We start from the raw sequence: 72,089 nt of genomic DNA, 5'->3' as shown, positions 1-72,089 counted from the left end.
TCGCTCACAAATGCACAGCCCAATAATTTCTGTGTAGTTACATCTATTATACACAGGGATATTGGTAGCCCACATTCACACTTGTACAGTGCGCTGTTAATATTTGACACCGACCTCATCGTGCGCCGGGCGGACCTCGCTTACAAATGCACAGCCCAATAATTTCTGTGTAGTTACATCTATTATACAGAGGGATATTGGTAGCCCACATTCACACATGTACAGTACGCTGTTAATATTTGACACCGACCTCAGTCAGCGCCTGGCGGACGTCGCTCACAAATGCACAGCCCAATAATTTCTGTGTAGTTACATATATTATATAGAGGGATATTGGTAGCCCACATTCACACATGTACAGTACGCTGAATATTTGACACCGACCTCACCATGCGCCAGGTGGACCTCGCTCACAAATGCACAGCCCAATAATTTCTGTATAGTTACATCTATTATACACAGGGATATTGGTAGGCCACATCCACACATGTACAGTACGCAGTTAATATTTGACACCGACCTCACCATGCGCCAGGTGGACCTCGCTCACAAATGCACAGCCCAATAATTTCTGTGTAGTTACATCTATTATACACAGGGATATTGGTAGGCCACATCCACACATGTACAGTACGCAGTTAATATTTGACACCGACCTCACCATGCGCCAGGTGGACCTCGCTCACAAATGCACAGCCCAATAATTTCTGTGTAGTTACATCTATTATACACAGGGATATTGGTAGGCCACATTCACACATGTACAGTACGCTGTTAATATTTGACACCGACCTCACCATGCGCCAGGTGGAACTCGCTCACAAATGCACAGCCCAATAATTTCTGTGTAGTTACATCTATTATACATAGGGATATTGGTAGGCCACATTCACACATGTACAGTACGCAGTTAATATTTGACACCGACCTCACCATGCGCCAGGTGGACCTCGCTCACAAATGCACAGCCCAATAATTTCTGTGTAGTTACATCTATTATACACAGGGATATTGGTAGCCCACATTCACACATGTACAGTGCGCTGTTAATATTTGACACCGACCTCATCGTGCGCCGGGCGGACCTCGCTTACAAATGCACAGCCCAATAATTTCTGTGTAGTTACATCTATTATACAGAGGGATATTGGTAGCCCACATTCACACATGTACAGTACGCTGTTAATATTTGACACCGACCTCAGTCAGCGCCTGGCGGACGTCGCTCACAAATGCACAGCCCAATAATTTCTGTGTAGTTACATATATTATATAGAGGGATATTGGTAGCCCACATTCACACATGTACAGTACGCTGATAATATTTGACACCGACCTCACCATGCGCCAGGTGGACCTCGCTCACAAATGCACAGCCCAATAATTTCTGTATAGTTACATCTATTATACGCCACATCCACACATGTACAGTACGCAGTTAATATTTGACACCGACCTCAGCGCCAGGTGGACCTCGCTCACAAATGCACAGCCCAATAATTTCTGTGTAGTTACATCTATTATACACAGGGATATTGGTAGGCCACATCCACACATGTACAGTACGCAGTTAATATTTGACACCGACCTCACCATGCGCCAGGTGGACCTCGCTCACAAATGCACAGCCCAATAATTTCTGTGTAGTTACATCTATTATACACAGGGATATTGGTAGGCCACATCCACACATGTACAGTACGCAGTTAATATTTGACACCGACCTCACCATGCGCCAGGTGGACCTCGCTCACAAATGCACAGCCCAATAATTTCTGTGTAGTTACATCTATTATACACAGGGATATTGTTAGGCCACATCCACACATGTACAGTACGCAGTTAATATTTGACACCGACCTCACCATGCGCCAGGTGGACCTCGCTCACAAATGCACAGCCCAATAATTTCTGTGTAGTTACATCTATTATACACAGGGATATTGGTAGGCCACATTCACACATGTACAGTACGCTGTTAATATTTGACACCGACCTCACCATGCGCCAGGTGGACCTCGCTCACAAATGCACAGCCCAATAATTTCTGTGTAGTTACATCTATTATACACAGGGATATTGGTAGCCCACATTCACACATGTACAGTGCGCTGTTAATATTTGACACCGACCTCATCGTGCGCCGGGCGGACCTCGCTTACAAATGCACAGCCCAATAATTTCTGTGTAGTTACATCTATTATACAGAGGGATATTGGTAGCCCACATTCACACATGTACAGTACGCTGTTAATATTTGACACCGACCTCAGTCAGCGCCTGGCGGACGTCGCTCACAAATGCACAGCCCAATAATTTCTGTGTAGTTACATATATTATATAGAGGGATATTGGTAGCCCACATTCACACATGTACAGTACGCTGATAATATTTGACACCGACCTCACCATGCGCCAGGTGGACCTCGCTCACAAATGCACAGCCCAATAATTTCTGTATAGTTACATCTATTATACACAGGGATATTGGTAGGCCACATCCACACATGTACAGTACGCAGTTAATATTTGACACCGACCTCACCATGCGCCAGGTGGACCTTGCTCACAAATGCACAGCCCAATAATTTCTGTGTAGTTACATCTATTATACACAGGGATATTGGTAGGCCACATCCACACATGTACAGTACGCAGTTAATATTTGACACCGACCTCACCATGCGCCAGGTGGACCTCGCTCACAAATGCACAGCCCAATAATTTCTGTGTAGTTACATCTATTATACACAGGGATATTGGTAGGCCACATTCACACATGTACAGTACGCTGTTAATATTTGACACCGACCTCACCATGCGCCAGGTGGACCTCGCTCACAAATGCACAGCCCAATAATTTCTGTGTAGTTACATCTATTATACACAGGGATATTGGTAGACCACATTCACACATGTACAGTACGCTGTTAATATTTGACACCGACCTCACCATGCGCCAGGTGGACCTCGCTCACAAATGCACAGCCCAATAATTTCTGTGTAGTTACATCTATTATACACAGGGATATTGGTAGGCCACATTCACACATGTACAGTACGCAGTTAATATTTGACACCGACCTCACCATGCGCCAGGTGGACCTCGCTCACAAATGCACAGCCCAATAATTTCTGTGTAGTTACATCTATTATACACAGGGATATTGGTAGGCCACATTCACACATGTACAGTGCGCTGTTGACACTACCTGTTCACCTATTCATAAAGCGAACTGTGGCGCGTTCTAGGAGCCCTTTCACTGATTAACCCCCTCTCCCCGACCCTTCCCACCCCGCGACCCTCCCCCAATGTTTGTTCCCGTATAATCACCATTGGCGTATTAATGAATTACCGACTGCTCTGTTATTTCCCAGTATAAGGCCTGTGAGCGACCAGAGCGACCTCTATGCGGTGTTACGCTCCTGGCGGTTTTGGCGCGAAAACCGTCCGCGTTTTAGCAAACAATGTGGCTTTGATCGGGCAAATGTCAGTTTGTTCGCGGTAATGAAATTTCAACATGTCGGCGATATTGACGCTGGAGTAAAAATGATGCAACGGCGGCGCGGAGCCGTACCGCGGCGGTACAGCTGCAGATTTGTTTAAACACCGCCACATGCGGCTGGTAAACAGCGCGAAATTACGGACACAAAGTCCGCTGCTGCGCTACTTGTTTGCATGTAATTTATTAATTTGACTCTAAATGAAATCTACTTTATCTCAATTAAGTACGTGTTATAAAATTGATGTGATCAAAATCGAAATGTTTTATACCTTCCGATATGGGTTACCTTTTGAAATATTACCACAGAAATATGTTCTTCTTTAGGATTAAACTATCATATAATAACGTTAAGTATTTTGTATACGCATGTAATTAATAATGTTGTTTATACCCTCGTAATATTTAAAACAACATTCAATTTGTCGTACTTCGGTATCAATTAAGTTTAAAAAATTATACCGAGTCGATTAAAAGTGATTTAATTTAAACGATTTCAAGACATTCTTAACTTACCTTAAAAACCACTTAGGCAAGTACTCAAAACATTCATAAGTTGTTGTTGGTTAAATGTAATAAACCTAATGCTAATTATTGTAATATGCCAGGAAATGTTTGTATAAATATAAAAACTAATACATTTTTATAGTAAGTTTTTATTAACACACATTCATTAAACATACGGAAGCCACATATACTTTTTTGGAATACGAAATTAATGATGTCATGATAAGAGAATATGGTACGGTACTAACATTAAGAAATTGAGCTTTTTTATAGATGTGTATGTTTATTACTCTTACATTGTCTACAACCACATACACAAACAAGCCAATCTATAGGCTACATACATTCAGAAATGAAACTAGTAAATAAATTTTGCATCTGTGTGTTACCCTATTAATATATTCAAAGCCAAAATTTGCGAAGAAAATTGGATGTTTGATACTCAATAACACAAACCCTAGGGGTAGATTTTTTATTTATAAGGGGGTTCCAAGCCCCCTCCGAAACTTTGAAAGACAAACATTAAAATTGCCACAAGTTGTTTGTTTCAAGCTAGAACACATTTATGAGTTCTTAAATCTCAACAATTTCTAGGATGAAAATTCCCGCGTCACTATTTTTGGAGGGCAATTTATAACCTACTTCCCACACACCCAGTGCGTTATACTTAAATACTTATATTATACTTAAAACACCCAGTGTGTGGGCCCCCCTCCCCCGAAATAAATATTTATATACGCCACTGGAATTTGACGAAACGGCATATACATTGCTTGGATATACAAATAACACATAAACAACACCGAACCCCATAAATACTCTTCAAAGTAATGTAATAAAAATGCATTTATTAAAAAAATTATCAAAATATGTCCGGGTCCCGGAATTTAGTATTTCCATGGACAAATATCCAGCTTTCATAGATGACAGTAGCATTATCTAACATTTACAATATATAGATGGCAGCAGTGGGCGAATTTAAACTACTCAGTAATTTCCGGTTGTTGTGAATTTAAACGTTATTGTTAAATTCAATTTAATGAAAAGAGTTGCGTACGTGTACACTCAATATAGTTCCTGGGACATTGTGGGAGACAATTTAGAGTTTTCATGGCAGAAAATCATGGAGGATCAGCGGGTCCTTTATGTAATGGCGAGGGATACGATATTGATTAGGTATATAAACACTGATGGTGTTTATATACCTATCTGGTGTCCAGATAAAGTGTAATATGAGCGAATGCTTATTGTCTCATCTCATCGTCTCAGTTGTACATGTGGTGAGACAATGAGAATGCCTCTTTACGTGTATTACACTATATTTTGTAGTCTAGGTGTGTCTCTGATGTTGAAACGATATAACGAGTTTATTTTGAGCTTCTTCGTCGCCGACTTTGTTTGGACCTCTTCAGACGAACTCGACTCCAGCCAGATTTCAGGAGTTAAGGCTGTAACAGCGTCAGATTTCAGACGCTGCACTTATAGGAAAGTGAGTTCGAGCTTAACTCAAATATTAGTCTGTTGAGACCAAGTTGAAATCGTTTGAGCTATCCAATCATATATCACTGAACGTTGCAAAGAAATTGTATTTAATTAAATATTTCATTTATTTCAACTGTGCTTATAAAAACCGCCTCCCTCCAGATGCAGGACCCCGAAACGCTGCTTTGTAATTTTAAACTCAAATTGTTCCAAAACGGATCAGGAGATTAGAATATGCTCCAGAGACTACCACTTATCTCAAGAGTGTAATGTGTTATTTAAATGGGTTATGTCTATGACGTTATTTAACAGAAACTTACATGCGAAACCGCGGGTAACTGCTATTTCATATTATAGTTTCAAAATGTACTCTATTTCAATGAAATAGAATAGTGGTGAATACAAAATATGCATGCAAGAGTGTACTGAAAATGATTATTGATATTTAAATTATATTTTCTCTGTTTTCAAAGAAGTTGGTCCAGTAATTCTGGAAACACTCGTAAATATTATATGGAAACCCGCAGTGCCGGATTTAGAGATTTCGAGGCCCTAGGCCAAGTGTTTGTGCGGCTCCCTCTCTCCCTTGTATTATATGAATTAAAATTACGATAATTTACTAGTTATGACAGTTTATTAGCTTAATTTAAATAAAACTTGTAGAACAAACGTTATTATTTTTTAAACCTTTTAAAAATATGATGTTAATAAAAAAATCATTAATATTTCCTAACTATTGATATTTATAGAGGGTGTATCTCTAGATGGGAAAAGTGTGGTTTTATGTGATTTTGTATGTTATTAGACACTCGAATTTAAAAGTTTGAAATGTATATTTCATTTCGTATACTGTCTTTGTTAGTTCCATTCTAAACAATACTATAGTTTAATCACCCATTAATTCATTAAACAGTATTAATTTAGAATTAGAAGTTAATCAGTATACATGAATAAATATAATGTCTACAGTCCTGCATAGAACGTTTTGAGTCAAAAACACAATGCGTTATAATTACTGTATTGATAGTTATATGTTTTAACGTATTTATGTGGCTCCCCCCCCTCTCTCTCTCTCTCTCTCTCTCTCTCTCTCTCTCTATATATATATATATATATATATATATATATATATATATATATATATATACATTAAATTATTGTATAAATGGCAATTGCCTTATTTAATTTCAATAAACATTGAATCGCAAAAAGTACTTGCTCCGCCGGGAGTCGAACCCGGATCTCTCACTTGCCGGGTGAATGTGCTACCATTACACCACGGAGCGCTTACTTTTTCCGATTCAATTATGTTGTATTTGGCCATATCTGTTACATAACCCGGATCTCTCACTTGCCGGTTGTATGTATATACATATATATAGATTTGTACGTATTGTAATGTATTTGAACACTCATGGAATGACACCATTCGATAGTCTTGAATTAAAAAATTCATCTACAATCAATTATACACATTTATTTTACGCTAAAAAATTTGATGCTCGGTAGGGCCTATGTCTCAAAGTTTTTGGTTATTTTAAATACTTGAGCTACAAGATAATCAATCGATTTTCACAGTCAAATCTTTCCTGTTAAGAATATTAAAACCGAATCAAAATATGACACGAAGAGAATGGTGAAAAAACCACTTCATCTCCACGCGGTAGATAGTGATATGAGGATTCCAAATGAAAGATAATAATCGTAAAAATTCGACACGTTCAAGCAATTCGGATATCATACATGTTTGATACCTCAGTCTGGTACATCCGGTACTTGAAATAGGGGGTATATAAACAATTAATTTGTAGGTAATACAACATTCCTAATATAAAACAATTAATTGAGAATAGAGCATTTTGTTAATATCATAAAAGTTTCAAGTCTGGAGTAAAGGATGTACCGTTGTGTAAGGTATTTAAACAAACACAACGTACAAATCGACTCGGAAGTAACAGCGGTGCAATTAGTTAAAATATGTTACTCGCGCGTGGCCGTATGATTAAAAGAGCGTGGTGGCGAGCCATGTGTTCGAGTGGTAGATAGACAGACGGACAGTTACGGGTCAGCAGAGAGGTCAGCGTGCAGCACTCAACTTGTCACGCGCGCTGAGCAGGCAGTTGTAGACTGCGTCAGCAGTTTGTGTGACCCGGCTACACCACTCAGTCTTCCGTGCAATATGAAGTTCTCATTTACGATTATAACTGAACTGCGGAGTATGGGAATAAATACTGTTAAAACATCGAATATAATCTAGCTACGTATATCTGTAAACACAGACCATTCATAAAAAATGAATGTGAATGAATGAGATGAACGTACGAATAAACACAACAAGTTTGTAAGTGCGTAATTCTGATGATTACTATTAACACATGCTTCGTCAAACATAGTTCAACTTCTAGTGAGGCATGTGACGTCATTAAATGTTAAAAGCGAGGACTGTACGTCTGGAGACGTCACGGTTTTAAATTTACAAACACAGTACAATACAAAACGAATGTTTGTAAATTTACCAAATACAATTTCGTTGGCTTTGCACGTGTATGAGCACTTCTGGTTCGAGTGAATTAGGCAATATTTCTGATGCCAATGTTGAGTTTGCGCTTCTAGCCACAATTAAGGAATTGGTCAATGTAATTTACTCCAGTATTTTTTGTCCCATAGATGATTTTGTCTTGTTTCCCGATCAAGAAAAAAAAACAAAAGTCTTTTGACAGGTATTTGGTCTTCCGATCATATGTTAGTTTAGTTATTTAAACGCATATGTGACAGACACGGCCAAATATAATATAATTGAATCGTAAAAAGTAAGGGCTCTGTAATGTAATGGTACCATAGTCACCCGACAAGTAGGAGATCCGGGTTCGAGTCCCGGCGGAGCAAGTAATTTTTGTGATTCAATATTTATTGAAAAATTAAATAAGGCTATTGCAATTTACAGTATACAAATTTGATTTGTGTGTGTGTGTGTGTGTGTGTGTGTGTGTGTGTGTGTGTGTGTGTGTGTGTGTGTGTGTGTGTGTGTGTGTGTGTGTGTGTGTGTGTGTGTGTGTGTGTGTGTGTGTGTGTGTGTGACACATACACAGGTCTGAGAAGCCTACTTCTGTCAAAAGACAACTAAGATGGGTTTTATAAGTCTTTGAATTTGTAGTAAAAGTTAGAGACTTTTCTCTTTATATCTGCATTATAGTGCTGACCAAGCCCTGCATACTTAATACTTGCTCAAATGTATAGTTAAAAGTGTACTTTTACTCAAACTTTTAAATTTACTATTCGGATATATTCTCACTCTTTGCTTAATAGCGGTGGCACATAAGGTAGTTACCATCAAGTTTATTCCATGCTATAAATCTAAACAAAATGAACATAGTGGTTTACACCGAATAGTTGATTACATTTAAAAGGCTCTTTCAATTAATAATATATGTTTGCTATAACGCAAGTTTAGAGACCAAGATTGGATTTTTTGCACATTCAGAGACCAGTAGGGCGTAGCCTAGAGGGATTTTCGAAATAATATTACGCCTATGTGTTAACTAGGGACTTTAACAATATCTATGTTAAATTTCTGTCCAATCGGTCTAAACACTTTCGATTGTACTCGTATGATTAAAGTAAAGTAAAGATGTCTTATTTTACCAGGCGGAGTTAGGGCTAAGAAGCCCTCTCTAACACTTAACCTGGGAAACAACGGCTTAAAGGTACTTCCGAACCACCGCCAATGGTCGGGCATGCGGGCTGCTTGCAAGTACAGGGTCGCTCAGTGGTCAACCATCCAACCAGCAGCCACGCTCGACGTTGCTTGATCCGGTTATCTTGCGATAAACACCGTACCCGCTACACTGCGCCATTGGTGGTGATCAATAATGTCACCGTTCTAATTCTGACCCCCCTTCTATGTGACACGTTGAATATAAATAAATATGACTATTACTCATAAGAGTTACTACGATTTTCTTTGCGTCTCTCATACTCAAGCAAGTCCCTCTACTGTGTATCCCAGTACCGGGGCTGGTTACATACGTCACCGTTCTTTCGACCGTTCCCCACTAATGTACTGTTGACGAGGGTGTAATAAGGGGAACGTCACGTTGTCGTCAAAGGACGCCGCCAGGGGCGTGCCTGTCGCACGCGCGTCTCCGCCCCCCGGTCTCGCTAAATACTTTAATATGGAGCAAGATGTTTGAGGCAAAAAATAATATAAACAGTTTAGGCATGAAATATGATGAGATGGGCGCGTGCACAGGGGCGCGCTTCTGATTAAAAATGATAACCATGGGAGCGGCGGCGATGTAACCCGAGTCCAGCAGCGCACGCCGCCACCCTCCCGGGACCGCCGGGAATCAAAACATAATCGTGTTGTTTTAAGCCAATAGAAATATTTCCCACGGCAACCCTAGGACTGGTGCCACATTGACAAGTACACAATGTCATGCAGCGAACAAGGAGGCTGAAGTACCATGAATAACTTGCACATCAAATAATGTTTTCGATTTTAAGGTATTAATATTTTTCGGTTTTAGTCATATATAGGCTTTTGGTTAATTTTCCATTTTATTCTATTCAGGAAAACTTCGAATCCAAAGAAGTGTCAGAGTGATATTACATAAGATGTTTATTACGTTATGGACTGACCTTTTGCTATGGTTACCATACTTGATCTAAATTATTTTTAATATCTCTTAGAGCTTTAGTCTTTCAAGATTTTATTGTAAGCTAAATTTGTTCTAAATTATTAATTTAATTTAATATTGCAGATTTGACTTTGACAATTGCTGGAATGTAAAGCTTACTGATAATAAAAAATTCCTATTTATTTATTTCGACAGGCTGTAAAAATTTGAATACTCTGGTTGTAATCTGACAATGATCCCGACACAGGAGGTCTGCACTCCATCTGAAGTTGCTCTACTTAACCTGTCTTAACTATTGTTCTACAGGCTGTAATAATTTGCATACAAGGATTGTAATCTGACAATGATCCCGACACAGAAGGTCTGCACTCCATCTGCAGTTGCTCTACTTAACCTGTCTTAACTATTGTTCTACAGGATGTAATAATTTACATACAAGGATTGTAATCTGACAATGATCCCGACACAGGAGGTCTGCACTCCATCTGCAGTTGCTCTACTTAACCTGTCTTAACTATTGTTCTACAGGCTGTAATAATTTACATACAAGGATTGTAATCTGACAATGATCCCGACACAGGAGGTCTGCACTCCGACTGCAGTTGCTCTATTTAACCTGACTTGACTATGGTTGTGCAGGCTGTAATTAATTGTATACACTGATTGTAATCTGACAATGGTCCCGACACAGGAGTTCTGCACTCCGTCTGCAGTTACTCTATTTAACCTGCCTTGAGGCTATAGTTGTACAGGCTGTAATTATTTGCATACACGATTGTAATTTAACAATAGTTCCGACACAGGAGGTCTGCACTCCGACTGCAGTTGCTCTATTTAACCTGACGTGACTATGGTTGTGCAGGCTGTAATTAATTGTATACACTGATTGTAATCTGACAATGGTCCCGACACAGGAGTTCTGCACTCCGTCTGCAGTTGCGCTACCTAACCTGACTTGACTATGGTTGTGCAGGCTGTAATTAATTGTATACACTGATTGTAATCTGACAATGGTCCCGACACAGGAGTTCTGCACTCCGTCTGCAGTTGCTCTACCTAACCTGACTTGACTATGGTTGTGCAGGCTGTAATTAATTGTATACACTGATTGTAATCTGACAATGGTCCCGACACAGGAGTTCTGCACTCCGTCTGCAGTTGCGCTACCTAACCTGACTTGACTATGGTTGTGCAGGCTGTAATTAATTGTATACACTGATTGTAATCTGACAATAGTACCGACACAGGAGTTCTGCACTCCGTCTGCAGTTACGCTACCTAACCTGACTTGACTATGGTTGTGCAGGCTGTAATTAATTGTATACACTGATTGTAATCTGACAATGGTCCCGACACAGGAGTTCTGCACTCCGTCTGCAGTTGCGCTACCTAACCTGACTTGACTATGGTTGTGCAGGCTGTAATTAATTGTATACACTGATTGTAATCTGACAATGGTCCCGACACAGGAGTTCTGCACTCCGTCTGCAGTTGCGCTACCTAACCTGACTTGACTATGGTTGTGCAGGCTGTAATTAATTGTATACACTGATTGTAATCTGACAATGGTCCCGACACAGAAGGTCTGCACTCCGTCTGCATTTGCGCTACCTAACCTGACTTGACTATGGTTGTGCAGGCTGTAATTAATTGTATACACTGATTGTAATCTGACAATGGTCCCGACACAGGAGATCTGCACTCCCGCTTGAAATTGCTTTAGTCATCCTGTCAGGATATATGTAGTTAATACATCTTGCTTTCCTCTAGTAATAGAAAAAACTATTGATTTTTTTAGGTAAGACAATAAGGCAATAAACAACTACGTAATAAACAATTAAATGTAGCAACAGTGTTTGGCGAGGAGTGTATAGGATGGATTAAAACGCAACAGCCACCATTGGCTTAGGCTGCCCAAAAAACAATGTTTTGATGGAACAGCTGATTACATCTTACAGAATCTTATATTAAAATGTGGTTGCAGAAATACATTACTTATGGGATATTTCGAAAAGTTAGAGGCCAATGGAACGGAACTCTGAAATCGGAGTGAAAAATCCTTGCATACTGCGTCTATTTATATATTTATGTACCTTTCCTCTGTTTTACAACTTTTGCTTGTTGTTTGTCAGTCAGTGGGTAGGTCAGGACTTCTCCTCTCCTATACAGAATGTAACAATACGCACTGCAAATAGGCCCTACGATATTGTTCCATGGATAAAGAGGAGTTAAAAACCAAATGCAACCAATAGCGTTTCTATCGGCTATCTCTTTTCGTTTACCGTCTGTCTGCCAGTATGCGTGTGTTTCATTTCAGAAATAAGTCAAGAAAAACTTAAATTTAGTAAATGTGTTTTTCTTGGAGTTTAAAATCAAAATAAAATGTAATAATTATCATACCATATTTCAAGGTGGCGGATGGTTAACATTTTGAAAGCTTAATACCGAAAAACTAATAAGCTTACAAAAATGTTTTAAGAATAATAACAGTCGCTAAATCTAATTACAAACCTTTTGACACGTAGATAATAAAAATCGGCTAGTAAAAAATTTAGATATACATATAGGCTTATACAATGAAAAGTTTGACGTGCTTTACATCAGGTAAATGCTTGCATCTGCTTTACTTATAATCTGTTGTTTATGTTTGAGGTGTCAAAATGGTTGTGATTGTGTCACAAGTTTTATTGTGAAGATATGTACTAGTTGTAAGTAATTTTCAATATAATGCGAACTGATGATTAAAAAATATATATCGAACTTATTAACTTATAGTAGATCTAACCTCAGATCCCAAAATTCCCCTGAATTGATTTATGGGATTTCATTTAAATATATACCCTTCCAGTTAATCATCAACAATAGTCGACTACTTATATTAGTTGCGCCTACATATGATTATTAATTACATATTTTGGTTTCCAGTCATTTTTCTGCTTTTAGTTTATCTATAGTAATACCGAATTCCTTTAACACCCATAGCTGTTCTGTTATACTAACGCTATTTTCCAAACCTGAGTAATGTTTATTAAACTACAACCGGTTTGTCTTTGGTGGTTACTGAACTGTAACCGCTACAGTTACACTACAATAACATCGTAAATATTACTATACAACCTAAAACTGCCCTGCGACACGTTTTAATATATTTTCCTACACACACTATACAGCAGAGGGTTCTCATCCTTCTTGCACCTAAGACTACATTTTTGTGTTTTAAAATTTGAGGACTCCCGACGATAAATTGTAATTGGGGGAGGGAGGGACGAAAAGCTCAACAGCACTAAATAAATATGACTCGTGTCCTGTAAAATGCTGTGGTTTTATTTTTGGTATTCCCTCATTAAATATTTAATACAATAAAATTTATTTTTTCCACTAATAAAAGTAGGACCAATAGCACGTAACGTGAAATCGAAATAAAATAATAATATTTTGTATCGATTTATAAAGCCTGAAGACGAGCGCGATCAGCTTTTGGTGCTATATTTTATGAAGTATCTAAGTGCAGAGGCGAATTTTAAGATTTGCCGCGCCTGGACTATCCACAATTTGCCCCCCCCCCAAACATTTTTGGCTTACGTTGGTACCCCAGTGGGTCGACGCGACGTCGGCGGCAGCAAGGCGGCCCTGCTAAGCTTGTAATAGAACTCAAATAAAATAGGTTAAATTTTCAGCATTAAAGTTAGGCTAGTTATTGTTTTTACCATAAAATATGAGATTTCACAGCATTTATTAATTAGAAAATTACTAAAAATCATGGGACGAAAGTCAACAAATTTTTGTTGGATTACGGACAGGCTAATTAAACAAGATGTATTTAGGAATTAAAATACAATCACTTGAATTCTGATTTTAATAATACTTAGATTTCAGATGTAGGCATCTTAAATTTATCATTAATTGCAATTTGTAGATATGGAATTAGAAATTTAAATAATAAAAAGGAAACGGGAGAAAATGAAATTCTGGATGAGAAATTATTTAATCCGAATGATTGTTCAAACAAATGTTTACAAATTTATTACAAGTTTTTTTTCACATATTTTTAACTTTGGAATAATTTATTTTTTACTTGTTTACCATAATTTGCCGCCTCCTGAATTGGCTATAGCCCATATGTTAATCCAGCCCTGACTAAGGGATTTTATGAACTATGATGACTTGGTCTTCCGTATGCCTGATTTAACCTGTAAAAGTCGGTAAACTCTAACAAAAACATATGTTTTCTTCCGCGACCCCTGAGGTAGACTTCTGTGGCCCCCAAAGGGGTCGCGACCCCAGATTGAGAACCCCTGCTTTATTGACAGTACAATTCAAAGAATGTGAATATTTGAAGATTCTATAAAAATATTCAATCATTTGAAAAGACTCCTTTTGCAAATCACCCACAAGTGGGGTAATGCCATGACCAATGTTCTGAGTAGGAACATAAATAGAATAGCAAACAGCCCCGAGTCCCACAGACCCTCGGCGGACGCTCGTCTCTGTTTGGTTTAGTCGTGCACTGACCTACCAATCCCCAGGCCACCGCAGCGGGCACGAAGCCCCGGTCAGCTGATTGAATCAGCCGGCACCCAGCTGGCGGTCACGTGCACGGTCCATCACGACGCCACGCGGCGCCGCCCCCTAATCAACTTACGGCAGCGTCCCGACGTTCGAGTAGTGAGTTATTACACCGCTTGTTGGTTGTGAAGTGCACTCTGCGAAGTGGGCTCTCCACGGTGGCGGGACGTTTGGAATGTAATAGAGCTGATAATGGAATTACCGTCTTTAGATCTTTGGTAGGGATCTTTTTCGATCCTCTTAAAACGTTTACTCAGGAACCACCTAGTTGCCACCCTCCTTCCTTGGTGGTCTGTGATTTCTGCCAAATGTAGATTTATAAACTTTCGTAACGTTTCAAATTTCGTTATTAAAACTGGTTGATTTTAAAGAACACTTTTAGCTGCATGTTTATGATTTCGCCACACGATGATCTCGATCTAGACCCGTACACATCTAAGTTCTGAGGAGCTCTCTGTTCTTGAAAACATAACAGGACCTAAATAAATTTCGACATCTCAAGAATAGACCAACACTTAATGGATTGGGTGCGAATTTTAATTCCACTCGTTGCTTTCAAACGCCGAAGAAAATCCTAGGATGGTAAGAGATTGAAAAATGAAGTACTACGTGGATAATTTGGTTACATATCATGGCATGTCGCAAACTCATCACATTAACTCTTAAATGACCAAGTAGATCTAGTAGAAAACGTGCCTAATTTTTCAAAATAATGACGAATATTATATATGCCAATGGCGCAGTGTAACGGATCTCACAAGATAACCGGATAAAGCAACGTGGAGCGTGGCTGCTGTTTGGATGGGTGGCCGCTGAGCGAACCTGGTCCTCTTGCAAGCAGCCCGCCTGCCCGGCCATTGGTGGTGGTTCGGAAGTCATCTTCAAGCCGTTGGTCACCAGGTTAAGTGGTAGAGAGGACTTCTTAGTCCTAACTTCTCCTGGTTAAATTAAGACATCTTTACTTTACTTTTACTTAAATATTCGTCGTAAAAACAAATATTGATGGCATTTATTAAAATACCTATTCATAACTGTTATGAACTATCTTCATATCGCATAGAAAATTACACTTAGAGCATCACTGAGAACATTAGTATAGATAAAACATTCAGCTATTAGTGGTATCCGCTAAGAGTCGCGTTTATTTGTTCTTTTTGAGAATGAGCAATGGTATCCACCTTGAAATTATTAAGTTTGTAATAAGTTTGATCATATTACAACTTTGAGCATCCATCATCATCACTCCATAAGGACAATATATTATTGCATGGCTATCCAGTCCTGAGCTGTGTTAAAAATTTCAAGCACCCAAGTCGCCGAGAAATCGGTATAAAACGGATTATACGATTTTTACCCAACGTATAAGAAAGCGAGTTAATAAATACGTGTTTAAAGGTATATTACTCATTCAGTATATTACACAAATATTATCAACTATATATTACATTTTGGTGAAGAAAAGACGTTACATCCAACAAATCGTCAATCAAACTGCCTGAGAAGGTTTTATAATTTTCTCTCACTGGGTTGATCTCGTGTATCGAACTTAGTTAACCTCACCACCAATCAGGATGTGCGTTTTCATTCGGCTGAGATTTGTCAATAGCAGCTCTAAATTGTTCAAAAATATATTTTCATCACCGGCTTGAGAATGGTATATGCTAACAACGATGATTCTAGAGTTTTCAACCTCAACAGCAACACAGCCACTCGAAGTCAAGTTCATTGCACATAAATTGTTTGTTTTCACAAGCAGAATTCCAACACCACCTTCTGAGATGGTTCTTGCGAAACATTAGCAAACTAATGTTACCCGGTGAAATATATTCCTGTGAAGCAATCATGTCAAGAAGAGGATAACGTATTATGAACCATTGTCATTATAAATTTCCTAAATTACTATGGAACCTTATTCTTTAATTTTGTTAAACGTTGCAGTTACTTCACACGTTACTATATTCTACGTTGGTGTTGTAAAACATAGGCTGTGTCCAGGAATGTACAGTTAACTCAGTAACTCCATACAGGCGTACTCGCAAACAAAATTTCTAATTAAAAATATTACATTAATCACAGTTTTAATCGAAATCGACTCGTCTTGATAGGGTTTCGGAGAGATACAACACGTTTTGCAATTGTTGCCTTTGAAAGTCAGCAATTGTCTAGGACAATCGGTTAAGAGCAAGACGGGTATGGGGGGTGCGTGTGGGCGTGTGTAGTTGGTGGGGGGAGGGGGTGAGGGGTAAGTGCTCATTAACTATGCATGAGGATTAGCCAACCATTTGCGAGGCGACACTTTTCTACGGTGTTAATATTTAAGCGCGACCTGGCGCGCCTTAACGGCTCTATTAAACCGTTTAATCTCGGCCCGATCTCCGCGTACCTGCATAATTAACGGGTCTTTTACTTTCCCGACCTGTAGGTAGCAACAGGTCAATGCTTTCATCTCGATTGCCTTTTCAGTTCCTTTATGGAAACGTTCATTCATTTGCATACCTGAGAGCGATCAGTGGGATACAAATATATTCAATTTAGAATTATTCAGAGCTGTTATTTCTTTCTGATCCTGTTTAACACAATGTGATATGCAGGTAGCAACAGGTCAATGCTTTTTTCTCGATTGCTTTTTCAGTTCCTTTATGGAATTGTTCGTCCATTTGCATACCTGAGACCGATCAGTGGGATATAAATATATTCCTTTTAGAATTATTGAGAGCTGTCATATATTCCTGATCCTGTTTAACACAAGGTGATATGCAGGTAGCAACAGGTCAATGCTTTTTTCTCGATTGCTTTTTCAGTTCCTTTATGGAATTGTTCGTCCATTTGCATACCTAAGAGCGATCAGTGGGATATAAATATATTCCTTTTAGAATTATTGAGAGCTGTCATATATTCCTGATCTTGTATAACACCGCAAGGTGGTATGCAGGTAGCTACAGGTCAAAGCTTTCTTCTCGATTGCTTTTTCAGTTCCTTTAGGGGAATGTTCCTTTACTTGCATACCTGAGAGCAATCAGTGGCAAAGATTTATATTACATTTAGAACTGCAATTTCTTCTAGATTTGTACAAGTATTTCTATATTCATTTAAGATATCATAAAACAAGTTTTATCATAAAATAACTTCTCTATTCCACAAATTAAATCAACTGATGTGCATTCTAGCTGACGGATAGTATTCACCATAATAGCGTATAATATCGGAGGATAGTTTAATTTTCGAGAATTCTCAGACGTTTGTGGCCTAATGGCGGCTGAGGTAAATTCAATCCTTATTTTTGCTCCGTCTTAATTATATTACTCCTGCTACCCTTAATCATTTTTATCACATCAGCTTAATACAGGAGTGGAAAAACTGGATACATCCCTATAAAATTAAAAAACTGCAAAAGAAAATAATAATGACGTCTAGCATGTGTATATTTAAGTGATTGCGCAACTTTTGGTAGTGATTACGCTAGGTGATATCACTAGCCATGTTGACATTTACCATCTTGGAATTGCGTAGAACGTTTCTAAATATTCAAATTTTATAATATATGATAATGCAGCAGTATAAGAATGCATTATCAGTAATAGTTTCAGTAAGATATTTCGTCGAAAGTTTAAAAATAGTTTCAGTAGAGCATATCTTGAAAAACAATAATTTTATTACATTGGTTTCTCTCAGGCTAATTAGTCAATTGCAATGTTCTCTAAAATATTTGAAATGATTGATCGTGATGGCTAGACTTAACAATTATCTGAATAAATTAAGTTTTTTAGTATTTTTCAGTGTGGTTTAATGACCTCTAATGAGAGGTAAATCGATTGATTACTATCAGGGACGAAAACTGTGTATAACAATTTTAATTGTAATCTTTAAACTAAAGGACTTTTTGTTTGGTTGACCATGACATTCTTTTAAACAAATTATAATAAACTGGATCAAGAGGTGATAGAGTAGTTTATATGGTTTCAACAGTTTCCTCGCGGAAAGAAAACAAAATTAAAAAGACAAATTTTATACGTCATCTTTGATATTATTTTAAAATTTCATAAATGATTGATTCGATCTTAATTTTAACGGCAATATTAGCTTTTGCCGGTGACAGCTCTTTTTATCCATAAACAGAGATGTAAAGGGCTAAGGAGAACAAATAAATAAGGATCTGATGTTGAGAGATTGCCGCCCTTGCAAACAGAGTGCAGGTAAATGTTATCAAGTCTAAACGTATGTTCTTGATTTCCATGGTTGTACAATACCCTTCCCTCTAACATTGCATCCGAGAACTTGTAAAATAAATAAATTTACATCTGTCGACCTCAAAAAAAGTAAACAACATTAAACATTCGGGAATCGTAGTAGATGAGAGGTTTACTTTTGAAAAATACATTATATATTTGTACAGAAAATCAAGATCCTCGATAAGAAAGGTTTACTTTTTGAGACATTTTGCACCACCAGCCTGTTAAAATCACTTTATATTACATTGATAGATTCTAGACTACAGTACGGGTTTTCATGTTGGGGTGAAACGTATAAATATTTTATGGACAAGTTAAGAACAACATAAAAATACTATTTACATATAATTTTAAATAAATGTAAATTAGAAACTTCTTCCCTCTTCTTCATCAGAAGTACGAGTAGTAACTTCCTTAGTAGAAATTTCTGGTTCCAAAAGAAATTAAATAAATATTTCGTCAATGTTTTCTTTACTTGTGTCTTAAATTGTGTAATCGGTTGCCTAAATGGTGTAATAATATTATTTCTTGAAGAAGTTCTAGGTCATGTATTTACTTGGCTTTCTTCTATTTAAAATACTAACTTTTATCTGATGTTCTGTCATAATAGTAATAGTAAATTTTCATGTATACATTTTCAAATGTTGGCTTGAATTATTCCTTGCTTCACATAATGTTACAAGTGAGTAATTTATTTTAGAAGTCTTAAAAAAGTTTTAAGTTTTAATTTATTATTAAAGTTATTAATTTTCTTTTTATATTTTAGCATATCATTCTTTGAGGTTTAAATAATGTACATAATTATAATATTTTCGTAATAATAACATACTCGTACTTTCATAATAATTCATATACACTCTCAACATATACTTGTGGTTCGGGCTTTTCTTAATTTAATGACACAAATACTGCAGAGGCCAGCATTTTATTTTAATTTTTTTATTCTTTTAGGACAAGAGGCTTATAAACTGCACCTAGTCCAATAAGGACCTTCGCGCTGATTCCGGAATGACAGGATATTCTGAATGGGCATGGTTGAGGGTAGGAACCACCTCCTATCCATGAGGAAACATTTAAGGCACTAATCTCAAGTCATGTCCCCTCGAAAGAAGGGAGGCCATCTCTGAACCAGCCTCTTCAGTCAAAGAAGACAGGGGTGGCACACCCTTATATTGAGGCTATGAAGAACTTTGATACTTAGGGAACGAACCCCACCAACTCCAACAGTCATCTCCCGCAATAGACAAGACCTATCGAATTACTCTTGCACCCCAGAATCTCGACATTTGCGGTTAGTGATGTGCCGCTCCTGGACATCCATAAGGTTGCCCAGATTTAAGTAACACATCGGATTTTGCTGTGCCCAGTGTGGGTTCAACTGGAAGGTATACACCAGCGAGAAGTGATTCCTGCTGAGTATTGATTTTAAGTTAGACTCATTGCTTTTAATCCTTTTTTGTTAAATGTTTATTTTAATAAAATCTGGCCAGGATACTTGTAAAGTGACCAGAACATTTCCAAATAATTCATTAATAACTGTACTAGTTTTATAATCAATGGAAACAAAATCATAACGATGATAAATGCGTTAAACTTGTTAGCCTTTAAAATCATCTATCGTGAACAACATAAAAAAACAGATTAAACGACAGAGTAATAATAAATTTGGATTTGAAATTTAAATATAAGTTCCAAACAGTATTCTTAACCAGAAAAAATTATAGACTTACGAGATATACTACATTTTTGAAATGATCTTATCAATCATGTCTTGAAACTTGTCACTGAATTCAGTCAGAAACTTTAACACAACTGCTAGTATTAAACATTGGTTTTAACGTATGTTTCAAAAGTCTATAGTTTCTAAGAAATATTGTTTCTCTTTTTATTACATTGCTTCAAACTTTGTATACATGCGTACATTGTATAATTTATGAACTTTCTTACTTAAACATTTTGAAAATAAATAAACATAAATATGTAAACGTTGAATTGGACGCTTATTGAAAATTATGATTTAATTATCATAAGCATTGTTTATGTATGCCTGCTACATAAAATGTGTAATTTGAAATGTAAATATTCATTAGTATTATGCGTTATAGACATTGGAGGTTTTTTAAATTTTACAATCTATTTATGTTCGAATTCAGAAGTGTGAACGTTGACAACTGTTATAAGACTTATTGTAAACCTCATTTCTCGTTTGTTTGTTGAGTATCGATTGCCGATAATTATTGTATCGCATATTGTTATAGAGAGGCAATTTAGCAGCTTTATCTCTGCTTGTATGTAACTTTATCTCTAATTGTATGCTTATTAATTGTAATAAATATAAATTTATTATCTTTTCAAAATGTTATTTAAAATTTCTGAATTCATATAAGCCATAAAGCTTAAATTAAAAGCCATATAAGCCATTCATAAATAATCGCTTTATGGCTTATCGTCTTTCAACAGCTTTATAACGTTCATTAGTTGTAATAATTCAGCAGCTACATATTATCGACTCCATGGATCATTCTCTTAATTTGTCCTAACTTGTTCGGTGGAATTTTCATAATTTTTGTAATTTTGTCCCCTGCCGATCGCAGATAATTACACCAAATGCTACTAAACCCATTTTGGTAAGGTTCAAGAGGGTACTTCCACAACAGATGAGAAATTTTCAAAAAAGCTTATTCGAGTAATTTATAAACGATATCAATATAATCTGATGGAGGGAGAGTAAACAGTTTTACACAAAGATGTAGAACATGACTTTTACATTTGTAGTCCAATGTTTCTATTTGGACGTATTGAGAAACAGGAACATGATTTGTAAAAAATTTATTTCTGGAAATTCCTTTAGCAAAATTTAACTTTTGACGTAACCCCTTCTAGTCGAAAGGGAGTCTCCATTAATCATCTTGTTTTATTCGGCGTCATGTACAGTTTTTTTTGTCTCTTATTAGGGACTGCATGTTGTTGTAAATGAAATATCTTCTATTTAATGGACACTCAAGTTGTGGTTACATAGAGGGGACTGTACACAGTGTAACAGTACAGACTACGCAGGGGTGACATAAACAAGATAAACTATTCATTTGGTGTATCCCAGAGCCAGTTGGGGGAGGTAAGCCTGCATCAGAACTAATGTAATGACTGATGAGAGATAGGTGAGAGTGAGGTGCGTGACCGAGCCAGCATGTGCGGGTGCGGGAGGTGAAGTCTCCGGCTGGACGACCCCTGACAATAGACCATCTGTGCCAGACCAGGTACACCAGTACAGCACACCCCACTGCCACTTGCCCCGGTATCACAGTCATCGCCCCTCTGCCATACACCCTTTGTCGTAAGCCGACTTGACTAAATAGATTTTACAAACTCAGAGACTAGCGATCGATATGGAGATGTATTCTTCACTCCAGGTTAAGTAGGCAGCAACAAATGTTAATGCACACTCTGTATTATACAACTATTTGCATTTTGTATTATGCACCAACACGAAATTATTAATGTAAAAGATTATATAACAGACTCTATAACAGTTATAATAACTAGTTACCTTTCACCCACCCGGTATATTGTATTGTTTTTAAACTATGATACACCTATAGCTACATTGTATGTTGTTAAACTATGATACATATCTAGCTATATTGTATGTTGTTAAACTATGATACATATCTAGCTGCATTGTATGTTATTAAACTATGATACATCTCTAGCTACATTGTATGTTGTTAAACTATGATACATCTCTAGCTACATTGTATGTTGCTAAACTATGATACATCTCTAGCTACATTGTATGTTGTTAAACTATGATACATATCTAGCTGCATTGTATGTTGTTAAACTATGATACATCTCTAGCTACATTGTATGTTGTTAAACTATGATACATCTCTAGCTACATTGTATGTTGCTTAAACTATGATACATATCTAGCTACATTGTATGTTGTTAAACTATGATACATCTCTAGCTACATTGTATGTTGTTAAACTATGATACATCTCTAGCTACATTGTATGTTGTTAAACTATGATACATCTCTAGCTACATTGTATGTTGTTAAACTATGATACATCTCTAGCTACATTGTATGTTGTTAAACTATGATACATCTCTAGCTACATTGTATGTTGTTAAACTATGATACATCTCTAGCTACATTGTATGTTGTTAAACTATGATACATATCTAGCTATGCATTGTATTTTGTTAAACTATGATACATATCTTTAGCTATATTGTATGTTGTTTAAACTATGATACATATCTAGCTACATTGTATGTTGTTAAACTATGATACATATCTAGCTACATTGTATTTTGTTAAATTATTATACATCTCTAGCTATATTGTATGTTGTTAAATTAATAGTGATACATCTCTAGCTATATTGTATGTTGTTTAAACTATGATACATATCTAGCTACATTGTATGTTGTTAAACTATGATACATATCTAGCTACATTGTATTTTGTTAAATTATTATACATCTCTAGCTATATTGTATGTTGTTAAAGTAATAGTGATACATCTCTAGCTATATTGTATGTTGTTAAATTATGATTCATCTCCAGCTATATTACACGTTGTTAAACAATTATACATCTATAGCTACATTGTATGTTCTTAAAACTATGATACATTTCTAGCTAGAGGTTGGGTGAAAAGTAACTAAGTATTATAAAACTGTAATAAATTATGTAATAATGCTACCTAAGTGCATGTGTTCTGAAAGAAATCAATTGGGATGTTGGTGATAACCTCTTGAATTCTGTTTTCCAATTCCTCCAATATACGAGGTTTCGACTTGTATACCTCCTGCCACAACCACACAAAAACACATGGAGTAAGGTTTGGATTTCTTGCAGACCATTCGGGTGGTCCACGCCGTCCCTGCCAACGCCCAGGGTTCGGTCCAACCACTCTCAAATAATTATTGCAAACTGGGGTGGCGCACCATCTTACATAAAAATGTGGTCATAAATGTTTACCCATCGTGATACCGTAGGCCACACGTACAATCGAAGCATCTTAAGTTAGTCATCAGTATTCATGGTATCAAGCTGAAGATATAGACCAATGAACTTTGTAGCAGTCATTTCACACCACGCGGCCACTTTAGGGCGAGTTTGCAACTTTTCAACCGTTATTTCGGAATCGGTATCACATGACGCCCGGTTATGGCAGTTATGAAAATTGAAAAATCACTAATATGGAACACGGCATCATCACGCCATAAGATATTTTCAAACAGTTGCGGCCAGTTTTCGTGTCAACCTAGCATTAATTCCCCATTCTTCGGGCGCAATCTTCAAATTTCAACTCTTGTACATAATGATGTTTCCATGGGCTAAAATGTATTTCCTTATGCAACTCATTACGTACTTTATGCCCTGTTAGTCCACTTTCACAAGCTGCCTGACGTGTTGATTTTTTGGGCTGGGAGTAAACATTTCCTGACCTGTACCACATTTTCCTCCAATGTTGAAGTTGGTGGCCACTTCTTATGTCTTTCACAGAGCTCGATTCATCAGATTTGCATGACCGTTCTTAACTGTCTCTAGACGTATTGCAACATTTACTCCCTTCTCTCTGAGCTCGCTCATAAACAGACAATTTATCAACAATGCTTGTTTATAATGCGCCAGCTGTTTCTGAAGGACAACAATGCGCTAGGTTAAGTAGGCAGTATAAAATGTTAATGCATACTCTGTATTATGCTACTATTTCCAATACAACATTATTAATATAACAGATTTAAACAGTTTTATAATAACTAGTTACTTTTCACACACCCGGTATATTGTATGTTGTTAAACTATGATACACTCTAGCTGTATTATATATTGTTAAACAATGATAGGTTACATCTCTAGCTCTATTGAATATTGTTAAACTACGATACATCTCTAACTATATTGTATGTTGTTAAACTACGATACATCTCTAGCTGTATTATATGTTGTTAAAGTATGATACATCTCTAGCTATATCGTATGTTGTTAAACAATTATACATATCCAGCTATATCATATGTTGTATAACTATGATAGATCTCTAGCTATATTGAATATTGTTAAACTACGATACATCTCTAACTATATTGTATGTTGTTAAACTACGATACATCTCTAGCTGTATTATATGTTGTTAAAGTATGATACATCTCTAGCTATATCGTATGTTGTTAAACAATTATACATATCCAGCTATATCATATGTTGTATAACTATGATAGATCTCTAGCTATATTGAATATTGTTAAACTACGATACATCTCTAACTATATTGTATGTTGTTAAACTACGATACATCTCTAGCTGTATTGTATGTTGTTAAAGTATGATACATCTCTAGCTATATCGTATGTTGTTAAACAATTATACATATCCAGCTATATCATATGTTGTATAACTATGATAGATCTCTAGCTATGTTGAATAATGTTAAACTACGATAAACCTCTATCTGTATTGTATGTTGTTAATCAATGATACATCTCTAGCTATATTGTATGTTGTTAAACTATGATACATATCCAGCTATATCATATGTTGTATAACTATGATAGATTTCTAGCTATATTGAATATTGTTAAACTACGATAAATCTCTATCTGTATTGTGTGTTGTTAATCGATGATACATCTCTAGCTATATTGTATGTTGTTAAACAATTATACATATCCAGCTATATCATATGTTGTATAACTATGATAGATCTCTAGCTATATTGAATATTGTTAAATTACGATAAATCTCTATCTGTATTGTATGTTGTTAATCGATGATACATCTCTAGCTATATTGTATGTTGTTAAACAATTATACATATCCAGCTATATCATATGTTGTATAACTATGATAGATCTCTAGCTATATTGAATATTGTTAAACTACGATAAATCTCTATCTGTATTGTGTGTTGTTAATCGATGATACATCTCTAGCTATATTGTATGTTGTTAAACAATTATACATATCCAGCTATATCATATGTTGTATAACTATGATAGATCTCTAGCTATATTGAATATTGTTAAATTACGATAAATCTCTATCTGTATTGTATGTTGTTAATCGATTATACATCTCTAGCTATATTATATGATGTTAAGTAATAATATTCCCAATGATGGTTAAAGTTTATTTTACAAACCAGAGCTGAGTGAACGCGTTTGACCTGGCACGGCAGTACGGCCTACATACTGTCGGTAATCGACAGCAACGCGTTTGTAATCCGGAGCTTATTTGCTAATGGCAACAAACGGCCGAACCCTCTGTCATTGTACACATTAGCATTCATATGTGTGGGGGGCTGTGGACAGTGGGGGGAGGGGGGTAGTGTAAAGTGCCACTGTGTGAATCAACCACTCCACTGAACATTAAAGTCCGCTTTTTATTATACCATTTAAATGTATGAGTTTTGCAGTCAAATTTATTACAATTTCAACTTGATGGGAACGGAGTATACTACATTATGTATGTTTCAGATTCTATATGAAAGTTAAACCTACTCAATGTAAACCTCTAGTAGATCTCATACGTTCTTGCACAACTTAATCTTTAATTGGGATGTGAGACAAACCGACCTATCAAAGATATTTTCTGTCAGCCTTTTCACAAAGAACAGAATGGCACTCATTATAATGTCAGACATTGAGTGTATTTATACATAGCTAGGAGTACTGTGTTAACAACGATTATTCAATATCGTGCAATCGTGGAACTGCACTATAATTATATCGTACTGTCAGACATGCATAGAACGCGGCTTAGATTGCAATATTTATTTGTTATTCATAACCACAATGTCTATCTTGAGAATTGCTTTCCAGTGAAGGAACATTAACCCAATGATATGGACAGGACGTAGTGGAATACCAGGGGTATACGGATTTCGCGAAACAAATCGTTTCCTCGGTTGTGGGCTAATCCGGAGATTTGTGATCATTACAGACAACCCTGCAGGATTCTCATAAAGGTCATAAAGTCCTGCTGAACATGTGGCAGAGGATCATATACGAGAACGAAACTAGAGTTGTGAAACTTACATTGAATTTGAACATTACAAATTCTACAAAAACTTTGCCTATAATATTGGGTCACACTTTGGTTTGGAGGTTAATTTAGATTAAGCATATAATTTTTGAAGTCAAACGATAATTCTGAGAACTATTCGTTTACTCGTACTCCATGACATCACTGGAACATACTTTGGCTGGCCAGCAAGGCATTAACGTCGTTTTACTGTACTACAGATAGACAAACATACAGAAGAGAAATTGACACTAAACGTCTTTGAAATACGGTGTGACTTTACGATCAGCCAAATTCCACGTATAACTTAATGTCTACGTATGAAATATTTCTCGAGAGTTTTTGTTCATTAAGGCAGGTTTCATAGCACTTTTCAAATAATACAAGTTCCGGTGAGCTAGGGAGAGTACTGCATCGCAAGAGTGCGCTGAAATCAAATATTGTCACAGAATTTTAACATAGAGTTTCCACTCTACTATTTTTTGTTTTTCTCTATGAATAAAAATGTCACATGTTCAAATTGTGATGTATATGACAAGATTTTAAATATGATTTATTTATTTTGCTATTTTTGGTTCGATCATGGTTACCCATAATCTGAAACTATTCGCTAGCGCTCAGCCAAAACCGATGGAGTGACATGCATCATCACCGAACTTTGTTTGTTTCTCGTATTTAAACGAAACTTCATGCAAAATTTCAAGTTCAGTTATTTCTTTTTCGAAAAATCGTGCGGATAGACAGAAATGAAATTTGTCTAGCCTCTCGGGTAATTATACTCATAAAATTTCAGCTCACCATTTAGAAAACTCACTAACAAGTTTAATAAATCACTCTTTTGTGTGATTTCCTAACAAAATTTTCAATTATCAAATCTATATATATATATATATATATATATATATATATATATATATATATATATATTTAATGTTCTAAAGTAATAAGTTATTGTACGATCATACTTATACCGATTTTGTCAGAGACATTTGAAAAATCACGTTTTCTATAGATCTTTGAGTGCAAAAGGTGGAGCCTTTAACCGAAGCAGGAATTTTAAAATTAGTTCGGCCACAGTGTGGTACTGTCAATCAGACTGTGATCTTGGCAAAGCCTTTGACTGCGTGGACCATCTGTGTTTGCTATGACCTCAGTCACAAATCTTCATGGAAAGACAGCTATAGTGGTGTACCTCATGGCTCTCTACTAGGACTTTTACTTTTCATTTGGTGATCTTCTTATCTATGAATACTAAAAACACTAAACTATACCTGTTTGCCAATGATACTATGCTGTGCTGACCATATTTGAAGAAAGTAACTGGTTTAAATCTAAGGAATTATAATTGTCTGGCAAATCTCAATTAGTCCATACATAACGACTGAATTGAAAACTTCTACGAATAGTTATGGAATAAATTCTTATAATATATAAAAATTGGAAACTAAGGAACAATTGTAAGTTTAAAAGTTACTTATTAATTGTTTTCCAAAAAAGAAATAGGTACGAGACTCGTTTGAAATGACGGCATTTTAATGTATTTGTTTACTCATGAATCCTAAGTAGTAGTTGATTATGTATGAGTTCTAACAATAAATATGTGCTGCACGTAGTTTTAAAATGACTAGCTGCACGTTTACTATATTATGGGTATGTTAAAACATGTAAAGTACTATATGTGACAAACAACAGAGTCACGCGTAAGGCTGAAATCCAGGCCAAGACCATAGTCGTGTTGTTAGACAAACAATATATACAATTAGAGTAATATCAATAATATCCATTTTAAAAATTAAATACTTCGTTTTAAAAACGTTAACACTGATGGGACGAAACCATAAATGTTTTGAGGTCTCTAGCCAAATACTGCCCTAGTCAGGTTCTGATGATGGCGTATTATGGCTTGATTTACCCCCATCTCACTTACGAGTTGGTGTTGTGGGGAGCTTGTGCAAACAATCAATTTATGAGTGTTCAAGGTGCAAAAACAAGCGATCTGCATTATCGCTCAGTTGAAATTTAGAGAGTCGTGCAAGGAAGTCTTCAAAAATTTGCAACTGTTGACGCTGCCCTGTCTCTACATCTCGGAAACAACTCTGTTTTGTATGTCTAAATATACCATGACGAATGGCCGAGACATACATGCGTATGAGACTAGAGGCAGAGATAACTACCGAACTGGTAGACACAGAATGGTTGTTTGGTTTATGAACTCCACCTTCACAGGCGGGTGTTCATTTCGTCAACAAACTACCAAATTTCTCCAACGCCAAAGTGTTAAAAACTCGTTTGAAACGCTTTTTAGTGTCACAAACATTTTATAACGTAGAGGAGTTTTTAGCATATGATTGGGAGACCACTAATTAAAAAGACTGACTGAATCCGTCGCTGGAAGTGGGAATAATTGGTGAATGAGTGGATGTATGTAAATTTGCAAATTGTATGTTTGAATGAGATCTATTGTGGGGTGTATGACAAAATTTTAGTAAGTAAAAAGTTGACTTTTGCCATGCGTTGTAGAATGTTCCGGTAATAAAAATCTGATTTGATTTGATTAAATATAGATTTAAAACAACTATATGAATGAGAGTAACTCACAAGAAGTAAATGCTCAAATATATTTATATATATATATATATATATATATATATATATATATATATATATTTGTATATATTTATTAGGCACAGTATGTAAATTAGTCGAACGTCCATTCACTTCACTGAGAATTTCAAATACCCTTGGCGCTAATTAGAATCTCACTAGTTTATGAGTGACCGTCCTCATTACGGAACTCAACAAATGAGTAGTGAGTAGGACGGGCTGCATACTCACGCCCAGCCGCCTGACACATTACACAATTACAGCTCTAGTATTTCCGCGCCAACTCGCGGCGCTGATTTCCCAGCGCGCGACGCCCGCCGCGGCCGCCGCCGCTATTTGAATTGGCTCGAACAAATGAAAAGCAAACCGCATGAATTTTAAATTTTAATTTTTCCAACAGTTGGATTCCCCGAGTCTCGGTCGGTTTAAAGTAACTAGCGAGCGCGGTGTACGGACGCAACTGAATTTCTCTTGTAAACAAAGAGATTGCAATCGCGTAGTTCTTGCTGGGAACTTTGTAGCAAAATTAGCTACTTGGCTGAGCGTCAGCGAAGCCCGAAAGGTTTCATTTCTGCCTGTCTATAGGATATCTCGAGAACTGACCTGTAGATTTAATATTCTGTATTTTAAAAAAATGTTCCATTGAAGCAATACATTTTTGGCTTTTGATTTCAATTTCTCTGCATTATTTATTAAGAAATAAAAATATTTTATCAGAATGAAAAATTAAATTCTGGCGTTAGACGTCCTTTAACATGCATATACCTAGCCTGTTATTTTCTTATCTTAATTGTTTTTTGTTTTAACAAGTCTCGTCCGATATTGTCCAAGAAATTGCCTATATTTATTTCACAAGACAAAGTCGTAGTATCGCTGGTTTTGCTAATTAAGTATTTATGTATGAACAAGGAAGGGATGCGGGAACTACGTATTCTAGCTGCACTTTCTGTCTCCGTTGTCCTCATTAATGGGCATTTAACTGTTTTGTGAGGCAGTGTTTTGATTTTCATAATGTTTAAAACCCACCATGTCAGTGTACATTTTCTGACACACCCGAACTATACAAGAACTAATCTGATGAAATAGTACGTCAACCAGGATGACATGTTTGTTGTAATACTAAATGTACTGTGGTGCCAAAGGTCCATTGAATCCGTTATAAAACGTAAATATTATGTCTTAATATCTCGTTCTTCAGATTCTTTTGGTGGTAAAACTAAAACATAGATTAATTATTAACAGTTATCACCTAATAGTATTTTTTTTTTAATGAGAAGAATATATCTGGTATGAGCTAATTGTCAAACAATTAATCAAACATATTTCAATTTTAAGAAGCTTATTCTATTCAATGAATGTACTGTAATAAATGGTTTTCACCTTTAAGCTTAGAATATTTATTTTTATACACATGTGATTCGAGGAAAAACAGTTGGTGTTAAATACTAAATCCAAAGTGTAACTCTAGTTCTGAGAAATATAATAAATATGGTTAATATCGCTTATCAAATCAGCTATCCGATTATCTGTCTATCTTTGAGGTTTATATTTTTTATCACATTCACAACGCAATTATTTCCACCAGTTCAATAATTTTTCATAACTTCGAATACCCTAATTACAGTCATTTTACAATTAATTGTAAAATATAGGCTATTGGTGTTTCTCAGGTAGGATACAAATATCAACAGAGTCTACGTTATATCCCCATTTTTTTATCCCAATGACCACAAGGTTTGTTAATTAGTTCCCTTAAATTAATTAAAATGCAGCGCTGCAACTGAAGGCCGGTGTCGTGTTTGCCGCTAGTTTTCCGATTCACACCCCGTCTAACAATATTAAAAAGAGTTATTTCGCCCTTGCAGAGAGCCATCCATCTTCAGTCAACAAAGGTTAAACAAAAACTGGCAAGACCAGTATTGCACATCCGCAGGTGCTTTGTCGTGATTGGCTACAACAAACGAAAACTTAAACCAATCAACGATCGTTACCTCGGGCTGCCAAGTTTTAGACAATATGATGAGTCTTCTTTGTTGATGTTGTTTTCCTTCATGCATTTTTATAAGATTTATATATCTTTGTAGTACCGTACGTGTAATATGAAAATTTTTCAAACACTTGTTTTGTCGAATTCTATTTCGTGTTGGTTTTTTCATTGTGTTCTGATGTGGCTGATTTCCGTATCCCGATTTTTGTCCTAATGTGTTTCTGAATTCGTGTAAATAATCAAGTTTTGTTTCTAAAATGCAGACTGTGGCATAACAGCATGGATGTCCTAGACAGTGGAATCGTTTCCTTCACTCTTGATGTTGTCCTTCACTAACATTATTTTGTTATTATTATTATTTTTTTTTTAATTTTGTTGCATTGCACCCATCCTGCTATAAAGTCTTCTATAATACTCCCTTCTCGGTATTGCAGTTATCTTTATTTTTCATTTGGAAACCACAACCAATTGATTACTTCACCAATGGCGCAGTGTAGCGGGTACGGCGGTTTTCGCGAGATAACCAAATCAAGCAACGTCAAACGTGACTGCTGCATGGATGGGTGACCGCTGACCGATCCTGTCCTTATAAAGCAGTCCGCCTAGCCGGCCATTGGTGGTGATTCGGAAATCACCTTTAAGCCGTTGGTCCCCCGGTACAGTGTTAGAGAGGGCTTCTTAGCCCAAATTTCGCCTGTTGAAATAAGACAATAATTTACCTTTTTACTTTCACTTCACGGGCTTTGATATGCGACTGATTTCCTTGCCATTATGTCAAAAATTGCATGATAGTGTTTGAATACTCAAGAAAGAATAATGTATTAGTTTAAAATAAATGTGACAAACGTTTGTATAATCTACGTCATCCATTCAGGCTCCATAATTTTATGTGCTACACAATTACTGCAAATCGTATAGTCACTTGCTCAGTAGTAAATGAGGGAATCCAAATGTTTCTGTAGCAGTCCATTGTCGAATCCAAACGGAAGAACAGATGGATCTCCGGGTGGCGTCAGGATGGTTTGTTTATTCCGTGCCATTTCCTCTGATCCCACAACAACGGCGGTAAAGAAAAATCACCAAAAGCCACAGCAGGATCACACTCGCACCACCTGCCTGGCGGCGATAAACGATGTTTGCCTATAAATGCTATTCTATTATTCAAGCCATTAGGCCACGATGACTCGGAGGTTCGGTAAAACTCCCCCGCGGGCGCGGAGCCAGATGGTCGTCGATAAATCTCCGCAGTCCACCGACTGATTGTCGGATTGCCCGCATTAACGTATTTATCTGTGGTTTTGCTGTTTGAACGTTCTGCCCGGGTAGGAATCATTCAATATCCAAACCTATATTGTTGAATTGTTCGTGCGTACCAAAAATAGTGCAGTGTACCGGTGCACACCATTCATTGAATTGTTACAATTTTACTGCAAGTAGTTTTTGATGATTATTCGAACTCCCCTATCCCTGTACTTGAAGTGCAGGTACAAAATTGAACTAGACCGTCTAACGTTTAGTTGTTTCCACCTTCCTTGGGGTCTAACATACACGAATGAATACATTTTCATGTCGCCCAACACAACTGGGAGTAATGGACTAGTAAATTGAGTAAGGCGTCATTAAATGTATAATTTAAATTTTTTTTCGCCAAATTAATGTGATCCGTTATGTCGTCAGTCTTGTCCCAGGTCAAATTTCGTGAAGTAAGTTGTAAAAAATAGATTTCGTAAAAATTTTGAAATTAAGTTATGTGAATTTATAAATTATAAATTTATTTATTTATTTTAATAAACACTACGATTTCTGAAATACAGAAATGATTATTGCTACGTATAATACATAAAAGTATCAGTGTAAAAAATAATAAGTTTCAACGTTTCTTGAAAAAAAGTAAGGCACCGGCGAGATTCGAACTCACGATCTCCTGTTTACTAGACAGGCGCTTTAACCAACTAAGCCACGGCGCCGCTGAAATGTGGAACTTTAGTTCTTTATTGCCAAAGGCTAGGCCAATAAATGCATTAGATGCAATTATACGATATATAATTAATATTAGGTGAATAGGTATTAATGAATACAGTAGAGAGTAAATGTGATACAAATATAAAAATAGATAATTTTATATAACAGTTATAAGGTGACTAAAAATATATTATATTTCCTACAGCAGTGAAAACAAAAGAACAATAAATATTAATAACAAGTAATATAACACAACAATTAAATAAACAAAAATAATAATATAACAATATAATAGATGTTCAAAATTTTAAGTTACCCCCTTCTACTCCTCTTTGAAAAGGGGTGGAGTTTTTTTAACCTCAAAAGTCCAAAAAAAGGTATTTTAATAAGTATGGTGAGGATTATACATCGATATCTCAATCCCTAGAGGAATATATCTAGCCGTATCAGGACTTAATATACACCCTGTATATGTATAAGTGATAGCAAGACAAACTATTAGATACAGATAATACTAATTGGGATACCTAACGTCTATATAGCCTACCTGTAGACACAGAGATTTACGTAGGCCTATCCATTACAGTATATAACATAGTGTCCGAGTAAAAAAATTCTATAATCTGTTTCTTATGACAAACACTACTGGTGAGCTATACATACTCAATGGCTATTACAAAAAATTTGAATACGTGTACAATTTTTGTAACATAAAGTCCTGACCCGACAACTTAGGCTGAAACATTGTTTGATAAATACTTTTTCACAAAGTCATGTCGCACTTTCAAATTAAACGCAAGTTCTATGGACTATATATAAATCAAAACAGTATTTTTATAAAGTTTTATTTCAATTAGCAGAGTTGCCCACTGTTCTCATCTGTAACTAAAGTGTTTACGAAAACAGCCATAATAACAATTTTGTAAAGGAAAGTTCAGTATATTTTGTAGCCCGCAAAGTTTTATACTGTGATTTCAATGTAGCGTGAGTATCGTCGAGTATTTCATGAAAATCCTTCTGACAGACGCAGCATTTATTGATGGGATAAGACGATCACGAAAACAAGCAGCTTATTGGACAAAAAAGCAGATAGGTAGCCTATAAACAGGAGATCGAGCCGTCGAACAATTTCAAAACTTTTTTGTAAGAAGTCTAAAAAAGAACTGAGCGGCCACGTGGACTGAGTTTGAAGAAAACACTTATATTTAATGGTTAAACGATGCTACTTTTCACTTGTCTGGAAAAGTTTATCGTCATAACGTTCGTATATAGAACTCTTAACGCTTTGAATCAGAACTGGGATTGAATCAGTGAATCACCATAGAAGTCCTGATGAATATAAGGGAGGAGATCAAAGTTCGCTTGGACGTCTACAGGACGATTCATGGTGCTCATTTTGAGCTCAGATAAACTGACGTAGTACTCTTCAACTCTATGTTAATCTCATTCTTGGACTGTATCCTACTTTTTTAAATAAAGTTATTTAAGTGTGACATTATTTTGCGGACACACTGTATTAATTAGGGTTATTCCATTTCCACTATGGACTATGGAAGATTAACACTGTGTATTTATGCAATGCTCCTTCTACATTTCTGTGAAAAAGTTCAGTGTTTGTACTCTAATAAATGAGCAATAAGAGTTGACAGTGAATTAATACTATCTTTCACTATGGAGGGGAAGTACACCTTTCAAGTTAGCCAGAAATGTGCTGTAAGTTTTCCTCCAGTTACAATTTAGTTTAGTCTGGGTCACGTCCCAGTTTCCTCCAAGATCGACTAGATTTTAGTAAATGCAGGAAAAACTTTACGCTGGAAAACGCTATGTAAAATATGACAATATGATGTAGTCATGTAATTGTCTCTTAAATGGTGTAATTTTTTATTTTTCTTGATATTTCTTTGAGTTATATTAAAGAAATCAAATTTACATTGTATTTATATTAATTTGGATTAGTTTTTAACAATTTTGATTGGGATTCGTGCAGCAAAAAGCACAAAATTATGTGGGTCAAAGACGTTTGACGCAAACGTTTCCTCCGCTTGTCACTGGCTTTTCCGGACACCGTGTGACAGCGCGAGGTGTGGAGAGGCTATAAAACTGGAGCGGAAGAAAGGAAAATGAAGTCCGGGCATGAGTCGAGAGGAGGAGATGGGCCGTAAAGCGAAGAAAGACACCGCAGCGCAATCCCTGCAAGAGAAAGAGAGAGGCGCCGTTCCCATAAATCGCCCGCCCCTGCCCAGGGGACGTCAAAATTTCATTAACCGGCACGATTTGCTCCACCTCCCGTTCTTATTTTGGCCGCCATCTTTGTTATTTATTAAGACAGTTGGCGGGAGATTGCTGCTGAATATTGCACTCGGAGTGAAGCCAATTATTGTTCTGCCTGAGACCTTCTCGGAGTTATGGATTGTGAAAAACTTGGATAGGTACTTAACTGCGAGTCTACAGTAGTATTCCATCTGACGACACATTTTACCAACAATTATTGTTCTGTCTGAGACCTCGGAGTTACAGATTGTGAAAAAATTGATCCTTAACTGCCAGTCTACAGTAGTATTCCATCTGACGACACATTTTACCAACAATTATTGTTTTGTCTGAGACCTCGGAGTTACAGATTGTGAAAAAAATTGATCCTTAACTGCCAGTCTACAGTAGTATTCCATCTGACTACACATTTTACCAACAATTATTGTTTTGTCTGAGACCTCGGAGTTACAGATTGTGAAAAAAATTGATCCTTAACTGCCAGTCTACAGTAGTATTCCATATGACTACACATTTTACCAACAATTATTGTTCTGTCTGAGACCTCGGAGTTACAGATTGTGAAAAAAAATTGATCCTTAACTGCCAGTCTACAGTAGTATTCCATCTGACTACACATTTTACCAACAATTATTGTTCTGTCTGAGACCTCGGAGTTACAGATTGTGAAAAAAATTGATCCTTAACTGCCAGTCTACAGTAGTATTCCATATGACTACACATTTTACCAACAATTATTGTTCTGTCTGAGACCTCGGAGTTACAGATTGTGAAAAAATTGGATCCTTAACTGCCAGTCTACATTAGTATTCCATCTGACTACACATTTTACCAACAATTATTGTTCTGTCTGAGACCTCGGAGTTACAGATTGTGAAAAAATTGATCCTTAACTGCGAGTCTACAGTAGTATTCCATCTGACTACACATTTTACCAACAATTATTGTTCTGTCTGAGACCTCGGAGTTACAGATTGTGAAAAAATTGATCCTTAACTGCCAGTCTACAGTAGTATTCCATCTGACTACACATTTTACCAACAATTATTGTTTTGTCTGAGACCTCGGAGTTACAGATTGTGAAAAAAATTGATCCTTAACTGCCAGTCTACAGTAGTATTCTATCTGACTACACATTTTACCAACAATTATTGTTCTGTCTATGACCCTCTCGGAGTTAAGGATTGTGAAAAAATTGGATCCTTAATTGCGAGTCTACATTAGTATTCCATCTGACTACACATTTTACCAACAATTATTGTTCTGTCAGAGAGTCTCGGAGTTATGGATTGTGAAAAACTTGGTGTGAAAAATATCACTTCACATTTCAGAGATGTGTGTAAATATCTGGTTTTAAAATTATCATTGTAAGTTACTCTTCTTTACACACATGTGATGTAACGATAAACTGTTGGAGAAAAGATCATTTCTCCAAATTGGAAACTGTGACCACAGGACAACTTGAGGACTTATCGCCGCAATTAATATCAGAGTAAACAGAAGTATATTGCAAGTGTCGCCGAAATGGAAGACCGCAATATATTTCAAGGGAGAATGGTACTAGGAAAATGAGTAATATCTGATCAACATTTACCATCGTGAACGATACAAGAAATCGTGACACATCGTGGTAATTTGTGTTGTGATACAATAATCAGTAACACTACGTTTCGAGATGTGAGATCTGATGTCTTCCTCAGGTGGATAACTAACCTAACACGTACTACGGTCTAGTTTAAAAGAAACAGATCATTACAAGGCATTGTGACACCAGTCAGTGAAGTCAAGTATTTAATAAAACAAAACACTAATTATTAATACCAAACTAAAGAATACAGTTCACAATAGGTCTGCACTGAACGACCAATCAATGAGAACCGACCAGAGGCCGATAGTAAATGGCGATCGTCACGGCAGAAACAAGATGAAGCAACGCACGAAACATATGTATATATATATATATATATATATATATATATATATATATATATACTAGACTTATATATATGATCACATTTATTTATTGGACTAACTTACATTATTACTCGTAAAAAACTGTTGTACTGTTTTGTCTATGGCCGTCTTGCGTCGTTTCGCCTTCCATCACCGATAACTCTTAATACCTCTAAATAACTTAAATCTACTTTTAATTAACGTTCTTATTATTTATTCAATAACAAATAACACATAATATTTTGTTTTTTATATGGGATGATATTACGAGTAAAACAGATTCAAAAAGATTACAAAGTATTGTGGCATAATTTATTAGGTCTGTGGTCAACAAATTTCAGTTGTTTATTTTTATTTTCGATTTGAGATACGATAATTGTTTTCACAATATACAAAATTGTTTATTATGATTAATATGTTAATTATTACAAGAAATCGACTCGTCACCACGCACAAGTCACTGTGGCCCATGTGGGACTAATTTCGTGTATGTAAAGTGCACTATGTATGTTTTTAAGTTCAGAGATTATTTTGATTTTGTACTTCTGTTCAGTTCTGTATTTTAGGTTCCATTGTTAGTTTATTTTTCAGAATTGGAAACCAAAAGCGGTCTAAATTCGACTGATGGTTGACTGATCGGTTTCAAATACTCGTGCACGTCTCAAAGGGAAAATAAGGGTTCCAAAATACGTCCCAACCTAAGGCTAACCAGGGTAAAGTCAAGCAAAACAGGTTGGAACAATGTTGACTGTTCCTGAAACACTAACGAAAAGACTTAGTCTAGTAAAAGTTTGATGCTGAGATCTACCTCGTCACTAGACGAGGAATAGTATAAGCAATAGCACAATATTACACTAGCAATAAGCAGGGAATTTCGCGGTGAAGGGAATTTCATAAGCTGACGTTAATAAAGTCGGAGTGCATGCTTTACGCACATTAGCCGTTTAGATTAGCTCATGCTGGCTTTTGGTGGCCGGAGCCTCTAATCTATCAGAATAACATTTTCCTTTCAAACTGGTGGGAAAAATTCCGCTGAACACTCAATTAAATAAATCTCATCATGGCTAATTTTCAATACTATATGAAATTACCTATGAATACCTTTTAAGAGCACAACCCTAGATTTTACATCTAAAAAAATGTACTTTAACACATATAATAATAATATTCTTCATTTAACTTTGAAACAGAATATACAATAAATACCCGATAAAGATTATTTACAATGCATGACCCATATTAAATCTAACAAATAATGCTTAACCGTTTATGATTAACAGAACACTATTCTATGAAAAAGAGACAAACAAAGTAGAATTCCTCCAAGGCAAGCTTGTTCGGGGGATTCTCACATCGAAATATAAGTAATGTTGATCAGCAAAAGTAAATTAAGGTAAAAAGCAGGCTTATCGTAGTATAAAGTATACACATAAAATGAAAATATTGTAGTAAATTGATTAAGCTCCATCAAATGAACAGCTCATGGTATTGATAGCATATAATCCACTTACAACAAAAGGGCAAAAGAAAAGTAGTTCTAATAAACAAAAATCAAAAGTACAAAAAAATCCACTACAATGCTTTGAAATAAGAGTAAAAATAAATAAATACAGTAATTACCAATAGTAGTACATAACTCTAGCAGAATATAAATATGATTTTAAAAATAAGTATACTGTGAGAGTTAAAAGTATACACTGTTTAGTTTTTTATGGATAAAGATGGAGGGATGGAATTTAGGACACCTTTTTAGAAAATAGAAATGAACTTTTTGTTACTGTTACAACTTTTCCCACTCCCACAAAATGGGATTTTTGGGGCAGCTTCAAATTTTTTAACGTAAAGGCTTATTAAGTGACACCTCATTTAAAATGTCTTGATAAAAGAAGAAGGCCATTGGAAACTAGAACTTTTTATCTCAACCCAGCACAAAATGGTAGCTCATTGAAATGAGTTCAGTTAAAAGCATGGCTGGATCCTACTTAACCTTCATTTTCAGGTAGCGATAAGTATACTATACCTCTCTTTCAAGAGCACATTCTACGCATGTGTAAGCACTTGTATAACTATACACGAGAGTTTGTCGTGTAAAGTAGTAAAATTGCATACTAAAGCACTTTTTTGCAATTCTGAGCTGTTTCTGAACTGAGAAATGTTCCACATTTCAAGACTTTAGGTCTTCGGAAAGTTAGGTAAAATTGATACTGTACTTGACGGAGAGTCAAGGAATTAGGTAGAATGCAACTTTAGAATTAAAGTACTTGAGATCCATGCTTCGTTCGCCCCATTTGTAATTGAAATCCCAGTCAAATAACGCAGCAAACAAGCCCGTTACCGTCTAGCTTGCTATGAAGTGACATTGCAAATTCCAGGTTAAGCAAAAAGTGTTAAGAGGACCTGTAAGTGCCCATGTTAAAATACCAAATAGATAATTGACACTTCATGAAATTTAAACTGGGGCTGCTTTAGAGCATGAAAAAGAAAGATAAATTATAGGAAAGGAGTTTGTAGTGATATTTATATATGTTTAATTTTATAAATATTGGTACCTAATTAATTAAAAATACAGTTTTCGGCAGTTCTAAAAAAAATCCTAAAATATACTGATTATAGACTGACATTATTGAGCTCCGTATCCATAGTCTGGGTCTTCAGATACTTGTTCATCCTCTAGAATTCTTCTTTTTATATTTCAATCTTTCTTCACACGCCTGTTTTAAAATTTCCTTGTCTTTAAGCTTCACGCACACATGTCAAATCTTGACGCGTTAGTCCAACAGTACAGTTTGCACCAGATCTCCCACATACTTTTTGCATCACTTTTGCCTTTCCTAAAACCCCCTCATTATAACATATTACAGCATCATACACTCCATTTTTTCAATGTGTCTAGCCCAAAACTTTTTTTGAAATTCACGTCCAAAGCAATATGTAAATAAACACTTGGATTAACACTAATGTGTTAAAAATAGTATTGCTTACTTGAGCAGCTGGCTGTAGCACAATAAAACATCTTGACTCCAGTTTAGCCCACTTATTTACTTGGTGGAGTACAAATTTGATCTAGGCCTACTGTACTAATGTGCATAGAGTTGTCATGAACTGACAATTTCTACCCCGTGTATGTAGGCTATTCTAAGTCAGAAAATTAATTTTTAACCTGAATATGAGTATGAAATATAATATATTTAATATTTATGTACTCAGAAATAATTAAGGAATAATAATAACAAAAAAGAAAAGAAAAAAATTCACTAACAGGTCCTCTTAAAGGTTTCTATGAATTCAACCAATCCAAGAGAGTAACTTCATCAAATGTGTTGTTAAGTTACTGTATTATATGTTACACATATCATATTATGTGCATGTCCTCCACAATAATGATCATGAACAGAAAAACCTTCTTTTTATTTTATTATTATATAAATATAGATTACCATTTTTTAATGTAAAACATTAATGTAGATTATACTGCGGCTCTGTTTGACACTAAAACTAGAGCTTATACATTTGTGGTTAGGTGTAAGAGAGGACTTAGTCCTAACCTCGCAAATTGAATATGTGCTTTGTGTTCAATAATGATATCTTTAATTTCATTTCACAATGTACTCTTTTACTAATTTGTTCATTCTTTGTTTCAATCATTTACAACCTATAAACTAATGAAACGGTTGCCAATGTTTAACAGACATATATTGAGACTACTAATGAACCAACGTCTCCTATTATAAATCCGTACGAATGATGAGTTTACCACCAATTCATCTTCTTCTCATGTGCAACATCCGAAATCTGATGCTGTCGCAGACTTCACCTCTTCTGGAATCATGTTCATCTGAAGGAATTCAAAACTAGTCGGCGACGAAGAACGAAATATCTCGATACGAACTCCTTGCATCGTTTCGACACCTACAGACTACAGCATATAGTGCAAATTTAGGTGAAGGGGTATTCTCATTGTCTCATCGCAATGCAATCGTATAATCGTAGTGCTCAATTGAACTCACTACGATGTTGACTGACACGATCCCAAAGTACGGTGCGGTGGAGCAACCGAATATTCTGCACATAACTGGAGCGAAACTCAATATTCGCATTGGTTCTACCTTTTCCACCAGGGTTCCTGTAGAAGACTATGTTTCTCCCTATAATATAGACAAACCCGATATATTTGAGTATACCAGACCGTTGTTGTTGCTGTGAGAACTTCTGAACATTCTTCATACCGTGTAAATGAGCCTGAGAAATGTTCATATTTTGAACGTCTCCCTAGAATACAGACAAACTAGATATATTTGAGTATACCAGACCGTTGTTATTGCTGTGAGAACTTGTGCACATTCTTCATGCCGTGTAAATGAGCCTGAGAAATGTTCATATCTTGAACGTCTCCCTAGAATACAGACAAACCAGATATATTTGAGTATACCAGACCGTTGTTGCTGTTGTGAGAACTTGTGCACATTCTTCATACCGTGTAAAAGAGCCTGAGAAATGTTCATATCTTGAACGTCTCCCTAGAATACAGACAAACCCGATATATTTGAGTATAACCAGACCGTTGTTGCTGCTTGTGAGAACTTGTGCACATTCTTTATGCCGTGTAAATGAGCCTGAGAAGTGTTCATATCTTGAGCGTCTACCTAGAATACAGACAAACCAGATATATTTGAGTATACCAGACCGTTGCTGCTGCTGTGAGAACTTGTGAACATTCTTCATGCCGTGTAAATGAGCCTGAGAAATGTTCATATCTTGAACGTCGCCCTAGAATACAAACAAACCAGATATATTTGAGTATACCAGACCGTTGTTGCTGTTGTGAGAACTTGTGAACATTCTTCATACCGTGTAAATGAGCCTGAGAAATGTTCAATATCTTGAACGTCTCCCTAGAATACAAACAAACTAGATATATTTGAGTATACCAGACCGTTGTTGTTGCTGTGAGAACTTCTGAACATTCTTCATGCCGTGTAAATGAGCCTGAGAAACGTTCATATCTTGAAGCGTCTCCCTAGAATACAAACAAACTAGATATATTTGAGTATACCAGACCGTTGTTGTTGCTGTGAGAACTTCTGAACATTCTTCATGCCGTGTAAATGAGCCTGAGAAATGTTCATATCTTGAACGTCTCCCTAGAATACAAACAAACTAGATATATTTGAGTATACCAGACCGTTTTTGTTGCTGTGAGAACTTCTGAACATTCTTCATGCCGTGTAAATGAGCCTGAGAAATGTTCATATCTTGAACGTCGCCCCTAGAATACAGACAAACCAGATATATTTGAGTATACCAGACCGTTGTTGCTGTTGTGAGAACTTGTGAACATTCTTCATACCGTGTAAAAGAGCCTGAGAAATGTTCATATCTTGAACGTCTCCCTAGAATACAAACAAACCAGATATATTTGAGTATACCAGACCGTTGTTGCTGTTGTGAGAACTTGTGCACATTCTTTATACCGTGTAAATGAGCCTGAGAAGTGTTCATATCTTGAGCGTCTACCTAGAATACAGACAAACCAGATATATTTGAGTATACCAGACCGTTGCTGCTGCTGTGAGAACTTGTGAACATTCTTCATGCCGTGTAAATGAGCCTGAGAAATGTTCATATCTGGAGCGTCTCCCTAGAATACAGACAAACCAGATATATTTGAGTATACCAGACCGTTGTTGCTGTTGTGAGAACTTGTGCACATTCTTCATACCGTGTAAAAGAGCCTGAGAAATGTTCATATCTTGAACGTCTCCCTAGAATACAGACAAACCAGATATATTTGAGTATACCAGACCGTTGTTGCTGTTGTGAGAACTTGTGCACATTCTTCATACCGTGTAAAAGAGCCTGAGAAATGTTCATATCTTGAACGTCTCCCTAGAATACAGACAAACCAGATATATTTGAGTATACCAGACCGTTGTTGTTGCTGTGAGAACTTGTGCACATTCTTCATGCCGTGTAAATGAGCCTGAGAAATGTTCATATCTTGAACGTCTCCCTAGAATACAGACAAACTCGATATGTTTGTATTTGACTTAAACATTTCCAGCTTTCCCGTATAGAAATTAGTGGCAGACGGGTGGCAGCATTGAAAGGGGCGTGGCCTGGGGACCAATGGGGAGGCTCGTTACAAGCGGGATGGGCGAACTTCACCCTCCCATCGGCGAGCTGCCAGTCACCCCCTGGGCTCGGACCTGCGCGGATAGTCCTCCTTATGGTTTTATTTGTGCCCGATATTTTACACGGTATTAACGCTTTTCGCCCCGACATATGTTGACAAGCCGGACTTAAATCTGTTGATCCGCGACCTGATTGTTGTGATAAGCTGATAAGAGGTATCTGTGGTAGTGACGTCATGAAGTATGATAGAGGTACCTACGTGCGTGGAGCCTCAAGCCCTCGACCAGCTCTCCAGGGTCTTCCCTCAGGACTTTAGGAAATACCCGTTCCACTTTCTCTGTGAGTTTAATTTAATCTTTGTTGTACAAACATATGTAGGAGTTTTATTTCAAATAGTATTTCCCATCAAGGTTTAAAATTGCTTTTTCTCATTTAGATTTTTACACTAAATCTTGTACGCTTGATTATTTAAATGAAAATATAATTAAATCTTTCAACAATAACTTTCTTAATCAGCTATGTTTACATTATTATTACATTACTTAGAAGTTAATTATTATTTTAAACTATAACCTGATATCTTTAATGTTCAATTATCCACACAATTTTTGGAATAAATGTATATCATGAATTGATTTGTTTAAATAACGTGTATTTGAAAGAAAGTACCATAAACTCAAAGGAACAGTCAAAATGTTGACAATATTTTATTTATGGCCCTTTGGTTCTGCAAGTTACCTTCAGACCTTCAAATAAATTACATACAGTGTTGAATATGTTTAAAACATTATATCATAAAGACGAACGGAAGTTATAATGTAGAAATACATATTTTAGGAGTTAAGAAAAGAGAACAATTCGTGGCATGTAAAAATGTAACTTAAATATGAAGGATTACTGTGTAGACAGGCATTCCAAAACTTCTTTGAAAAGAAAAAGAAATAGTTTCGTATTTTTGCAATAATTTTAGATTTAATTAAAAGAAAATGTTTTGAAGTATGGTATAACAATATTTATTATCAGTATATGTCAATGAATAATACTGGAAGAAGACTCTGTTTAGATAGATTTGTAATCTGCCTATCGCAATTTCTCTATAAGTAACCAAGTAATTCTCTGTATTGTATCTACTATTGTGAGTCATCACGATTACTTCAACTTGCAATTGGGCGGATTTTAGCAAAAATCAGGTTATAACCACTCTATGTTATAAATGTTAACCCACTATGGGATTTCGACACCAATAATAAGGCGAAGCTTCAGGACAAAAACAAGTTTCTGATCAACTACGCTACATAACTTAGCAATGTATTTATCTAAAATTAATTTGGTAGAGCCTTTCTATTGAACAAATATTAAATGAGAATAATTTGTACGTCCCTTCTGATTGGAATAAGCGAGAGCGTTTCTTAAAAACAACCCTACACTTCCTGTGGATCCATGAATTTAATTACATTTTGCACGAATGTTTTTGTATTAAATAGTAACATGGGATATTAATTCAATTTTTACATAAGTTTTATTTTCAAAAACTTCATGAGTTTGGGATCAAAAATCTAGGAGAAGCTAAAAGCCTCCGGAAGATTAGGCCTATATGTTATCTTTTGTGTTCTGTATCCGATGATACTTTGGAAAAAATGGAGTGGTCGGGATATTCAATCGGTAGACTTAACATAGTTCATGAACACTCAAAGTCAGGGATCATTTCTGGATAGGAAATTTGCAGATCCTAGAATTCAGGAGTTTCTAAAGGCTCTAGGTTTTTGTAAAAGTACCAGACGCAGAGACCTCCCAGTAATTGAGAACCAACAGTGGCCAAAATTCCCAGGCGTAGGAGCTCCAAGAGCATGATAGGTTCTAGAGACTGACTCCTACAAGGATCATCACCCTCCAAGATCAAAACCGTTCTGAGATACCAAACGTCCAAGGAGCTACCAGTGAACGAACTTCCTAGTGGACTTCATTCCCAAGAGCCTTAGCTCTCAGAATCGTAGTCATAATTACTCCAGAATCTTCCAAATGACATAATCTACTATAAGTCAGGACTTCCTTAAGACGGGAGCTTTCAAAGTCATTTGGGAATTTCTAGAAGATGGACTTTTCGCGGTATAGACATAAGACAAAATATCCCTCCAAGACAGAAGACAGGGGAATTTAGAGATCAATGACTATAGACAAGAATCTTCCTGTAGCCAGTATGGGCCAGAATTCCGGAAGTTGTAGTTTCCGGAAGTTGTAACGATTTACACTAAATGAATTTTAAAATATTAGGAGCTCAGATTAACAGATCTCTGAGACCGGAAAATCAGTCCATAGGCCGAAACATTCCTAAATCCAGAAGTTGATGTCCAAAATTTAAAATGAGACGGAAAGCTCCCACAGATCATGACATTCCAGAGCCTGAAAGATTACAGGACTCACGAGGCGGGGATTCCCTAGACCGGAAGCTATAGGACGAAGGTTCCAAGAGGTCCAGCTGAACTAGGTACAGAAACTCTTGGCCAGATTACCGAAGGTCAATATCACCAATATCCTTATTAATAAATACACAAGCAGCTTTAAATGCTGAATACTTTCAGTATATAAGTTTAAGCAGCATCAAAGAGATAATAATAACCAGTATATGCAACGGGCTTTTAATAAGTTGTTCGAAAATGGTGTAGTGAATACTCTAGAGACTTTCAGGGCCATATGGTTCAAAAAATGCAAGATCCTATGAACTGCAAAGATAATATACAAGGGTTTTGTTACCAGTGAGCTAAATGATCAGTTTAAAATACTTTTTATTTCCTTGATACTAAAAATACGTTTTTATAAGTTATCGTTATAATAAATGCTAGTTTTTAAAGCAGTTTGTACACATTAAAAATAACTATTTAAAAACGAATATTAAATAATCATTACATCACCATTCTAGTAGTTACATTTTTGTATTACAGTTTTCAGTAATATATTCGTAGTTGAAATAGTGGGAAAGTGAAAATAATAATAATAATATACTCTATAAAAAGTTCCAATAAATAAATAGAGTAGGCCTTATTAGTAAAGCATTCAACTAAAGATTCAGAATGACTAAAACTACAACAAATATTTGTTTCTTTCTATTCTTTCTACATTATTTTCTGAATGACTTCATAGACGATTCGGAAAAAAATATATTGGAAATAAACAAAAGTTACTTTTAACCAACCCCTACAATTCAAGAATAGAATTATTTATACCTACATTTATATTGTTTTATCTGTTTATAAATCTAATTCTCAAAAGCATCCTTTTGTTATTTGTTTAGGTAATCAAACATATTTAATTCATGTTTAGTCAAAAAGTCTGTATTATTATTGTTAAAGTATAAAAATAATTGTATTTTAAAATAAATATACTAGTAGAACATGTTTAAAATATACTCGTACGTATTAAATTCACGATTACCTGACATTTTTCTTTGTTTTGAAGTGTATTTTAATATCAATTGTAATATTAAATTCACTCTAAGAGAAACAAAATTGTGAGGATTACTGTATCGTGGACTATACTGAATTTAACAATTGAGTACGTAAATTGGACGAGTGTTATTACATTAGTATAACCACTAAAATCTAACATATTATTTTAATGATAAAAATCCAATATTACGGGTAAAAAACAATAATATCCAAACATTTGGCGTGACAGTACGGAGACATGCGGACAAAATAAATAACTCAACAAATTGTATTTTATTTGAAGATTTATTGCAGGGAACACCATGAAAGTTAAAAATAAAAACAATTCAACTGCAACTAATCATTATAGTCACTTCAAAACATGAAATTGAGGATGAATTACGTAATTACGTCCTGAAAGTTAATTTGTACGACACCGGTCGCTAGTGAAACAAGTCTCGTTACTAAAAACACTTTCTAAAAATTCTATAACCCTCATCATCTAAACACATGAAAAGGTTTAAATACAGTTACAAACATATTAGTGGTTTCTAAAAATGTGGTCTTAGTTTGATTGTAACCAGTTAGAGTTGGACGTATTATGTTTATAAACATATTCATTATATTACTTCGATGTTGTGTCACTTCTTATCCGTGTGGGCGGCATACGTCTTGAAACCTTTTTAAATAGGTATCAAAAATAATGGCACTCAAAGTTAGGCGCATTGAGAATGTATAATAAATAATAGAATGCTAATTATTAACTGAACTACATTGACAAGAATTGTTGTTAACTTAATTATAGTGTTCTAAATTATATAAATTTAACAAATTTTGTCTAATTTTAGTATTCTGCAGCTTGGGTGTGTACCACACTTAATTGGTTTATTTCTATCCTGTATAATTTCTCGATATTCAGGCATCATGCCTATGTATTTCCTTTAAATTGCTTTATTATTCTATTGTACAAGTCTAATTAAAGTATATTCATTAAATTAGTCGTTTAGGTCTAAGAGTAGACATTACACATTTTCACCTGTAAATCATCAATAGATCTTATAGACTATATCTTCTGCTACTTTGATACTATATATAAACTTTACATTGCATGGCTCTAATATTTTGGTAACGTAAACTATCCATAGATATCAATTTTTGTAGACGCCTTTTGTTATTTTGAAGTATTTTCTCTAAGGTCTGTAGTAGTATATCCAAACCCCCCCCCCTTGGCTAATTTTTTTCAAGACACTTAGATTACTGAAAACATGATTCTGCTACAACAAAAAGTAAATCTATCTTAAATAGATTATTGTCTTTACATTAATGACTTATTGTGTAATTATCCATCAATTTAATCCACAAGCCCAAAACGACCTTAGTAAGATTTTTTGAACTAAGGATGTTTGTTTTTTTCCAGCAAGTATACCGAAGTCTGGCAGCTGCCACGAGCTGATCCTGGATCGCTTCATCCTCAAGGACCTGGACGAGGTTACTGCTATGTTCTGTCTAAAGATGTTTGTTGTATTCCAGCAAGTATACCGAAGTGCGGTGGCTGCCACGAGGTGATCCTGGATCGCTTCATCCTCAAGGTCCTGGATGAACTTACTGCGATATTCTGAACTAAGGATTTTTGTTGTGTTCCAGCAAGTATACCGAACTGCGGTGGCTGTCACTACCTGATCCTTGATCCCTTCATCCTCACAATGTCCTGGACGAGGTAACTGAGATGTTCTGAACTAAGGATGTTTGTTGTGTTCCAGCAAGTATACCGAAGTGCGGTGGCTGCCACGAGCTGATCCTGGATCGCTTTATCCTCAAGGTCCTGGAAAGAACCTGGCACGCGCGTTGTCTCAAGTGTTCCGAGTGTGGAGGTCAGCTCACAGACAAGTGCTTCGCAAGGAACGGCATGGTCTTCTGCAAGGAGGACTTCTTCAAGTAAGCGTACTTTGATTCCCCCTTAAGTTTAAATTCAATTACATACGAAAATATGGTCTTTTCGCGTCCAAGTATTTATTATAGTTTAGAAAAGAACAAAAAGAAGTACGTAATCTATTTGTATATTAACGCACTAAATTCCTTATAAACAGGCCAGTAGATGGACTGTAAAAATTTAAATCTAAAGACAACATTCAATGCAGGATCATTAGTCTCAACTTGAGAGTCAGTAAGTCGATATAACGCACTATCGAAGGATCAGTCAGAACGTATCGAAAGCGTTATTACACAAACGGACAAACAGACGGATGGACTGTCCTTCGACCTTTTGATTTTTAAATTAAATACAATCCTTTCTTGTATCAAGAGGAACCTATGTACCATGTTTCAAGCGTTTAGGACCTTTCTATCAAGAGTAATCGCACAGACGGACTCACACTGCCCTTGACCTTTAGACCTCAAAATCTGTAGAGTTCTTCCTGAGACCAAGAGAACTCTTGGAGCTAGCTGATCAAAAAATTAACATACTTAATACTGACGTAGGATTCATTGAAAAACAGAATCAAAGCAATTTGTTTATGAGTTCAAAACCATCAGTCGAATTGTGAAGGGTCACATCCACATTTACTTCGTAAATAGATGCTTTTTCCCGTCTAAGTAAACGTAATCTGAGCCCAATAATTTCCGATATCAAAAGACTTACGGGAGCACCTGTAAAGTAATATTCTTTCAAATATAACTTAAGACAATAAGTTAATAATAATCTGTATGCAAGAAGCTTAAAGAGTGAAGGATTGTTTAAAAGGTTCATTCGCTTAATCTTAATGACAAAGAGTGTTGTTCTCTAAAACCTCTGGTGTTTGTGTGAATACGAGAAGTACAGGGCCAATCACTGAGCCATATATCGCTGAAGGCACGCGGTAGAATTTCCTCTCTTGGGTACTCACATATTGCTCTGCGATACCCAAGAGATCATGTGATGCTGAGACTCCTACAGGGTGCCCTTGTTACAGGAGATTCGGAACGAAATGTGCAGGCTGCGAGTTGGGCATTCCGCCTACCCAAGTGGTGCGGAGAGCTCAGGACTTCGTCTACCATCTTCAGTGCTTCGCGTGTGTCATGTGCAGCAGGCAGTTAAACACTGGAGACGAATTCTACCTCATGGAAGACCGCAAGCTGGTCTGCAAGCCCGACTATGAAGCAGCCAAGACGAAAGGTACGTGTGCCAAACTGTATTCCAACTGCGAGCACATTTTAAGGTCTACTTTTAAATGGATACACCTTTGATGTTGATTGGCCTTGCGAAATTCCCTTATCTTCTTTCATGGACATGTCAGCAGCCGACTCATGTCATGATGGGTAGTAGCGCTTGGAGGACCTGATAGGTTGTCTTTGGGGGTTTGTGGAACAACTGTAATCATAGACTGGTAGGCCTCATGGTGTGCTTCTGGGGTGCACAAAAGGCCCTTGAGGCTTATGTGCATGGCAACAGGCCGCTCCATAGAAGAACAAATAGAAGCGCTTGGAGAAACCCGAGCCAAAAATTATTAGTCATAATGTATTATTTATTTGAGAGTCGCAGTTCAATTTTAAAATTCATCATTAACTAAGACTACAAAAAATTGTTACATCTTCCCGTAAAATTTGTACATGGTCGAAAGTGGATTCTACGTCAATAAAACCTTAGAAATCCCCATTGTGTTTACCTATTTCCGAATGGTGTAATTGATCCTTTAAAAAGTTAAATCCATTTTTACTAATTGTGAAGTACCTTAGCGTTTTTTAAAATTCTCTTGAACAAAAAGAGCTTATTTTGGCCTAATATTTAAATTCATATGGACATACCAAAGACACTTTCATCATATTCCTAAAGTTAAAGTTGTATTAATGGAACATATTTTTACTATTATATATATATATATATATATATATATATATATATATATTTATTTATTTATTTATTTATATAGACTATGTTGTTGACAATGTTTACATACATATAATATGATCCGTAGCTCTCCAAATAATGAAGGAGTGTGAAGATAAACTGTTGTGAGTTTCCGACTTAATGTTTTGTATAATGGAAGAGCCAGAAAAGATACACCTTATATATCTTTTCCATATTTCTTACCCTGGCCTATGTTGTTGTAATTATCAGAATGATATATTTACATGGACTGTAAATATATCATTCAAACTGGAGTATTATTGCAAACTGGAAAGCATTTTTTGGACATCTTAAATTTTCTGACGTTTTAATTAGAGAGAATTCCTACAATCATCAGATATAAGTCTTTCTTATTTATATTATAATGCTCTCTGTACAGTGTGGTACAGAGCAGCCAATGGCGCAGTGTAACGGGTACGGCAGTTACCGAAAGATCAAGCAAGTCGGGCTTGGCTGCTGCTTGGATGGGTGACCGCTGAGCGATCCTGTCCTTGCAAGCAGACCGCCTGTCCGGCCATCGGTGGTGGTTCATAAGTCACCTCTAAGCCGTTTGTTCCTAGGTTAAATGTTAGAGAAGGCCTCTTAGCCCTAACTTCGCCTGGTAAAATAGAACATTCTTTGACTTTGACGTTGCAGACGGCAGTTGTCTGGACGGCGACCAGCCTAACAAGAGGCCGCGCACTACGATCACCGCCAAGCAGCTGGAGACTCTCAAGATGGCCTACAACAACAGTCCCAAGCCCGCCAGACACGTCAGGGAACAGCTGAGTCAAGACACGGGTCTGGACATGCGGGTAGTCCAGGTCTGGTTCCAGAACAGGTTGGTGACGTTCTCTTCTAGTACAACGAATATAGTTGAATTTTATTATTAATGACACTTTTTTGGGATTTTGTAAACTGAAAGCCATTATAATCCAGAGAAGGGAAAATTTTTATCATAACGCCAGATCTCAAAATTTAGATTAACCTTCAGATGGTCAAAATGAATTTCAAAGTTTTATCTCATAATCTGGAAATAAGTTTATTGAACTATGGAACTATGTTTACTAAAGAAATTTTCAGTTAGGTAGACTGCACTATTCAGTATAATCTAAATGTTTAGTACGCCTATAAGGCTTAAAATTTGAATAGTTATACCAAAACCACTATTTTTACCGGCATTTCGATGTCACATGCGGCTAACTCCAATGGATATGAGACTGAGTAAACCTTCTACTGTGCTCCTTTTGTCAACAGAAATAGTACATTTGAAAGTCCTACCGGCTCAGTTGGAAAAGCTGAATGGATTTTGTGACAACTGAAGTACTATTAATTTATTCACATGAGATTTATACGTATTAAGTATCTTAGAACCAGTTCGGGTTACAAACAATTGGGTCATTTCGGTATAATGTACATACATTTTCGGTAAATTCTATTACGAGGACAATTGTAAAGGGTGGTTTCATATACAAAATCTATGTATAAGTATCGAAGGAGAATCAGATTACTATCCCCCTGTTCCATCACACTTTCATGATAACTATAGTTCACAGCATTTTATCTCTCTTCTATTTTTTCCAACTGATAAGGGACCAACGTGTAGATGAGTGAAAAAGTGTTAGAACAGAATACAAATAACATTATCGGGTATAGTACCATTTGTTAGTAAACTCTTATATAGTTGGTATATATCGTTATAGGAATATTCGCATAGACGAAGGAACCCAGCGTGACACGGGGGTAGAGAGAGGGAGCACTGCTAGGGCTGCAGCAGCTGGTCGTCACCCCCCTGCGGCACTTGACTGTGCAGCTCGGCTTAGTGTAGCGCATTGTCTGGGCATTCAGAGTAAACAAGGGTGTTACTATAGGTGGGTCAATTGTGCACGGAGTCTCGCCACCAGTTGAGCTCGAGCAGGCAGAGGACGCAAGGCTGTTACTATAGGTGGGTCAATTGTGCACGGAGTCTCGTCACCAGTTGAAGCCGGGCAGGCAGAGGACGCAAGGGTGTTAATATAGATGGGTCAATTGTGCACGGAGTCTCGCCACCAGTTGAGCTCGAGCAGGCAGAGGACGCAAGGCTGTTACTATAGGTGGGTCAATTGTACACGGAGTCTCGTCACCAGTTGAAGCCGGGCAGGCAGAGGACGCAAGGGTGTTACTATAGGTGGGTCAATTGTCCACGGAGTCTCGCCACCAGTTGAGCCCGAGCAGGCAGAGGACACAAGGGTGTTACTACAGGTGGATCAATTGCGCATGGGGTCTCGCCACCAGTTGAACCCGGGCAGGCAGAGGACGCAAGGGTGTTATTATAGGTGGGTCAATTGTCCACGGAGTCTCGCCACCGGTTGAGCCCGAGCAGGCAGAGGACACAAGGGTGTTACTATAGGTGGGTCAATTGTGCATGGGGTCTCGCCACCAGTTGAGCCCGGGCAGGCAGAGGACGCAAGGGTGTTACTATAGGTGGGTCAATTGTCCACGGAGTCTCGCCACCGGTTGAGCCCGAGCAGGCAGAGGACACAAGGGTGTTACTATAGGTGGGTCAATTGTGCATGGGGTCTCGCCACCAGTTGAGCCCGGGCAGGCAGAGGACGCAAGGGTGTTACTATAGGTGGGTCAATTGTCCACGGAGTCTCGCCACCGGTTGAGCCCGAGCAGGCAGAGGACACAAGGGTGTTACTATAGGTGGGTCAATTGTGCATGGGGTCTCGCCACCAGTTGAGCCCGGGCAGGCAGAGGACGCAAGGGTGTTACTATAGGTGGGTCAATTGTCCACGGAGTCTCGCCACCAGTTGAGCCCGGGCAGGCGGAGGGCGCAAGGGTGTTACGGTTTAAAGAGTTCGTTTTGATCTTCGTCGCTGACTTTTTTATTTCTTCAGACGAACATTAGAGTCATGCCTGTGACAGCGTCAGATTCCGATCACTGCACTAAGAGTAGTTAACTGGAGCTTAACTCGTCATTCAATTTTGTCCACTTATATTGTAGAATAATCTGATCTTGGTAACTTCATAACTTGACCTAGACGGTCTTAGAAATTCCCCAAGCTTTGAAGTTAATAGTTACAGTGGGGATTGTCTTGCTCTCAGAGTCCTTTGTTCAGTGTTGAGTTTATGTTTCAGGAGAGCTAAAGAGAAGAGGCTGAAGAAGGACGCCGGAAGGACGCGCTGGAGCCAGTACTTCCGGTCGATGAAGGGCGGAGGATCGCCCAGACACGACCCTAAAGACGAGCTGAAGGTGGACCTAGACTCCAATTTCAGCCACTCACACGGTTAGTCCAATTAGGAACTAGTCCATGGTCGTTTTGATCTATAACTTGCTTCATTGATTGTTGTTAATATAAGCTAAAGATAGTTTCCACAAAGGGCGATATGAAAATTCTCCCAACCAGTAAAACAATAACTTGGTAAAAAAAACAAAGTGTAAAGAGGGCCGTAAGGGTATTTCACTTCATAATTGCTGTCCAGTCGAAAAACATATTTTTTTGTTGGAAATATCAAATTTTGAGGTTGGGACAGAAGAAGTAAAGGGATGAAAAAAGTGAATGAATCTTCAGTATATGTACAGAAAATGTGAAACTACTTTAAATACTTCAAGTCTACAAAGATTTATCTATCATTCCAGAACAAATTTGCAGAATAATGTGGCAACAATGCCTTCTACTGAGAATTTGTCCAATAGTCCTGTGGTTCCAACAGAAGTCATGTTACGATTAAGCTGAAAATTTATAATTGCCTCATGGGAAGGTCATAGACTGACGTGGCATACCAACATTGAAGTTTATTCGTTTGTTGACCGTACCACCTTAACGAAGTTACTGGTAGAGAGTTGGTAAATGGTAATTATCTGTCCATCGGGAGTCGCTTGGCAGACGAGACGTTAGCTGTTGGGGGCGAACGTGAGGCCAGGGCAGGCCCTGACGTGAGGGTCCCACGCTAACCCGAGTCTGGCGTAAGTTTAACCTTTTAATTTGCGGTCAAAACTTAAAATGTAGTGGCTTATTTTTACAATACAATATACAATCCGGTTAGGTATATGCGGGTAAAATACTCGCATTGTAATTATGGAACACAGTATATATGGATTTAATTTAGGCCTACTGAATTACTTTAGCTCGAGATTTTATGTTTCAAGGTATTTCGGCAAAAGTAAAAATCTGAAGTTCTTAATTATTACAGACGGTGATATTCTATGGGTGGAGTAATCTAAAAGGATGGTAAAACACATTTTTGTAAATACAATTGCTGATAATAATATATAATTAAGGAGATCCAACTGATTTTTAACGGTTAAAAAAAATTTAAATTCATAGTTGTTGAACAAAAAAGATACATTTTTTTTACAATTATTCAAATTAGAAAACTTATTCAATGTTCTAACCAGGGCTAAATAAAAAGTGCTAATAATAAAAATTTGAATTTTTACAGTACTGTATATCCGTGGGTTATAAATGAATTATGACTGTAGGATATTATATTGTTATAATGGGGGTTATTTGAGAAAATATAAAACTGTTATCCCCTACAGCTATACCTCATATACATAATGTAAAAATATAAATCTTTATCTTCAAATGGTTTTCTTTGGGCCTGATTAAAGGACGCCCATGAATTCCGCTTCAAACGTATACCACTCCGTATAAAAGTATTAAAAAATAGTTTCTATTTTCTAGTTTATTTTGTGTTCAGAAAAGATACATTCAAGTGTGACCAAACTTTTGTTTGCAAATTCTGTTTTTGGTAGTAAACAACGCCATCTTAATGGTGTTTAGTTTGATATGGTTTGCGCTGGGAAATTGGTAGGCCTATAACGAAGTACACTATTTTTAAGTGTTTTATATAAATATATATATATATATATATATATATATATATATATATATAAAACACTTAGTAGTATAACAGTGTTAGTATAGTAATACAGTAAAAGCCGACTTTAAAAACGATGCACTAGTAGTTTGACAATTACCCTTCACTTTATTATGATGTGTACATTTTTAGCCGTTTGCATGGAACACAGTTCCAGAATATTTGTTAATACCCAATGAGAACATCGGGACATCTGGCTCACGCTGATTCAATTTCTCAAAAAAGTGAGTGAAAGTGGTGTGCTAACGTGTATTAATAGGCTACGGACAAAGCCAGCGGCTGTTTCAACAGTTAACTAATTTAATATTGGCAGAAAATGTCCGTTGTGAAAATGACAGTACTCTACAGAACATTGTGGTGGTGGTCCGACGCTTAGATCGGTCGATATTTGATGATGAACTCATACCAGTAGCGGACATACAAACAATTATTTTGGGGGGCTGATTCACTGGGTGGGTTAGGAAGTAAAACAATACCCTTCAAAAATAGATGCTCAGGAAATTTTTGAGCTGACCTCCTAAATGTCTTCTAGCTTAGAACAAACTACTGGGTACAATTTGAAGTCTTCCAAAATTTCGTGGTAGGGGGCTTGAGCCCCCTGTAAGGCCCCTTCTTATATACACCCGTAACTCTTACTGTAGGTGTATCTGTGAAACGTGAATTCTAACATCGCCCTAGATGTTCCAAACATCGGTTTCCATCGCAGTAGTGCCAACACCTGAAAGCTAAATGCGGTTTAATCCATTAGTGGCTTTAATATACGAGGCATTAGTGGGACGACCCAGGCAGGACAGCAGGACAGGTGGTCGAGCGATTAGCTGGAGGATGACAGAGTGTGGTGGAGTACGGCACGCGTGTGCAGGCCACGGCACGCGTGCGTCGACGGGTGGGGAGGGGTCGGAGGGTTGACTCGCACTCCAGTTGATTAGAGAGGGCTTCCCAGCCTGGTGGAATAGAAGAGATGGCACTGAAATTACTTGCACTTTGAGGAATACAGACTAGGCCGACTGTAATTTGTCAGATAGTTTTACGTAAATTACGTTGGGTTGGAACGTTCAATTAAGTGCTGATTGTATTGGGTTTGCAAAATATGTTCTTAAGTTAAATTCATAGTTTTTAAGATATATTTCCGGATTACTGAGAATTAGAAATATTTTTAGTCGTTCCTCGTGAAATTGAAATCATTGAAAGTAAGCAACTTAGGTTGCTTCGTAGTGCAATTGATTTTGGCTTGAAACATATTTTCTTATGTTTAAATTCGTAGCTTTTAAAAGTGACGTTCCCGATTACAGAGGATTAGAAATATTTTTAGTCGTTCCTCGTGAAATTGCAATCATTGAAAGTAAGCAATTTAGGTTGCTTTGTAGTGCAATTGATTTTGGGCTTGAAACATATTTTCTTATGTTTAAATTCGTAGCTTTTTAATTAAAGTGACGTTCCTGATTACAGAGGATTAGAAAATTTTTAGTCGTTCCTCTTGAAATTATATACACTTAAAGGAAGCAATTTAGTTGTTTTGTAGAGCAATTGATTTTGGACTTTGAAAATATTTTCGTAGGTTTAAATTCGTAGCTTTTTAACGTAGCCTTCCTGATTACAGAGAGTTAGAAACATTCTTAGTCGTCCCTAGTGAAGTTACATGCACTTAAAGTAAGCAGTGTCGTTTTGTAATCAGGCCCAAATAGAAAAGGCTGAAGATATACAGGGTGTTTGAAAAGTATAGGTACGGCTTAATATTTTAAAAACCATAGGAGATAACATCTATAAACTTTGCACAGTGTCATATGTCTATGTAAACTATTTTTCCTTGCTATTACCATGACATGCCAACCATGGGGGGACAGCCCACAGAATAAAACATGGAAATCTTAAATTGAAGCATGGGTCGAGTGATACCTCATTTGAAAGAGCTCACTTAGTAGAGTTGAATGCCGTAAACCGCATCTCAAAAGGTTTATCCAATCAGAAATGGCGGGTTGTTTTAGGTACACATTGTGAAGTAGCCTACATTATGCGCTGCCATTTCTGACTGGATCGTCGTATTCTGATGCGGTAGGCGGCGTTTCACTCTACTACCTAATGTGTTTTCACTGACTTTTATTAATTAGCAAATTATGTCATAAATTTATAACACAATAAATAAAACTAAAAAACATCGGTATTTATTGTGTTTTATTTATTATAGATGTTATCTCCTATGGTTTTTAAAAATATTAAGCCGTACCCATACTTTTCAAACACCCTGTATATGTGAAATCTTTACAGTTGTAGAGGAACCTTAGGGCTGAGTCACTTCGGTTGGTTATCACAAGGGTTCCTTACGTTAGCGTCTTAGATATATCCATAACCTATATTTTTTATCTCTTAAGCCTCAGTGTTAGCTATGCCGGCTTCGATGTACACTGTTTTATTATTCTTCACTATATTGATCATGTCTACACATGATTGGTCCTCCCCGGGATTTGAACCCGTGATCTCTCATTTAGAGAGCGCAGACTACCATTAGTCTACGGAAGAGGACCACTACCTACCTATCTACCTCAGTAGGGGATTGTTTGTCGTGAATAGTGTTCATATATGTATATTTTCTTGAGCAGTGTGAAATCTTTTATAAACCCCAACACGGATGACAGATATTTTTTACAATACAAACGTTTTGAAACACTGTAAAAGCAAATTGTTGATGCCTTACATTAGTGCAACCATAAATAAAACCACCACAAAAACAAAGACATATAAAATCCTTTTTGAACATTGTGACAAGTATCTTCGATTTCCCCTACACGAGTTTACATAAATTATTTTATAATTAATTAATCGAGTTCAATGACGTATATGGAGAATTATTTCGGAGGAGGTTAACACACTGACTGGGTGGTTCAGGAGGTATAAAAACAGGCGCTTGGGATTCTTTCTCCGGGAAATATTTGAGCTTTAAGAGCTCATAAATGTGTTGTAGCTTAAAATTAACTATTGGGTACCATTTTAATGTTTGTCTTCAAAAATTTCAGAGGGTTGAACTCCTTATATACGTCCATGTTCTGCGGTCTCGCTCATAACATTATTTGCAGCATGTTTGGCTCCTCTCATTGCGTGCAGGAGAGAAAGATACAACTTCTACTTTCTCAGGTCTGGTACAAAAAGTGTTACACATGAAAATTATTCGCCAATATGACAACAATCGTAATTTCTCAAGATGCCCCCATCCCTATAAAAATGTAATATGCACATTAAGTGGCAGAGAGATAGCTATCACATTTTTCTGAGTTAAAGTTTTGATTCGTTGAAATCCATAAAAATCCAATCTATAACTATTGAAAGAAACAATCAGTAATTAACCAAATTTTAGAGTGTTCAAACCAGAAAAAAATTAATGAACTATTTTTTTCAGCTTTCGAAGTAATCTGAACCACAAGGAGGATATTGTGAGTTGAAAGGTCACCCTTAGATGCCCCCACCCCTATAAAAATGTAATATGCACATTAAGTGGCAGAGAGATAGCTATCACATTTTTCTGAGTTAAAGTTTTGATTCGTTGAAATCCATAAAAATCCAATCTATAACTATTGAAAGAAACAATCAGTAATTAACCAAATTTTAGAGTGTTCAAACCAGAAAAAAATTAATGAACTATTTTTTCAGCTTTCGAAGTAATCTGAACCACAAGGAGGATATTGTGAGTTGAAAGGTCACCCTTCCCCTTTCCTCCCTCAGCATCCCACTACCCTAACGCACCGCCCGCCATCTTTAATCAAGCCCCATCTCAGGGGATTTGTGCCGACAAACTAAGAAAGCTTCGCGATGGCCGTTTTTATCCTCCCCTCCCCCCTCGACTAGGGGGAGAACTCGGAGAGGTAATCGTTCATTCTTGGGGGGTTACTTCTTAAGGTAATTCTTATTCCGTTAATTCAATATCCTCGAATTTGGGAGAATATAACAACAGTCAAGATTGTTTAGGCCTGTGCATAAAATTAAAAATAGAACATCTATGACACTGCAATGAAATAGCATTTATATTCTGCAACTTAGTGAAATTAAATTTATTTTACTCGGTTATATTATTTAAGGCAGGAGTATGCCACACCACGTGTCGCGTAACAGGATCGCTGAAGTTGCTTGCAAAAACTTCAAATTTATTTAATTTCACTCTCGAGTGTTTCGTCACGTGGCTTATGTTGTCTACAGCAATTAACATCCTCTATCCAGAAGTTACTCGAATAATATTTAGTATATTCCAAATATATTCAATAGTGCCTGGGTGTTGTTCCAAAGTCGCATAATTTAAAACTCTGAGCATATGGTCATAGAATACAGTGAGAATGAGTACTTCAATAGATCAGAATAATGTAATTCACTTGTAACGTAGGCAGTGTTCATTTAACATAAAGTGACATACATAAAGATTAAGGATTTCCTGGTTTCACTGTTTTATTTCTTTATTTGTAGAAAATACAGGATCTTATGTCAAATCCCAATGCTGCTGTGTTTTGGTCCCAAATTCTAAAGCGGTAACATATTGTTTGAAAACAAATTTCACTATAGTGTTTCTGTCAAATAGAGATGTAAATTAACGTTCCATGTGGCATAGGTTTCAAAATTTAGAAATTCGAACCAGGGACCTCCAGTTTTGGCACATCGTGTTCCTAATAATTGGACGAAATGGTTTTAAATACATTCCCTATATGTGATTTAGGAAGGTTGCATTTTGTTTCTTAGCTCTAACCATTCTCCTAGTATATGCTTAAGACCCCTTACCTGACTCATTCTGTCATATACTTAACAATGTTGCAATAACATTGAAAATATTGTGCAAGGAGGGGGGGGGGAGAACTGCTGAAATGCAGAATGCTAATACTTTATTTACAACTACTTCTACACTTACTACGACTATCGAACCTTTAAATATTATGGAAATGTAAAACGTCAAAGAAATTAAAAAACTTCTGTTTTTTTTTTTAATCTATCAGACTCTTATAATGACGTGTATCTCATTTAAAAACTCAAAATTTAAATAATTGCTCAGATCGCAGAGAAGTACACTAAACGAAATATGAATGTATACAGTAAATAGGGTAAATCCACTATGAGTTTCAATCAGAACCTGAGATATGAAAGTTTATACATCAATACTTGAGGACAAGTGTATATAAAAGGGGGGACTCAGGTGGCTCAAGCCTCCCCCCCTCGAAAATTTGAAAAACAAGCGTTAAAATTGCACTCAGTACTTTTTTAAGCTTGAACACATTTACGATTTCTTAAACCTCAACAATTTCCGGGGAATTTCCGAGCCCTAATTTTTTAAGGATATTTTTCATAAATCACCTAGTGTGTGAGCCCCTGCCTCCGAAATAATTTTCTTTATACGTCACTACTTGAGGACAGCAGTACGACCAAAGATAATTTCTTCCAGAAATTTAGTATTGTCCTTGACATTTCACAGAATAGACCTTACAACCATGCGGAAATTGTGTGGCAGACAGTTGTTTCGGTAAAGCTAGTTCCGTTCTTTACAGCATAGATAGCGCCACAACACTAAATCTTTTGTTAAAGATTTTAATCTTATAGTCATCGCCTCACTTTTACTGATCAAATTTAAAAAGTTCAGTATTTGTTTTAATCATAGTCAGAGTTTACTCAATATAAAATGTGTTTAATAATTTTCTGTTATATATTAATTTATAATCGCTGTTTCCTTAGCATGCCGTTAGATAGCGCACAACTAAAGCGCTTCAAGTGACAACTTATCTTAGCGTTGGGTGTAATCTTATCATAGACTGATACACAATCAGAGGTATTGTGCTCCTCTTCGAGATACATATCGTCCCACGACCACGAGTCACACTCATAGAAGCAAAGATTAATGTAACATTGATACTCTGAAACACATAACATAATTAGTGTAAAACATTATCTTGATTGGTGGAACTTTTGAATGACAAATGCAATAATTATTGATGGTGAAGAATTATACCATCACTGGCTGTAAATTGAATTGCACGCGTTGACTTCAATTCGACTACAGAGGGGAGGATCAAGTTAACCAGATGACTTAAGCACAAACATCTGTGATAAAAATCACATGATCAATCAGCTGATAAAATTAACAGGGCGGGGCGGGTAGGGGAGCCAGCTGCCAGACATTATATGGCATCCTGCCCTCGCCCGCCGCCGCTGCTTCACTGCCTCTGGTATCGTACGCTAGTCTGTAATTACCATACTATATTGGGTGGTCATCACGCAAGCTCATTCTCCACGTATACTCATTAAACCACGTATTCGTATATATGATTAAGGTCAGAATTTTCGTCAATTATAAATACTTTCCCTTCTAAGATTAAATCCGAAAAGATTTGTTATATCAGGTTGTTAAAAGAGCTTGTAAATAATGCCTTTGACCATGTCATTTATTTGTTTCTGTGCTAAAATTTGAGTTTAAATCATTTCAATTTTACCACCCCCTTAGAGCTGACGCTTATTTAGAACTTTTTAATTGTTTAAGGAGAATCCAATCCTCATTTAACCTTGTTCTGCGCGACTTTGTGGGCCTGTGCGAGGATCTTATAAAGCAGAATAATTGGGAGAGTCGATTCAGTACAAGGCCTATGATACTGATAAAAAGGGCAAAGGTCACAGACAAAATATGAACCTTGGACTATCTATATTGAGTTACCCTTTTGGTTGGTTCACTTTTGGCTGGTTTATACCTTCCAGTTGAACCCACACTGAGCACAGCAAAAACCGATGTGTCACTTAAATTTTGATTTCTCAGCAACCTTATTGATTTCCAGAAGAAGCACATTAACCGCAAATGTCGAGATTCTGGGGTGCAAGGGTGGTTCGAAAGATCTAGACTACTGCAGGATATGACTGTTGGAGTTGGTGGGATTCCCTAAGAGTCAAAGATTCTTGCTAGCCTAAACAGATTCTTGCAGGCATGCCATCCCCTGCCTGCTTTGATTGAAGAGGCTGGTGCAGAGCTAGCTTTTCCTTCTTTCGAGAGGACATAACTGAGATTAATGCCCTAAGTGCTTCCTCATGGATCTCGACAGGAGGCGGTCCCTACTCCCAACCTTACCCATACAGCATATCCTGTCACTCCAGAAGCAGCGTACAGGATAGGAGCGTAGGACCAAGTGCAATTTCGAGGCTTCTTGTCCTAGAGAACAAAAAGTCTATATAGGATCTAACTAAGACCCAAAGTTTGACGTCTTAGACCTCTCTGCTACAGGTCCTCCTATTTATAGTACATGGCAGGTCTTTACCTAAGTCATTATTGCTTATCAAACTAGAACTAAATCAAGAATTTCCGTACTGGGCTATATTATTAAATTACAATTCTAAGTATAATCTTTTAAAATGCTGTAGTAAGTGTAATTGTAAATAAATGCCTTTGACACGAATCAAGGGAAATATATCAAATTAACATCATAACTAAATTTTACTTAGTTATTATCGATAAGCTACATGTTACTGGTGTTAAAATATTGAATTCTTTGAATCTAAATATCGATGATTGTACTAAAATTTGACTCGACTATTTTTAGATTTCTGCCAATTTTAATGCGCAAACATTAATTGATGTGGGAAACAAATTTTTAGTGCGCATTTTCTGGATTTGTTGTTGTACTAAATTTCATTATTGGTTATACCATAGATATATAACATCTCACTAACATATCATAACCAAATCAAGACTACAACTTGAACAAGGCACTGGAAACTTAAAACATTTGGCAGGCTGGATTTTATCAATGAAGCCTCGAAGTTCACCTGTTCTGTGGTTGTCCTTTATTTGTGTTCTCAGAGTTTATGGTTAGTATCAGCATTGGGTTTGATATCGGGCAATGTCTATTGTTATAGTTTATACCTACATGTACCTACGACATGAGTACTATCCACGAGAATTGTTCTCATGCTGTTTATCTGTTGCAGATTTAGAGAGCAACGACAGCTACGGCACCTTGGCGATGGATCAGGAAGGCGCTTCTCCTCACAACCGCTATCTCCACGGAGACACCTCCACCCCGCCCTACCTGTCGTCACCCTCGCACCCCCTGCCCTACGGTGGAGAGCCCTACTCCTCCTTAGGTACACCCAACTTCGGTCAATTACTACATCCTTATTCTCTTCTCTCATACATTTTATGTTATTTAGAGGTATCGAATTTTTAACGAATTTCAAATGTTTTCTATTTTAGGTCAAGGACACCCCCACCCGCCACCCTCGGAGATATCGGACGGCAGCTCCACCCACGGGTACCCGGACTTTCCCCCCAGTCCGGACTCGTGGTTAGGCGAAGCCCCCCATCGCTACTGAGATACGGCCCCCGCCATCCAGACTCTCGCTCCCAGGTTCTTTCCTCCGGGACTGGATGTGTTCAGACCGCGGGCGCTGCCCCAGCCCGTCCCCTTGCGGCCCGTCATCCCCCCGCCATCCTCGCCCAGTCCCCTCGTCATACCCTCGGTCAAGACGGAGGAAACCATGTGATAAACGGACTCTTCCTCCCGCTCCTTTGGGTTTTGTGTCTTATGTAAATAGATAGTCGGCGGTAGGCGACGCGATGTCTTGTATAGATGTGACCCAACAACCACCGGCGGCTCTCCCAGCTCGCTCTGCCCCTTCTGCACTCCGTTCCTTGCCCACATTTAGTTTGAGTGATTTAAAAAAAGAAAAAAAACATTTACTACATCATTCATTACGAAACCAAATTTGATTTAGTGCAACAACGTGTTTGATACTCATCAAGTACCACCACTCTTTCAAAATTGTTTAAACACATTGTCCCCATACGTCCTCAGTCCCCCAGGGAAAGCCGCCCGACATAGTGTTGAAATGTGTGTACAGACAAATAGAAGACAATGAGTATTTAATGCTAAAGTATATTTCTTTCTGTCGCAAACGGAAGCACGTTCTAGTCAATTACATTATGTTGTACTGAGTACCGTATGTTTCGAGCCAACGAGTGAGTTAGCGTAGAGTCAAGAACGTAGCCAGAAAACAAATTTTGAGGGGTTCCAGACAACTGATATTTTCCCGTAGTGGACAGAGCTGTGAATAATTTTACAGCGTATAGTAATTTCATCTAATAATAATTTTAATTGTATTGAATGATTACAAAAATTACCTCCTGAAGAGTATTCATACCCATTTTGTTCCTTAAAAATTTGGGGGGGGTCCTGACCCCTTGGGCCCCCTCGCTGGCTACGTCCTTGTGTAGAGTTACTGTAAGGAAGGCGTACAGTCGCCTCAGACAGAGTAGTGAGACCGACACTCTTGTAATTAATATTTCTAGTCGGTAAACGATCGATATTATAGTTTATAACTATATTAAGGTCCATTTAAAATTTTAAAACTCTGAATCTGTGTCCTGACTACTATAAAAGTTATATTTATTTTATTATTGCTGCTAGTCTGTTTTTAGTTTTTACATTGTTATTTCGTTATAAGTATTTTATATTTGACATTAAATATGATTTTGTATTGTTATAGGAAATCATTGTGAATTGTAACATTCACATTGAACCTTTTTGAGATGGTTCCTTATGTCTATACAGATGAAATTGGAAAGTCCAGAATGTGGTAAAAGTTAATACCACTAACCCATACTGATGATTGAGTCAACTACTCTGATATGATACTTTTTTATTGTGCTTTGAACTGGTTATTTATCAGTCTATGGTGATTCTGTGTATGCAAAGTATGAAGCCTTCAATATTTTCATGTAGCGTACTACTTTTATTTGGCATTTACACACAAGTTTCCAAAGAAAACATAACTATTTGTATGATTGGGTAACAGACTAACTTAAAGCTAAGAAAAATAACTGTACGGTTGAGAAGATTGGAAAAACAAACAAACCTGTCAGAATTATTTATTGAAATACAAAATAAAAATAAACAATATTAAAGTTTGCAAAAAAATGTATTCTTTCAAAAGAAAAGAAATAATTCAATCAATGTTTGTAAGACGAAGTGGAACATTATAAACAATTTGCAATAAGGAAAAGGAAGAATAATATAGAAAATATTAATGGGTAGATCTCCAATCTGACTTACCCAAGTGATGTTTTTAATAGTTATTTATTATTCTATGATTATTATTAACGCCAAGCTTCATAAACAATCTGCACAAAATATGTTAATAATGCAGATTTCTATTTGGTAGTTGTCCCCAAAAATAAAAATCTCTAAAGTAATTCCAATATTTAAAACTGGGAAACTACATTAAATTTCTAGTTATCACCCTATCGCACTTCTGCCATCAATATGAAAAATATTTTATAAGGCCATGTATTACAGATTATTAGCATATTTAGAGCACAATAACCTTTTTGAAAAACAAATCCTCATCAACATTGCTAAACTTCACTTTATTATACAATCTGTTCAAGTTTTAATAATGAACTAACGAAATACGTATCAGATGTTTCTTTATCCATGATGCATTTAATTTTTCATCCTCAGACATAAATCAATAATTTCTGTTGTAGACTTACTTTTAATTACTTTAATATAGTTTGAATTAAAAAAGATATTATGCAAGAAATGGTAAATTATTCCAGATTTAGGAACAAGGTAAACTTTATCTTTGTAAAATCTTATCATTCCTTAAAATCCATTGAACTGTTATACATATAAATATTTTTATAAAAGTTGTCTTAATCTTTATTTTTAATGATTTTCTTTATGATATTTTGAACATTTAAATTCCTCACAGAAAGCAGGGTGATGTCAGTAATTATAAATAGTAAATTGTAAAAGTCACCTGACGATGTCCATTTAAAAAACTATGTTTTTTCTTCTGTATACAAATTTAATCTTTGTTACACATACTGGTATCATATCATCATTAAAACCTAAGAATCAATGTAAAGGTTCAGAACATAACACTTGTAACACTACTATAGTTATTACGATTAAACAGTTTGTAAGTATCAAAGGGGTGAAATCTGATTTGAAGACCCTTACTGTATTCATGTCATAGTGAAATCTGTTTGTTATTATTTATTTATTTCTACCACCAGTCTATAGTTTATTTGAAGCAACTATTCTAGTTTATAATAAATCTGTTTACGATACAGACAAATTGTCAGAAAGGATTATAAGTACAGAATAGTCAGGATAATTTTATTATTTCCAATTGTTATATTTTTTACTTTAGCTTTTTTTTATACAAATGAAAATGTGGAAAGGATTTAAAAAAACTATTACTTATATGTAAACTAAAAATAGCTCTCTAAAAAGACAATCTAAAAGGCCCGTTACTATACTACAATATTCTACATAGTTAAAAAACAAAAATGTTTGAACTCGTGATCAAAGATTAAAAATAATACAGGTATAAAAAGCATGAATTGTAATATAAAATATCGTACAAACAGGTTCATACAACTGAACTTACCTTATCTCAGATTTCATAAGTGTATATAATTAAATGGAATTAGTTACCTAAGTTTGAAGTATTGATCTCAGAATTGTCTAGTCAATGGTTGTAAGAAAGTCTAGTCATATGGTTGTATCATGTACAGAGTACCTACAAGGGTAGAACTCCTGGACCCTAATGTTTTAGTGTGTTATACAAAATAATGTGAATTGCAGCTTTGAAACACGAATTTTGATTACATTACTAGTGGATTAATACTTTTTTTGACAGAGTTATAGGTTTGTGAAACCTTTATTTGAAGAATTAAATTCTCTTAATTTATTTGCTTATTTCTTTACAATTTTTATTTAAAGAGATTCCTGCTGAGCTGAAAAGATTAAAAACAACTTAAATTTCTCAATGTAGGCTATAAGTGAGCCCAGTAATACACTCTAAATAATCAAATAGTTTTATCAAAGTCTTTTGCTCTTCAACAAAGTCTCTTGTAAGGTAAAAGTGTCAAGGATTAAATACCTTTTATAAAGGTAAGCTGTGTAAAATTGATCTCAAATCCACTGTATTTATTTTATAAGCATGAAAAGCTGTTTACTTACATTAATTAAAGAAAGTTCCTTCAAGTTGATTTCCATTTACTAGTGTTATCATTAAATGCGCAACACACAGATAATTTATAGTGATTCCCCGATTTATCCTCTGTGTACATAAGTGAAAACTCTAATGTATTACCATCGAAATGGTTTAGAATCGTTTATCATATGTTATAATATGAATGTATACAATGGACTTTTCTATATTTATTATAAAGCTATGTAAATGTTATTGTGCCAGTGTGTGTAAGAAAATAGAAACTCGATGTTGAAACTGTGGTGTTGTTTGATTATTGTAACCAAAAATAAGGGTAACTATGCTTTAAGGTTGGCATTATTATATATAAACCGCTCGCAAAGGAACCTGCGCAGAAGCAAATATCTGAGCAGCCACGCGCAGGAGGGCCCCCCTCCAGTGGTGAGGAGTGAGATAAGCATCTCCTCATCTTTGTTTTATCAGCTGTGTGGGTCGTGTCTCGCTCGCGCCATATTGTTTACTCTGCAGCTACTTACCTATTCTATTATATATATTGTATTTTAGTGTGTAGGCCTATACAAGCGTAAAATATTGATTGAACAGAGTAATGTATCATAGACGTATCCGGGAGCTTGCGTTTTGGAGTGAGGTTATCCGCTAAGTGGCAGTGGCCAGGTCAGGGGATAGAGCAAGCGGGCGAGTGCCGAGCAGTGGTGGGGATACTACTTGGGGACGGCTGCTTCACAGCGGCGGAGGGGAATTTACTCCACCCTGCGTGAACTAAAATCGCCCTAAAAACTTAATTTTTTAGCGGTTTACCTATAACTTCGTTCAGGCCGTTTTTTTTTTTCGGAAATTTTACCGATCCTCAGGAGGCCCGGGCCTGGCCTCATCACAAGTCTGAAGGGACCGTGTGGACGGAATGCGAAGTAGCGGGACATGACAGAGGCCCGGCCGAATTTCTTTGCAGAGGCTTGCCAAAGCTGAACTATCTTCATATATCTGATTAATGCATGAGCTGTTTTTTTTAAACAGATGTACAATAACTAAATGACTGACCGATTCACAAAATTAAGATTAGTTTTTGACACTCCTCAACAACTTAAAATATGACTTTAGGGATAAGCAAATGTATCCAACCGTCCTGCCTTCCATTTGATTTACTGATTTTCAACAACAAAGCCAGAATCACAATGAGTGATTTATTTGTTGCGTAAATTTTACTTACATGATTATAACAAATGTAAATAAACATATATTATGTTGTGCAGATATTAAAAAATTACCCTTTTCTTACTTTTTGTTCAATTTAGTTAGTAACAAGTAATTAGTACATTTAAAAAATAGTAAAAAATAACACAGTTATGGTGGTAAGGGTTGATTCCATGCGAATATTGAATTTAGCTCCGTATCACTTTCCGATTAGTGTAGCGTCTGGAATCTGAAGCTGTCACAGACTTGGCTCCTGAGATCTGATTCCAAGCTTGTCTAAAGAGATCCAACAAAAGTCAGTGATGAAGACGATAAAAATGAGCTCTTTACATAACCAGAGCTCTTTCGTAGTTTAGATGTCTCTGATGTCGAAACGATCCAAAGATAGACTACAATGAGACCAGAAAGCGACCTTGTTAATCCGACACCCTATAGTCCACAGGGCTGACGAGAGCTAGGGGGGGGCTGAGCAAAACACTAAAATTACACGTTTGAAAACAATACACTTGTACCTATCTCGTATAAAATGTTGGTGTTAATAAGATCATAAGTTTCCTAGTTGTCAATTTTCAAAGTTGCAGTTTGGTTGAAAAGAGTAAAAAACCCGCTCTCTTTTTTAGTTCTTATTGATGTAGAAACTTGAAGTTGTATTAATAATTAGCTTTATTGGCCTAAACGCAGAAATAAACCAGCTAAATTTTAATGTAACTACCGTAATTTTAATCTATTACTTAGTTTGCGGTTAACGTTCAAACTCGGGTACCTATCTATTTTTTTACCCAAGAATAGAACATACTTTTACCTACTACCATGACATTGTATAAAAGTTTGTAAAATTGTGACACACAAAATTCACATTACGGTGTATGAGAAAAGTATTGTACATATTACCTGTCACAAAGTACAGTATCTAGACTATAATGTATCAAAGGTGTAACTACTTTTACAATTGCGATGTGGGAAACACATGGAATCAAATTTGAGAATGGTTTTAAAAGCACACTGTATAGTATATTGTTTATTACCTAATAGATTTTTTGTCTGGTTAATGTTTAAACGGCATAACTTTATTTAATTGAACTTATTAAGTAAAAACTAGTAGGGCTACGCATTGAGTTTGAAGTAAGCGTGTTGAATGAATAGTAATTTTTAATACATTGATCTTGGTTCGCTAAGTGGACTAATACATTGAGTGAATAACAAAAAACTGATTCTTTGTTTGAAGGTTATTTTTGACGATGGAAGGATTGTGAAGGAAACAGGATTTTTCCGGACATTCGCCATCGTTCAGTGAAACAATAAATCAGTAACACTACGTTTCGAGATCTGCAATCTGATCTCTTCTTCAGGTAAAGAACTAACCTAATACATAATTACAACTAGGTTAAATTAAAACAAATCTTATCACAACCTACATGTTGTTTGTCAACTTCACTAACTCTATAAACATGCACTTAATAAAAAAACTATACAAAACACTAATCATTAAAAACTAAACTACGGAATACAGGTCACAATACGGTCTTCATTCGTCTACTAACCACCTACGACTCAATTAGTAATAAATAAGTGCAAAAGAACCAGAAGAATCATTCCTGAGTCAGAAAAACAGAATTGTGATAAATTTGCGTTTATGTCAATCCCTTATGTGCCGGGATTATCGGAGAAAATTAGGAGAGTAGGTAGAACATTGAAACATTAGAACCGCGTTTTAAAATACACAACACTCTTAGACAAAGTCTCGTAAAAAACAAAACAAAAAAATGGCACACGGGATTCCAAAAACTGTGTTTACAGTATAACATGTAGTTGCAATAGGGAATACATAGGCGAGACAAAAAGACCACTAAACGTAAGGATAAAAGAGCACAAAGAAAACACGAGAAAGGGTCTCACAGAAAAATCAAAAATTGCACACCATTGTTGGTCCGAAAACCATCATATGAATTGGGATGAAGCCAACATAATACATCGGGAACCACATTTCTTCAAAAGGAAATTAATTGAGGCAACATACATTAAATTGGCAGACCAACCAATCAGTCAACCATCAGTCGAGATTAGGCCGCTTTGGTTGCCAATTCTAAAGAATGAACTAAAGAGAAAACCAAAAGTATCAAACGGATCAGATATTTGTAATAAACCAATGCGGAGTCACAATATAGTTTTAAGAAGTTCATCTCGTATGAACCAATAATAACGAAAGGGCCTATTCCTGTCCCCCTTCCTTTTTATATCCGCCATCTTGCTTTAGTCTGCCGTCATGATTACCATTGGTTAGTCCCTCTGGTCAGTCGTAGGTGGTTAGTAGACGAATGAAGACGTATTGTGACCTGTATTCCGTAGTTTAGTTTTAATGATTAGTGTTTTGTATAGTTTTTTATTAAGTGCATGTTTATAGAGTTAGTGAAGTTGACAAACAACATGTAAGTTGTGATTCCTGACTTAGGCGTGCCACAACGCTTTGGGTAAGATTTGTTTAATTTAACCTAGTTTGTAATTATGTATTAGGTTAGTTCTTTACCTGAAGAAGAGATCAGATTGCAGATCTCGAAACGTAGTGTTACTGATTTATTGTTTCACTGAACGATGGCAAATGTCCGGAAAAATCCTGTTTCCTTCAAAAAAACTGATTTTGTAGCTACTAACTTATAACTACAGACAAATTCATAAAACATTATTAGACTACAGTTAAATCAACCCTTTTTGGCTTTTTTAGACAAAATGTCTAAATTATAGACTAAAAACTAATGCTTATAAGCAGTTTAGATTCAACTGATACAATTCCAAAAAACGGTCGACGTTAGCGATGGTAGGCCGGCAGGGCCTGTGCACTTTGCTCTGAGCTGTCTTCAGGTCTTTTTTTTATTTATTTATTTATTTATTTCATTTACGGCAATACACAAT

The 72,089-nt window shown here is 36.4% G+C and overlaps 1 protein-coding gene and 1 non-coding gene across 2 annotated transcripts; one reads left to right on the top strand and one right to left on the bottom strand.

The window, feature by feature from the left end:
- Positions 1–33,449: 33,449 nt before the first annotated feature.
- Positions 33,450–33,523, bottom strand: Trnat-agu. The gene has a single exon. It is a non-coding gene; the product is annotated as a tRNA-Thr (tRNA).
- A 10,426-nt stretch (positions 33,524–43,949) lies between these two features.
- Positions 43,950–68,271, top strand: LOC124364394 (LIM/homeobox protein Lhx3-like). The gene is made up of 7 exons (XM_046819836.1): positions 43,950–44,213; positions 49,057–49,231; positions 50,245–50,447; positions 51,816–51,999; positions 54,279–54,427; positions 63,957–64,112; positions 64,222–68,271. The coding sequence occupies exons 1-7, from the start codon at positions 44,117–44,119 to the stop codon at positions 64,338–64,340; spliced, it is 1,083 nt and encodes a 360-aa protein (XP_046675792.1). The 5' UTR covers positions 43,950–44,116; the 3' UTR covers positions 64,341–68,271.
- The last annotated feature ends 3,818 nt before the right edge of the window (positions 68,272–72,089 follow it).

This window comes from Homalodisca vitripennis, chromosome 6 (genome assembly GCF_021130785.1).
Source record: "Homalodisca vitripennis isolate AUS2020 chromosome 6, UT_GWSS_2.1, whole genome shotgun sequence".
Taxonomy (NCBI): Eukaryota; Metazoa; Arthropoda; class Insecta; order Hemiptera; family Cicadellidae; genus Homalodisca; species Homalodisca vitripennis.
Note: the sequence above shows the minus strand (reverse complement) of the source record. Positions and strands in the feature narration are given on the sequence as shown.

Coding starts and splice junctions, on each gene's coding strand:
- LOC124364394 (XM_046819836.1), top strand. CDS start 44,117: ATGATAGAGGTACCTACGTGCGTGGAGCCTCAAGCCCTCGACCAGCTC. Junction 44,214..49,056: donor ATACCCGTTCCACTTTCTCT/GTGAGTTTAATT, acceptor GTTGTGTTCCAG/CAAGTATACCGAAGTGCGGT. Junction 49,232..50,244: donor TGCAAGGAGGACTTCTTCAA/GTAAGCGTACTT, acceptor CCCTTGTTACAG/GAGATTCGGAACGAAATGTG.